We start from the raw sequence: 62,806 nt of genomic DNA, 5'->3' as shown, positions 1-62,806 counted from the left end.
TTTCCCAACATTTCTGAATATGGATATATAGCATTTTGGAATGAAACACTTGTTTCCCCATCTGAGATCAGAGTAGATGAGAGATGTAATGTTTGTCTCTGTTGTGTTGAAGACCAATCAAGCAGGAGAGACCAGCCTCCCCTGTACCCAGCTGTGTGTCCATGAAGAGTGACAAGTCTATGAATCTACCTATGAAGTTTAGAGAGGGAGACTTTTCTACTGAACAAAGGTAAGAAGAACTCATGGGTCATGGTCAGTGAGTTAAACAACACTGTCTCTAGTCATTTCTCCTCTCCCATTTTCACATTTCTTTTGGTTGTTTTCATAATCCATAGGCTAATACTTTAGTCCATTTTCATAGTCCTAAAACAGTGTGTGTGTGTGTGTGTGTGTGTGTGTGTGTGTGTGTGTGTGTGTGTGTGTGTGTGTGTGTGTGTGTGTGTGTGTGTGTGTGTGTGTGTGTGTGTGTGTGTGTGTGTTACTGTAATCTCATGTTTTGTCCACAGAAACCAACAGGAGAGATCAGAGTCAGAGATTCTCAGTGGTCAGTCTTCCCAGAGTCATCAAACAGACCTGGCCTCCATATTCAGTGTATGTGATCCTGTTATTAACATTTGTTTTAGTTTACTTCAAGTAAAGTTGATCTGTCAATTATTCATTAATGTGTTAATGAGAAAGCATTTCTTCTCTTGCTTAACTTATTTACTTGATTTATTTCAGTTGCTTGAAGAGAAAATGACGACATTTGTGAAGAACGAGCTGAAGATGTTCAAGAGGATTCTTAGTCCAGAACTCCCAGAAGGCTATGAGAGTCAGAAGCAGGATAAGGAAGTGGTGGATGCTGAAGATGAGAAGCAGGAGAGCAGTGCCAGAGAGGGGGCTCTGAAGATCACACTGCACGTCCTGAGGAAAATGAACCAGAAGGAGCTTGCTGACACACTGGAGAAATGTAAGATCTGTCTGCCTCATGTTGAATGCTGTTTTATAACATTTAAAAGCTGTGGCTAAAGTACAGCTAAAGTAGCTGTGTAACTCAATGATATTGTAGCAGCCTTAACACAACACCTAGTGACCTCATCAAGTAGCAGAAGGGATGTGTTGTGTTGATTAATTTAGAGAGAGAGACAGAGAGAGACAACATTAATAATACCATCAATAACACCAATATTAATATAATCAGTCACACCAGTCTGTAATGCATTATGAAAACATTTACACATTTATACAGTCAGTTAAGAGAATAAATGATTATAATTTAAACTTTATAACAGTCCTACAATACTGTAGGCATTAAAACAGATGTAATATTAATATCCTCTGTGCTATTTCTTCATTCAGATGAGCTTGCTGTGATTTGCCAACGTGAACTCAAATCTAATCTAAAGAAGAAGTTTCAATGTGTATTTGAGGGGATCGCTAAACAAGGAAACCCAACACTTCTCAATAAGATCTACACAGAGCTCTACATCACAGAGGGAGGAACAGGAGAGGTCAATAATGAACATGAGCTGAGACAGATTGAGACAACAACCAGGAAACAAGCAAGACCAGAGACTGCAATCAAATGTAACGACATCTTCAAACCCTTAACTGGACAAGACAAACGTATCAGAACTGTGCTGACAAAGGGAGTCGCTGGCATTGGAAAAACAGTCTCTGTGCAGAAGTTCATTCTGGACTGGGCTGAAGGAAAAGCAAATCAGGATGTTCAATTTGTGTTTTCATTCCCTTTCCGGGAGCTGAATTTGATGAAAGGGGACAAACACACTTTGATTGAACTTCTCAATAACTTTTCAATGGAAACCAAACAATCAGGAATCTCCATCTACAACAAGTACAAAGTTCTGTTCATCTTTGATGGTCTGGATGAGTGCCGACTGCCCCTAGACTTCCAGAAGAACAAGATCTGTTGTGACGTCACAGAGTCAACCTCAGTGGATGTTCTGATGACAAATCTCATCAAGGGAAATCTGCTTCCCTCTGCTCTCCTCTGGATAACTACCCGACCTGCAGCAGCCAATAAGATCCCTTCAGGGTGTGTTGACCAGGTGACAGAGGTACGAGGGTTCAATGACCCACAGAAGGAGGAGTACTTCAGGAAGAGATTCAGTGATGAGGACCTGGCCAGCAGAATCATCTCACACATAAAGACTTCAAGGAGCCTCCACATCATGTGCCACATTCCAGTCTTCTGTTGGATTTCTGCAACAGTCCTCGAACACATGCTGAAACATAAGAGAGAAGAGATGCCCAAGACTCTGACTGAGATGTACACACACCTTGTGGTGTTTCATACCAAACAGAAGAATGAAAAGTATCTTGGGAAAGAAGAGACAGGTCCACACTGGAATAACGAGAGCATTCTGTCACTGGGAAACTGTCTTTTCAGCAGCTTCTGAATGGCAATCTGATTTTCTATGAAGAAGACCTGAAAGAGGCTGGCATTGATGTCAATGAAGCCTCAGTGTACTCAGGATTGTGCACACAGCTCTTTAAAGAGGAATGTGTGCTGTACCAGGACAAGGTGTTCTGCTTTGTACATCTGAGCATTCAAGAGTTTCTGGCTGCTGTGTATGTGTTCCTCTCATTCATCAACAACAATGAGAATCTAATGTCCGAACCGCAATCAACGTCCAGGAACCTTTCTGCGCTGTTCAGAGACAAGCCTAAAGTTTCTTTCTACAAGAGTGCTGTGGATAAAGCCTTACAAAGTGAGACAGGAAACCTGGACCTTTTCCTCCGCTTCCTTCTGGGCCTCTCACTGGAGTCCAATCAGAAGCACTTACGAGGTCTACTGACAAAGACAAGAAGCAGCTCACAGAGCCATGAAGAAACAGTCAAGTACATCAAGGAGAAGATCAGGGAGAATCCCTCTCCAGAGAGGAGCATCAATCTGTTCCACTGTCTGAATGAACTGAATGACCATTCTCTAGTGGAGGAGATCCAAAGCTACCTGAGCTCAGGAAGTCTCTCAAAACCCAACCTGTCACCTGCACAGTGGTCAGCTCTGGTCTTTGTGTTGCTGACTTCAGAAAAGGAGCTGGATGTGTTTGACCTGAAGAAATTCTCCAGATCAGAGGAAGGTCTTCTGAGGCTGCTGCCAGTGGTCAAAGCCTCCAGAGCTGCTCTGTGAGTACATAAAATGACATTTAAGAACTAATCATCGGGAAGAAATATTATGTTTAGAGAAAAATATGTATTATAATATGTATATAATATTATATTGAATAACATATTGAATCAGATATTCAATCTAGTAATACAATATGACCATACAATTCTAGGAGACAGAAGATGAATCTATATGTTGTTTGGGAATATGAACCAAATGCATCTTCCATTGTCCTTCTACGCTACTGGTGTTAAATTAACAGTGTGTTTGTGAAGTCATGATGATCTCTTTGCAGGCTGTCAGGCTGTGGAGTCACAGAGGAAGGCTGTGCTTCTCTGGTCTCAGCTCTGAGGTCAAACCCCTCACACCTGAGAGAGCTGGACCTGAGCAACAATGACCTGAAGGATTCAGGAGTGAAGCTGCTCTCTGCTGGACTGGAGGATCCACACTGTAAACTGGAGACTCTGAGGTCAGTATTCCTGTAGTTGGTCAACAAGTGATAACTGTTCACCAGATCCACATGTGTTTACCAGACACACATAGTCCACACCATATGTGTTTGGACAGTGAAGCTTACAGTTTTAAATTGGGTTGTGTTTTAGATTATATTTTTCCTAATAGTAAATTAATGGTGAATAATGTCCTGTCATTTTGGAGTCACTTCACTTGTGTTGTCAGTAAGAATAGAAGATGTTTCTGAACACTTCTACATTCATGTGGATGATACCATGATTATGAATAAACATGAATGAATCGTTAATGATGATGAATGAGCCTCTGTTATTGATAATGGTGAGAGGTTAGCATGTTTTGTTGTAGTCTCTGTTATTGGTAATGGTGAGAGGTTAGCATGTTTTGTTGTAGCCTCTGTTATTGGTAATGGTGAGAGGTTAGCATGTTTTGTTGTAGCCTATGTTATTGGTAATGGTGAGAGGTTAGCATGTTTTGTTGTAGCCTCTGTTATTGGTAATGGTGAGAGGTTAGCATGTTTTGTTGTATCCTCTGTTATTGGTAATGGTGAGAGGTTAGCATGTTTTGTTGTAGCCTCTGTTATTGGTAATGGTGAGAGGTTAGCATGTTTTGTTGTAGCCTCTGTTATTGGTAATGGTGAGAGGTTAGCATGTTTTGTTGTAGCCTCTGTAACTTTCTCACTCATTATCATTCATGATCTTTCTCAATCATGGCAGTCACAGGCTTGATGTAGTCATTGCAGTCAAAGAATATGGGACCAAATACTAATCTTTTGACTATTTTAATACTCATAGTGTATTACAAGATACATAAAGTGCTTTTATTTCTAAATGGTGAAACAGAAATGAATGAAAATATCCTCATATAAAAGGTGACATTATATACTCTCACCTCATATGAAACTGCTTTTAAACTGGTCTGGTCAGTCTTCTCAAATATTTGTATTATTCATGTTTCTATCTGCAGGCAATACTTTGATAATTTGTAATTTATAATATGATACATTAATTTCTGAATAGATATGGCAGGTTTCATGACTGATATATCTGAATATGTTGAAGAAATATACTGCCACTATTTTCACCACCAAAGAATAGCAGTGTGGTTTTAATTTGATTTGACTCTTTGCAGGCTGTCAGGCTGTCTAGTCACAGAGGAAGGCTGTGCTTCTCTGGTCTCAGCTCTGAGGTCAAACCCCTCACACCTGAGAGAGCTGGACCTGAGCTACAATCACCCAGGAGACTCAGGAGTCAGACTGCTCTCTGCTGGACTGGAGGATCCACACTGCAGACTGGAGAAACTCAAGTATGTAGAGGGTTTATGTCAATGTTCATATCAGACATGTTGGACTTTTCAGGCTAGTTAAGACAAACATTCTGAACTCCACTTGGACAAAGTTATATGCTAACTGTGTGTGTGTGTGTGTGTGTGTGTGTGTGTGTGTGTGTGTGTGTGTGTGTGTGTGTGTGTGTGTGTGTGTGTGTGTGTGTGTGTGTGTGTGTGTGTGTGTGTGTGTGTGTGTGTGTGTGTGTGTGTGTGTGTGTGTGTGTGTGTGTGAGAGAGTTCAGGTGTATCCCTCAATGACTGTCTGTTTTTCTGCTTACTGCTACAGTGTGGAACATGGTGGAGAGAACAGAATGAAACCTGGGCCTAGAAAATGTGAGTGTTGACTGCTGTGAAGAATATGACTAAGAATAAGTCTTAATTCAAGTTAAGTCAAAGTCCACCATCATTACTGACTTGGTCATATTAAATATCATCTGTAGTTCTACAGAAGCAGAAATCAGGGACACCAGCGTTTACAAAGAGTTGCTTTGACTGTGTGTGTGTGTGTGTGTGTGTGTGTGTGTAATTAATGTGAATAAGTGTGTTTTTATATTACCATACAGTATAACATGTGATCATTCAACAAGTCTCAAGTTACCTTAACTTCTCCTTTTGATACCTAGAAACATCTACATTAAATGAATTAGTGAAAAGTGAGTTAACATTCTAATGTGAATGATGATGATTTCTAATATTGTGTCTGGTTTCATCCATCAGATGTCTGTGATCTCACACTGGACCCAAACACAGTAAACAGACTCCTCTCTCTGTCTGAGGAGAACAGAAAGGTGACATGTAGGACAGAGGAGCAGCCGTATCCTGATCACCCAGAGAGATTTGAGGACTGGAGACAGGTGCTGTGTAGAGAGGGTCTGACTGGGCGCTGTTACTGGGAGGTAGAGTGGAGTGGGAGAGGGGCTTATATAGGAGTGACATATAAAGGAATCAACAGGAGAGGATGGGGTGATGACTGTTGTCTTGGACACAATGACAAGTCCTGGAGTCTGTTCTGCTCTGAAAACAGATACTCTGCCTGGCATAATAATCATCCCACTACCATAGACGTCCCCTCCTCCAGCCCCCCACAGAGTAGGAGTGTATCTGGACTGGTCAGCCGGCACTCTGTCCTTCTATAGAGCCTCCTCTGACACACTGACCCACCTGATCACATTCACCTCCACATTCACTGAGCCCCTCTATCCAGTGTTTAGAGTTCATTATGTTGACTCCTCAGTGTCCCTGTAAATAATAATAACCATGGTAACTCTCCCTCGGCCTGGGGCTCCATGCAAGATCTCACCTCGTGGAGTTGCAATGATCATGAGAACGGTGAGGAATCAGCCCAGAACTACACGGGAGGATCTTGTCAATGATCTCAAGGCAGCTGGGACCATAGTCACCAAGAAAACAAATGGTAACACTCTACGCCGTGAAGGACTGAAATCCTGCAGCGACTGCAAGGTCCCCCTGCTCAAGAAAGCACATATACATGCTCGTCTGAAGTTTGCCAATGAACATCTGAATGACTCAGAGGACAACTGGTGAAAGTGTTGTGGTCAGATGAGACCAAAATGGAGCTCTTTGGCATCAACTCAACTCGCCGTGTTTGGAGGAGGAGGAATGATGCCTATGACCCCAAGAACACCATCCCACCGTCAAACATGGAGGTGGAAACATTATGCTTTGGGGGTGTTTTTCTGCTAAGGGGACAGGACAACTTTACCGCATCAAAGGGACGTTGGACGGGGCCATGTACCGTCAAATCTTGGGTGAGAACCTCCTTCCCTCAGCCAGGGCATTGAAAATGGGTCATGGATGGGTATTCCAGCATGACAATGACCCAAAACACACGGCCAAGGCAACAAAGGAGTGGCTCAAGAAGAAGCACATTAAGGTCCTGGAGTGACCTCCATAGAAAATCTGTGGAGGGGAGCTGAAGGTTCGAGTTGCCAAACGTCAGCCTCGAAACCTTAATGACTTGGTGAAGATCTGCTAAGAGGAGTGGGACAAAATCCCTCCTGAGATGTGTGCAAACCTGGTGGCCAACTACAAGAAACATCTGACCTCTGTGATTGCCAACAAGGGTTTTGCCACCAAGTACTAAGTCATGTTTTGCAGAGGGGTCAAATACTTATTTCCCTCATTTAAATGCAAACCATTTTATAACATTTTTGACGTGCATTTTTCTGGATTTTTGTTGTTGTTATTCTGTCTCTCACTGTTCAAATAAACCTACCATTAAAATTATAGACTGATCATTTCTTTGTCAGTGGGCAAACGTACAAAATCAGCAGGGGATGAAATACTTTCCCCCCCACTGTGTTAAGGATCATTGATCAAAACATGAATACCCAAGAGCTAGAAGGTCTCATGAACCCCTTGACCGGAAAACTGTTTTGTGGAGTTTGGGCTTGTGATGAACTACCTATTGAGAAATGGCAGGAGCAACCGGCCATGTTCATTGTCAATACCCATGCTGAACACCTGCCTGGTGAACATTGGTTAGCTGTCACATTAGAAGATGACGAAGGAGGTAGAAAAATCTCATCATTTTCCCCCCCCGGATTTTCTCATTTCACTTTTTTGGATTCCTACGGCTTTCCCCCCACATTTTCTAATTTCCCCCCATTTAGTAAACAGTTTTTAAACAAAAATGGATCAAAGATCTACTACAGCTTCAAAGAAGTACAATATAACCTTTCAACAACCTGTGGTTACCACTGTGTTTTCTACCTGTGGTCAACACTGTGTATTCTACCTGTGGTCAACACTGTGTATTCTACCTGTGGTCAACACTCTGTATTCTACCTGTGGTCAACACTGTGTATTCTACCTGTGGTCAACACTGTTTTCTACCTGTGGTCACCACTGTGTATTCTACCTGTGGTCACCACTGTGTTTTCTACCTGTGGTCACCACTGTGTATTCTACCTGTGGTCAACACTGTGTATTCTACCTGTGGTCAACACTGTGTATTCTACCTGTGGTCAACACTGTGTATTCTACCTGTGGTCAACACTGTGTATTCTACCTGTGGTCACCACTGTGTATTCTACCTGTGGTCAACACTGTGTATTCTACCTGTGGTCAACACTGTGTATTCTACCTGTGGTCAACACTGTGTATTCTACCTGTGGTCAACACTGTGTATTCTACCTGTGGTCACCACTGTGTATTCTACCTGTGGTCAACACTGTGTATTCTACCTGTGGTCAACACTGTGTATTCTACCTGTGGTCAACACTGTGTATTCTACCTGTGGTCAACACTGTGTTTTCTACCTGTGGCCAAAGAGCCCGTGGAGTTTCTTTTGAAGATGTTGTATCTCTTTATAATGATGATTTAAGAAGTAATGATAGGACAGTAGATCGTTTTGTTAGAAAAGTGTTTAAGTATATATCCTTTAAGACTCTATAATCAATGTGTATGCTCACATCAAATGTTTAAAGAATGTCACAAATGTTAAATTGTATCATGTTATTGAAATAATATGGTCACCATCTTCGAGTTCACTCATTAAACCACCCAAATAGTTGCTGAGAGAGGGGTTCCAATCACCAGGTTTGCTTACATCTACCACAGAGTCTGTGTCATGGTAAAGAACCCTCCTCTGCAGCTGCTCCATGAGGGAATATAGTCCATAGGCCGTGGTAGAAGCTGGTAGAACCCTCCTCTGCAGCTGCTCCATGAGGGAATATAGTCCATAGGCCGTGGTAGAAGCTGGTAGACCCCTCCTCTGCAGCTGCTCCATGAGGGTATATAGTCCATAGGCCGTGGTAGAAGCTGGTAGAACCCTCCTCTGCAGCTGCTCCATGAGGGTATATAGTCCATAGGCCGTGGTAGAAGCTGGTAGACCCCTCCTCTGCAGCTGCTCTATGAGGGTATATAGTCCATAGGCCGTGGTAGAAGCTGGTAGACCCCTCCTCTGCAGCTGCTCCATGAGGGTATATAGGCCGTGGTAGAAGCTGGTAGACCCCTCCTCTGCAGCTGCTCCATGAGGGAATATAGTCCATAGGCCGTGGTAGAAGCTGGTAGAACCCTCCTCTGCAGCTGCTCCATGAGGGTATATAGGCCGTGGTAGAAGCTGGTAGACCCCTCCTCTGCAGCTGCTCCATGAGGGTATATAGTCCATAGGCCATGGTAGAAGCCTGTAGACCCCTCCTCTGCAGCTGCTCCATGAGGGTATATAGTCCATAGGCCGTGGTAGAAGCTGGTAGACCCCTCCTCTGCAGCTGCTCCATGAGGGTATATAGTCCATAGGCCGTGGTAGGAGCTGGTAGACCCTCCTCTGCAGCTGCTCCATGAGGGTATATAGTCCATAGGCCGTGGTAGAAGCTGGTAGACCCCTCCTCTGCAGCTGCTCCATGAGGGTATATAGGCCGTGGTAGAAGCTGGTAGACCCCTCCTCTGCAGCTGCTCCATGAGGGAATATAATAGGCCGTGGTAGAAGCTGGTAGACCCCTCCTCTGCAGCTGCTCCATGAGGGTATATAGTCCATAGGCCATGGTAGAAGCTGGTAGACCCCTCCTCTGCAGCTGCTCCATGAGGGTATATAGTCCATAGGCCGTGGTAGAAGCTGGTAGAACCCTCCTCTGCAGCTGCTCCATGAGGGTATATAGGCCGTGGTAGAAGCTGGTAGACCCCTCCTCTGCAGCTGCTCCATGAGGGAATATAGTCCATAGGCCGTGGTAGAAGCTGGTAGAACCCTCCTCTGCAGCTGCTCCATGAGGGTATATAGTCCATAGGCCGTGGTAGAAGCTGGTAGACCCCTCCTCTGCAGCTGCTCCATGAGGGTATATAGTCCATAGGCCATGGTAGAAGCTGGTAGACCCCTCCTCTGCAGCTGCTCCATGAGGGTATATAGTCCATAGGCCGTGGTAGAAGCTGGTAGAACCCTCCTCTGCAGCTGCTCCATGAGGGTATATAGGCCGTGGTAGAAGCTGGTAGACCCCTCCTCTGCAGCTGCTCCATGAGGGTATATAGTCCATAGGCCGTGGTAGAAGCTGGTAGACCCCTCCTCTGCAGCTGCTCCATGAGGGTATATAGTCCATAGGCCGTGGTAGAAGCTGGTAGAACCCTCCTCTGCAGCTGCTCCATGAGGGTATATAGTCCATAGGCCGTGGTAGAAGCTGGTAGACCCCTCCTCTGCAGCTGCTCCATGAGGGAATATAGTCCATAGGCCGTGGTAGAAGCTGGTAGAACCCTCCTCTGCAGCTGCTCCATGAGGGTATATAGTCCATAGGCCGTGGTAGAAGCTGGTAGAACCCTCCTCTGCAGCTGCTCCATGAGGGTATATAGTCCATAGGCCGTGGTAGAAGCTGGTAGACCCCTCCTCTGCAGCTGCTCCATGAGGGTATATAGTCCATAGGCCGTGGTAGAAGCTGGTAGACCCCTCCTCTGCAGCTGCTCCATGAGGGTATATAGTCCATAGGCCGTGGTAGAAGCTGTTAGACCCCTCCTCTGCAGCTGCTCCATGAGGGTATATAGTCCATAGGCCGTGGTAGAAGCTGGTAGAACCCTCCTCTGCAGCTGCTCCATGAGGGTATATAGTCCATAGGCCGTGGTAGAAGCTGGTAGACCCCTCCTCTGCAGCTGCTCCATGAGGGTATATAGTCCATAGGCCGTGGTAGAAGCTGGTAGACCCCTCCTCTGCAGCTGCTCCATGAGGGTATATAGTCCATAGGCCGTGGTAGAAGCTGGTAGAACCCTCCTCTGCAGCTGCTCCATGAGGGTGTATAGTCCATAGGCCGTGGTAGAAGCTGGTAGAACCCTCCTCTGCAGCTGCTCCATGAGGGTGTATAGTCCATAGGCCGTGGTAGGAGCTGGTAGAACCCTCTTCTTGTTACGTCTCCATTACACCAGAGCTATGTCTTGATTCAAGAACTAAAAATTAGTAATTACATATTGGTCTGAAAAAAATGTATTACAATAATTATTCGGGATCTTTAATGATTGATGTTAATATATTACTTCTCTGAGCAAATTTGCCCCAGAAACTGTTCAAGAGAAGTTTACACACATTTCTTTTGGCTTTGATGACCTCTATTCTGTCAGGGTCAAGACGTATGCTCCCTTTTCATGATAGTCCTGAATGTATCTGTCTTTGCTCTCTTGATCTGTGGCTGATGCAGGATATCCTGAAGCCATTTGCTCGCCTCTCAAGGAGGTATTGATGTACTCTTTAAAAAGAGTGTCTGATTTCCTGGGAAAGTTCCACATACAAAGCTGTGGCCACACGATACCTCTTCTCTAAGCCTAATCTCGTGGGAAAGAAACTTAAACAATGTAATTATTTTTATTTCACCTTTATTTAACCAGGTAGGCAAGTTGAGAACAAGTTCTCATTTACAATTGCGACCTGGCCAAGATAAAGCAAAGCAGCAACACAGAGTTACACATGGAGTAAAACAAACATACAGTGAATAATACAGTAGAAAAATAAGTCTATATACAATGTGAGCAAATGAAGTGAAATAAGGGAGGTAAAGGCAAAAAAAGGCCATGGTGGCAAAGTAAGTACAATATAGCAAGTAAAACACTGGAATGGTAGATTTGTAGTGGAAGAAAGTGCAAAGTAGAAATAGAAATAATGGGGTGCAAAGGAGATAAATAAATAAATAAATATGGTAGGGGAAGAGGTAGTTGTTTGGGCTAAATTATAGATGGGCTATGTACAGGTGCAGTGATCTGTGAGCTGCTCTGACAGCTGGTGCTTAAAGCTAGTGAGGGAGAGAAGTATTTCCAGTTTCAGAGATTTTTGTAGTTCGTTCCAGTCATTGGCAGCAGAGAACTGGAAGGAGAGACAGCCAAAGGAGGAATTGGCTTTGGGGGTGACCAGAGAGATATACCTGCTGGAGCGCGTGCTACAGGTGGGTGCTGCTATGGTGACCAGTGCGCTGAATTAAGGGGGGACTTTACCTAGCAGGGTCTTGTAGATGACCTGGAGCCAGTGGGTTTGGCGACGAGTATGAAGCGAGGGCCAGCCAACGAGAGCGTACACGTCGCAGTGGTGGGTAGTATATGGCGCTTTGGTGACAAAACGGATGGCACTGTGATAGACTGCATCCAGTTTATTGAGTGGGGTATTGGAGGCTATTTTGTAAATGACATCGCCGAAGTCGAGGATCGGTAGGATGGTCAGTTTTACAAGGGTATGTTTGGCGGTATGAGTGAAGGATGCTTTGTTGTGAAATAGGAAGCCAATTCTAGATTTAACTTTGGATTGGAGATGTTTGATGTGAGTCTGGGAGGAGAGCTTACAGTGTAACCAGACACCTAGGTATTTGTAGTTGTCCACATATTCTAAGTAAGGACGGGCGGGTTAGGTGCAGGCAGCGATCGGTTGAAGAGCATGCATTAGTTTTACTTGTATTTACGAGCAGTTGGAGGCCAAGGAAGGAGAGTTGTATGGCATTGAAGCTCGTCTGGAGGGTTGTTAACACAGTGTTAACACAGTGTCCAAAGAAGGGCCAGAAGTATACAGAATGGTGTCGTCTGCGTAGAGGTGGATCAGAGACTCACCAGCAGAAAGAGAGACATCATTGATGTACACAGAGAAAAGAGTTGGCCCAATAACTGAACCCTGTGGCACCCCCATAGAACTACCAGAGGCCATCCGATTTGACAGATTGAACTCTTTCAGAGAAGTAGCTGGTGAACCAGGCGAGGCAATCATTTGAGAAACCAAGGCTATTGAGTCTGCCGATGAGGATGTGGTGATTGACAGAGTCGAAAGCCTCGGTACCCCCTGTGTCACTTGTTGAAGGCTGGGTCTACAAAAAAACAAGACTTGACTACCTTGGGCTTTGACACTGGCTGCAACACCTTCTTCTACCCAGTTATCCACAGTCACTTTACCTCTACCTACATGTACATATTACCTCAATTACCTTGACAAACCAGTGCCCCCGCACATTGAGTCTATACCGGTACCCCCTGTATATAGCCTCCACATTGACTCTGTACCAGTACCCCCTGTATATAGCCTCCAAATTGACTCGGTACCGGTACCCCCTGTATATAGCCTCCTCAAATTGACTCTGTACCAGTACCCCCTGTATATAGCCTCCACATTGACTCTGTACCGGTACCCCCCTGTATATAGCCTCCACATTGACTCTGTACCGGTACCCCCTGTACATAGCCTCCACATTGACTCTGTACCGGTACCCCCTGTATATAGCCTCCACATTGACTCTGTACCGGTACCCCCTGTATATAGCCTCGCGACTGTTATTTTTTTGTTGCTCCTTAATTATTTTTATTTTAACATTTGTCCTATTTTCTATAATTGTTTTATTTTGTTACTTTCTTAACCTTGTTTTCTTAAATGCATTGTTGGTTAAGGGCTTGTAAGTCAGAATTTCAATGTAATTTCTACACCTGTTGTATTCGGTGCATGTGACAAATATAATTTGATATGATTTGATCAAGGGATTCAAAAGAAGATAGGAATCATAGGATCTAGAATTGGGATAAAAATAAAAGTTTTAGTACTGGGGTTATATAAATGTTTTAGACAGAGTAGAGCACAGTGTTTTAGTACCGGGGGTTTATAAATGTTTTAGACAGAGTAGAGCACAGTGTTTTAGTACTGGGGGATTATAAATGTTTTAGACAGAGTAGAGCACAGTGTTTTAGTACTGGGGTTAATAAATGTTTTAGACAGAGTAGAGCACAGTGTTTTAGTACTGGGGTTTATACATGTTTTAGACAGAGTTGAGCAGTGTTTTAGTAGCAGGGGTTTATAAATGTTTTAGACAGAGTAGAGCACAGTGTTTTAGTACTGGGGTTTATAAATGTTTTAGACAGAGTAGAGCACAGTGTTTTAGTACTGGGGTTTTATAAATGTTTTAGACAGAGTAGAGCACAGTGTTTTAGTACTGGGGTTTATAAATGTTTTAGACAGAGTAGAGCACAGTGTTTTAGTACTGGGGTTTTATAAATGTTTTAGACAGAGTAGAGCACAGTGTTTTAGTACTGGGGGTTTATAAATGTTTTAGACAGAGTAGAGCACAGTGTTTTAGTACTGGGGTTTATAAATGTTTTAGACAGAGTTGAGCAGTGTTTTAGTACTGGGGTTTATACATGTTTTAGACAGAGTAGTGCACAGTGTTTTAGTACTGGGGTTTATAAATGTTTTAGACAGAGTAGTGCACAGTGTTTTAGTACTGGGGTTTATAAATGTTTTAGACAGAGTAGAGCACAGTGTTTTAGTACTGGGGTTTATAAATGTTTTAGACAGAGTAGAGCACAGTGTTTTAGTAGCAGGGGTTTATAAATGTTTTAGACAGAGTAGAGCACAGTGTTTTAGTACTGGGGTTTTATAAATGTTTTAGACAGAGTAGAGCACAGTGTTTTAGTAGCAGGGTTTTATAAATGTTTTAGACAGAGTAGAGCACAGTGTTTTAGTACTGGGGGTTTATAAATGTTTTAGACAGAGTAGTGCACAGTGTTTTAGTACTGGGGTTTATAAATGTTTTAGACAGAGTAGTGCACAGTGTTTTAGTACTGGGGTTTATAAATGTTTTAGACAGAGTAGAGCACAGTGTTTTAGTACTGGGGGTTTATAAATGTTAGCACAGTTGAGTCTGTCTGCTGACCACTTTTCACCCTTGAAAGTCATGGTGGAAACAACAATTGGTAGATAAACCCCTGGTTGCTGATTACTCTCAAAGTCATAAAACACAAATGTCTCTGAATGTTCATCTTCATCCAATGGTTGAAGGTAGCACTCATGTTCCACTTCTTGAACCACTTCAGTGTCTCTGCTTTTCAAAGCCCCTTTACAGACAGGGCAGTGTAGGATACCACATACCTTTACAGACAGGGCAGTGTAGGATACCACATACCTTTACAGACAGGGCAGTGTAGGATACCACATACCTTTACAGACAGGGCAGTGTAGGATACCACATACCTTTACAGACAGGGCAGTGTAGGATACCACATACCTTTACAGACAGGGCAGTGTAGGATACCACATACCTTTACAGACAGGGCAGTGTCCACATACGTGAGGTTGGGGGTTGTCTGTTTTAACGTTGTAATTGCGTTGGAATTTTGGACATTTCTTGTTGAGGTCACACCAGCTGACAGATGTATATGCCTTTGGATGCTATGGACTCTAAAACACAGAGGTCCAGTTACTAGATAGGTTTCTCACAGCCTTTTACAGGACTCTAAAAGGCAGAGGTCCAGTTACTAGATAGGTTTCTCACAACCTTTTACAGGGCTCTAAAAGACAGAGAGGTTCAGTTACTAGATAGGTTTCTCACAGCCTTTTACAGAGCTCTAAAAGACAGAGAGGTCCAGTTACTAGATAGGTTTCTCACAACCTTTTACAGGACTCTAAAAGACAGAGAGGTCCAGTTACTAGATAGGTTTCTCACAACCTTTTACAGGACTCTAAAAGACAGAGAGGTCCAGTTACTAGATAGGTTTCTCACAGCCTTTTACAGAGCTCTAAAAGACAGAGAGGTCCAGTTACTAGATAGGTTTCTCACAGCCTTTTACAGGGCTCTAAAAGACAGAGAGGTCCAGTTATTAGATAGGTTTCTCACAGCCTTTTACAGGACTCTAAAAGACAGAGAGGTCCAGTTACTAGATAGGTTTCTCACAGCCATTTACATGCTATCTTCAATCAGTAGAGGCTCTACCTCAGAAATTATTGTGTCAAGCTGTTTAGCTGCATCCTACATCAACACATCGTCCTCATCAACACGTCATCCTCATCAACACATCATCCTCATCAACACATCATCCACATCATCCTCATTATCCTCATCAACACATCATCCTCATCAACACATCATCCTCATCAACACATCATCCTCATCAACACATCATCATCCTCATCAACACATCATCACATCATCATCATCAACACATCATCATCATCAACACATCATCCTCATCAACACATCATCCTCATCAACACATCATCATCCTCATCAACACATCATCACATCATCATCATCAACACATCATCATCATCAACACATCATCCTCATCAACACATCATCCTCATCAACACATCATCATCCTCATCAACACATCATCACATCATCATCATCAACACATCATCATCATCAACACATCATCCTCATCAACACATCATCATCCTCATCAACACATCATCACATCATCATCATCAACACATCATCATCATCAACACATCATCCTCATCAACACATCATCCTCATCAACACATCATCATCCTCATCAACACATCATCACATCATCATCATCAACACATCATCATCATCAACACATCATCCTCATCAACACATCATCCTCATCAACACATCATCCTCATCAACACATCACCCTCATCATCCTCATGTCCTCCTATGTCAGCAATCCATGCTTTGGTTTAGTTTCCCCTGGTACTGTTTCCACTTGCTAATGTTTTAGCATTTGTGGCACAAATCCCATTCAAGTCATCCGACCAATATTAGCATTTTTTGCACATTTCTTTTAGTCATTTTATCATGTCCAAATCATGTCCAAATCATCCAAATGTATAAAATTCAATGTGAAGCTCAACAAAGTCACTTATAGATGATTTGAACATGATGTGCTAATGTTAATCTGACAAATCATATTATCGGTCCCATGATTTGAATTAGATTTTTGCTACAAATGCTATAATGTTATGTAAATGTAGGAGTGTTTGACATTGCAGCCGACTTTATAGACGAGTCGAGATCTACAAATGACCTTGCATGATAAATAACTACTCACTCACTCAGTCAGTCAGTCAGTCACAATTTACCCACGATGCATCACAGTTTTGATGCTCTCGAACACTGTATGTGTGACTGAGGAAGGAAGCCCTCTCTGCATCAGCTTCTTAGTTCCTGACATAGATTTGTCTAGAGGGTCCATCTATGCATATTTGTCATTATGTCGTCTGCAACAGAATTAGAAGAGCAATTGAGGACTATCTCCATTTTAAAGTAGTTAATGTCTTCTTCTTCAACTTCCATAACTTTAATGACAGTCGGTAAACCAACTGAAAGTTTGTATTCAATGGCTTTAGTTTTGAAGCAAGTGCGCCCTCTATTAAACTCTATGGACACAGACTACTTCAATGTTGGGTTAACCACAGATCTCAAACTTCACACTCAGTGTCTGTTTACTGACAGTAAGTTAACTTACAACACGTCTACCCTTCACTCTGTAAGTATGCTTGACGATATCTTAAAATATGTATATTTTATAATTTGTTTGTAACCATGAACTTCTGTATCCTGTTATGTGCATGGCGATGCTATTGGAATGTATGTTGTTTTGTTTTTCTGTTATGTACTCTGTAGATGTATTTCTGCATATTAATCTGATACAGTATTGTACATGTGGTTTCATATATAATACTTTTTCCTGCTATTTTAAGGACTCTGACAGTAATAGATTTTTGTGGAGACGTGTTTGAAAATGGGCTAAAGTAAGAGGGGATTGGGTGTTTAGCTTTTAGGAGTAATACAGTATTAATATGAAACACAGTGATGGAGGGTTGTGTTTAGGAGTATTATTTACGTGAGACACAGTGACGGTGGATTGAAATGCTTACTAACGGGTCCATTTCCAACAATGCAGAGTAAAAACATTTTAAATAGTGACACAAGGAACTGAATAACAAATAACAATAATGAGTAAAAAATAACATGTCTATTTACCAGTACCTAGTTGATGTGCAGGGGTATGAAATAATTGAGGTGGTTATGGGGCGGCAGGTAGCCTAGTGGTTAGAGTGTTGGACTCGTAACTGAAAGGTTGCAGATTGAATCCCTGGGCTGACATGGTACAAATCTGTCGTTCTGCCCCTGAACAAGGCAGTTAACCCACTGTTCCTAGGCCATCATTGAAAATAAGAATTTGCTCTTAACTGACTTTCCTAGTTAAATAAAGGTAAAATAAAAATGTACACACATGTAAGGGAAAGGGGGATACCCAGTCAGTTGCACAACTAAATCCATTCAACTAAAATGTGTCTTCTTTATTTTATTTATCCGTTATTTTACCAGGTAAGTTGACTGAGAACACGTTCTCATTTACAGTAACGACCTGGGGAATAGTTACAGGGGAGAGGAAGGGGATGAATGAACCAATTGTAAACTTCTTCTACAGTTAACCTAACCCCTCTGAAACAGAGCAACACTGCGGGATCTGCCTTAATCGACATCATCGGCACCAGGGATCAGTTGTTGTTGGGTGTTAACTGCCTTGCTCAAGGACAGAACTGCATATTTTGACCTGATTGCTGTTTGGCATCGTAATCGACTTCAGTGGGCAAATACTCACCTTCGATGGCCACTGGCACGCTGGAGAAGTGTGCTCTTCACGGATGAATCCCGTTTTCAACTGTACCGGGCAGATAGCAGACAGCGTGTATGGCGTAGTCTGGGCAAGCGTTTTGCTGATGCCAACGTTGTGAACAGTATACCCCATGGTGGCAGTGGGGTTATGGTATGGTTAGGCATAAGCTATGGACAACGAACACAATTGCATTTTATCGATGTCAATTTGAATACAGAGAGATACTGTGACGAGATCCTGAGGCCCATTTTTGTGCTATTCATCCACCGCCATCACCTCATGTTTCAGCATCAAAATGCATGGCCCCATGTCGCAAGAATCATACACAATTTCTGGAAGCTGAAAATGTCCCAGTTCTTCTATGGCCTGCATACTCACCACTGTCCTATTGAGAATGCTTTTGGATGCTCTGGATCGACGTGTACGACAGCATGTTCCAGTTCTTGCCAATATTCAGCAACTTCTCACAGCCATTAAAGATTAGTTGGACAACATTCGACAGGCCTCTATGGAAAGGAGATGTCGCGCTGCATGAGACAAAAAGTGGTCACACCAGATACTGACTAGTTTTCTGATCCATGCCCCTCCTTTTTTTTAAGGTATCTGTGACCAACAGATGCATATGTGTATTCCCAGTCATATGAAATCTATTAGGTCCTAATACATTTATTTAAATTAACGGATTTCCTTATATGAACTGTAAGTCAGTAAAATCTTAAAATATTTTGCATGTTGCGTTTATATTTTTGTTCAGTGTAGATGAAAACTCTCTTGGTAAACAGTATTGTTTACTGCTTATCACAAGGTATTCTAACTCAGGCAAGCAAAAACTTGAGACTTCCTTAACAAAGAGACACACCCCTCCTCCCTTCGACTTACCAGAGTCTGCCATCCATTCTTGAAGATGCTCTTAGAGAAAAGGGTTCCAAAAGGGTTCCTCGGCTGTCCCAATAGGAGCACCCTTTTTGGTTCTAGGTAGAACCCCTTTCGTTTACATGTAGAACACTCTGTGGAAAGGGTTCTACATGGAACCCAAAAAGGTTCTACCTGTAATTCAAAAAGGTTCTTCCTGGAACCTAAAAGGATTCTTCAAAGGGTTCTCCTATGGCATCAGCCAAATAACCCTTTAAGGTTCTAGAAAGCAAAACATTTTTGTGTAGAAAAACCAGCAAGATGTATATCCAGGTCCTCATTCAGCCACAACTCAAGAAAAACGTATTACAGTTTTCCAGTGATAGGATAGAACATAGCTCATCCAGTTTGTTCTCCAGTGACTGCACGTTCGCCAATATTAATTTATTAAATACATTTTGTATTTAACCTTTATTTAACTAGGAAAGTCAGTTAAGAACACAATCTTATTTACAATAGAACAGAGGGCAATGGTGGTCTATTTGATCGCCAACGTAATCTCGTCAGGATGCCTGCTCACTTGCCTCTCTATTGCCGCCACTTCCTCTTTCGAGTCCCGGGGATTAGGGCCTGGTCCGGAGTAAGCAGAACGTCCATAATTTGCCATCTCGTTGAGGTAGAAATGTTTGTCCATATCAAGTTAAATGATCACTGTTCTGATGTCCGGAAGCTGTTTTCGGTCAGAGTAAAGTTAAAATCAGCACAAAAAAGACACAAAATAGCGGAGTAGGTCAGGAGCCCGTAAATCGGCTGCTATCCACTGCTTGCCATCTGCTGTTCACAAGGGCCAACAGTGGAACAGAATATGATAGCGGCATGTTCTATAGAACAGACATCAATTTTTGTGTGCTTAAATTTTACTTTTTAACACCAGTGTTGCGTTTCATTAGTTTGTTATGTTGTTATTAGCCCAACATTATTGAGGACATTATTATTAGGTACCAGTACTATACACGATGGCCAACAGTGGTTCTCTCCCAAATGGCACCCTGTTCCCTTAATAGTGTACTACTTTTGACATAGGGTGCCATTTGGGAAGAAGCCAGTGTAACTGAATATGATCAAGGCATTATATTACTGCCCATCGATCGAAGAGACACTACAGTAATGCTGAGATGCCAGTAGGGAGAGCTCTAGTCTAGAACACTGAAACCTTCAGTATCACTTTGATGCAGCTGATGAGGAGTGTAAATTGAATGTGTTTATAGAATAGAATGAATGACTTCATGGAACTGACCAAATGTAAATGGAACTTTGACCTGTTCCATGTAGAACTCAGAGGGACAAGGCAACACATTCTAAGATATTATAAACATTCCATAAAGAATAGTCAACATATTGTTAACATGATTCTGTATTTAAATAAAAGTGGAAATGGGGGACATTTTGTCCATTTTAGAAATGTAGGGCCCATTCTAATACAGTAACCTCCCTTCTCTGACATGTTGTTCTCGTCGTCATGCATGTTAATGACTTAAAGAGGAAAGGACAGTTCTGCATCAGCTACTTGTGCCCTGACTACTTTAAATATGTATCAACTGGTTGACTCTCTGTACAGGACCTCTCTCCTTCACTTCACTCTATAAGTACGCGTGACAATATCTTGAAAAATAGTTTTGGGTTATTTGATTTTAGTCATTAGTCATATTCTTGAGGGGAATGTATAATTTTACTTCTTGTTATGTTTTGAGCTGTGTTTTGGATCAGAACTGTGTCAGATAAGACCCAGATGCAGACAGTTTGAATAACAGATGTTTATTAACAAAACAGGGGGCAGGCAGACGACAGGTCAAGGGCAGGCAGAGGTCAGTAATCCAGGGTAGAGTCAGGAAGGTACAGAACGGCAGGCAGGCTCAGGGTCAGGACAGGCAGAGTGGTCAAAACCGGAAAAACTAGAAAAACAGGGGCTAGAGAGAACCAGGGGCTAGGGAGAACCAGGGGCTAGGGAGAACCAGGGGCTAGGGAGAACCAGGGGCTAGGGAGAACCAGGGGCTAGAGAGAACCAGGGGCTAGGGGAGAACCAGGGGCTAGGGAGAACCAGGGGCTAGAGAGAACCAGGGGCTAGAGAGAACCAGGGGCTAGGGAGAACCAGGGGCTAGGGAGAACCAGGGGCTAGGGAGAACCAGGGGCTAGGGAGAAACAGGGGCTAGGGAGAACCAGGGGCTAGAGAGAACCAGGGGCTAGGGAGAACCAGGGGCTAGGGAGAAACAGGGGCTAGGGAGAACCAGGGGCTAGGGGAGAACCAGGGGCTAGGGAGAACCAGGGGCTAGGGAGAACCAGGGGCTAGGGAGAAACAGGGGCTAGGGAGAACCAGGGGCTAGAGAGAACCAGGGGCTAGGGAGAAACAGGGGCTAGGGAGAAACAGGGGCTAGAGAGAACCAGGGGCTAGGGAGAACCAGGGGCTAGGGAGAACCAGGGGCTAGGGGGAACCAGGGGCTAGGGGGAACCAGGGGCTAGAGAGAAACAGGGGCTAGAGAGAACCAGGGGCTAGGGAGAAACAGGGGCTAGGGAGAAACAGGGGCTAGGGAGAACCAGGGGCTAGAGAGAACCAGGGGCTAGGGAGAACCAGGGGCTAGGGAGAAACAGGGGCTAGGGAGAAACAGGGGCTAGGGGGAACCAGGGGCTAGGGAGAACCAGGGGCTAGGGAGAACCAGGGGCTAGGGAGAACCAGGGGCTAGGGAGAACCAGGGGCTAGGGAGAACCAGGGGCTAGAGAGAAACAGGGGCTAGGGAGAACCAGGCTGGTAGGCTTGGCGAGACGAACTGGCAACAGACAAACAGAAAATACAGGTATAAAGGCAGTGGTGTAAAGTACTTGAGTAAAAATACTTTCAAGTACTCCTGAAGTAGTTGTTTTGGGGTATCTGTACTTTATTTTACTATTTTTATTTTTGACAACTTTCACTTTTACTTCACTACATTCCTAAAAGAAAATAATGTACTTATTACTCAATACATTTCCCCTGACACCCAAAAGTCCTCGTTAAATTTTGAATGCTTAGCAGGACAGAAAAGGTCCAATTCACGCACTTATCAAGAGAACATCCCTGGTCATCCCTACTGATTCTGATGTGAAAACTCACTAAACACAAACGCTTTGTTTCTGAATGATTTCTGAGTGTTGGAGTGTGCCCCTGGCTATCTGCACATACAAACAAAACACAAACAGTTGTGCCATCTGGTTTGCTTAACAAGGAATTTGAAATGATTCATACTTTTACTTTTGATACTTAAGTACATTTTTGCAATTACATTTATTTTTGATACTTTATATCATATTATTTAAAACCAAATACTTTTAGACTTTTACTCAAGTCGTATTTTACTGGGTGACTCACTTTTACTCAAGTATGACAATTGGGTACTTTTCCACCACTGTATAAATACACAGGGGATAAGGGGGGAAACTGGCGACACCTGGAGGGCGGGTGGAGACAAGCACAAGACAGGTGAAACAGATCAGGGTGAGACAGTGTTGGTTGTTACATCAGGGCCTGTATTCATAAAGTGTCTCAGTGGAGGAGTGTTGGAATGTGTGTGAATGACACAGTGGATTTATCTGAGGGTCCTTTAGGACCAGACTGAGTAGGGTTGACATCTATACTGGGACTGATAGGGAGTAGGGTTGACATCTATACTGGGACTGATAGGGAGTAGGGTTGACATCTATACTGGGACTGATAGGGAGTAGGGTTGACATCTATACTGGGACTGATAGGGAGTAGGGTTGACATCTATACTGGGACTGATAGGGAGTAGGGTTGACATCTATACTGGGACTGATAGGGAGTAGGGTTGACATCTATACTGGGACTGATAGGGAGTAGGGTTGACATCTATACTGGGACTGATAGGGAGTAGGGTTGACATCTATACTGGGACTGATAGGGAGTAGGGTTGACATCTATACTGGGACTGATAGGGAGTAGGGTTGACATCTATACTGGGACTGATAGGGAGTAGGGTTGACATCTATACTGGGACTGATAGGGAGTAGGGGTTGACATCTATACTGGGACTGATAGGGAGTAGGGTTGACATCTATACTGGGACTGATAGGGAGTAGGGTTGACATCTATACTGGGACTGATAGGGAGTAGGGTTGACATCTATACTGGGACTGATAGGGAGTAGGGTTGACATCTATACTGGGACTGATAGGGAGTAGGGTTGACATCTATACTGGGACTGATAGGGAGTAGGGTTGACATCTATACTGGGACTGATAGGGAGTAGGGTTGACATCTATACTGGGACTGATAGGGAGTAGGGTTGACATCTATACTGGGACTGATAGGGAGTAGGGTTGACATCTATACTGGGACTGATAGGGAGTAGGGTTGACATCTATACTGGGACTGATAGGGAGTAGGGTTGACATCTATACTGGGACTGATAGGGAGTAGGGTTGACATCTATACTGGGACTGATAGGGAGTAGGGTTGACATCTATACTGGGACTGATAGGGAGTAGGGTTGACATCTATACTGGGACTGATAGGGAGTAGGGTTGACATCTATACTGGGACTGATAGGGAGTAGGGTTGACATCTATACTGGGACTGATAGGGAGTAGGGTTGACATCTATACTGGGACTGATAGGGAGTAGGGTTGACATCTATACTGGGACTGATAGGGAGTAGGGTTGACATCTATACTGGGACTGATAGGGAGTAGGGTTGACATCTATACTGGGACTGATAGGGAGTAGGGTTGACATCTATACTGGGACTGATAGGGAGTAGGGTTGACATCTATACTGGGACTGATAGGGAGTAGGGTTGACATCTATACTGGGACTGATAGGGAGTAGGGTTGACATCTATACTGGGACTGATAGGGAGTAGGGTTGACATCTATACTGGGACTGATAGGGAGTAGGGTTGACATCTATACTGGGACTGATAGGGAGTAGGGTTGACATCTATACTGGGACTGATAGGGAGTAGGGTTGACATCTATACTGGGACTGATAGGGAGTAGGGTTGACATCTATACTGGGACTGATAGGGAGTAGGGTTGACATCTATACTGGGACTGATAGGGAGTAGGGTTGACATCTATACTGGGACTGATAGGGAGTAGGGTTGACATCTATACTGGGACTGATAGGGAGTAGGGTTGACATCTATACTGGGACTGATAGGGAGTAGGGTTGACATCTATACTGGGACTGATAGGGAGTAGGGTTGACATCTATACTGGGACTGATAGGGAGTAGGGTTGACATCTATACTGGGACTGATAGGGAGTAGGGTTGACATCTATACTGGGACTGATAGGGAGTAGGGTTGACATCTATACTGTGTAGGATGTGTGTTTGAACTTTTCTACATCCATAACAACCAGCTCTCTAGACTGATACAGACTCTATGGGCCTTATGGGCCTTCACTACAGATGGTGTGTGTGTGTGTGTGTGTCTGTGTGTCTGTGTGTCTGTGTGTGTCTGTGTGTGTGTGTGTGTGTGTGTGTGTGTGTGTGTGTGTGTGTGTGTGTGTGTGTGTGTGTGTGTGTGTGTGTGTGTGTCTGTGTGTGTGTGTGTGTGTGTGTGTGTGTGTGTGTGTGTGTGTGTGTGTGTGTGTGTGTGTGTGAGAGAGAGAGTCAATTGTTGTTTAGCCTCACAGCTTGGGGATAGGAGTTATCATTGAACCTGGTGGTCAGTCTTTAGGCTGCTGTACAGCTTGACGGACCATAGAGAATTGAACATTTATCCTCCTGTATCTGGGGATCTGAGAATAAACAGCTTCACAACAATCAATGTTGAAATATGTGTTTACAGTTCTACACATCTGTTCAATAAGTGATTGTTTTTGTTGTTTGTGATGTTGATGACTTTATTGTATCCATTAGGAAATAGTTTTTGCATCAGACAGCATGTCATCTTAAATAGACAGACGAAGACAGACATGCAACACGTCACACACATTACATACATAGTGCAATAGACTTACAGACAGACAGTATTCACATAGACAACCATATAGCACAATACAACACAGCACAATATGAGCCTGGTTCATTTTCAGTAATGAGGCCCTGTACCCCATTTACAGTTTCTACTTCAATGTATCAGGTGGAGTTATTCACCTGCTATAGAGTGAGTTGTTGTTTATGTTTCTAAGACTGCAGGGTGGGAGATGCAACAATGGCCTTGAGAACAGCAGGAAGTGTGTTGCTGGTATTTCTCTGGTCTGTGACAGGTATGGTCTCATTCTTATCTTTTAGTTGTTCTGTTTCTCTACAGACATTTCTAAAGGATATGAATCATAATGTTATTCTGGTGTTAGGCGTCTCCACTTCCCTTTAAATAGGTATCTTTCACACCTCACTGAGTGATTCTTGTCTGTGGTTTCACACTCAACTCACCAACTATGGCAACATGGTGTGGACAAACCCTACTCATTTTGAAATTGATGCATCTTTAAGGTGAAAAAAAGCACAAGCATCCACAACGTTCAAACATCTTTCCCATAATTACAGGTATTTTATCAACCATTTGAGTTCAGCCATAATATTTGTTGTAATATTTGTTCTCCCTTTTCAGGGGGATGAAATTGTAACCAGCTCTGTAATGCTTGTTTGAAAAAGACAGATACTTTTGAAAAAAGTATAATTCTCAATGAATCTAAAATGAGACATGGCAATCTGCACAAAGGCAAAAAGGCCATTTTTAAACAATGGATGAGCTTTTCTTATTAATCTACTGGAGAACCATTTAGGGTTCAAGTAAAACGTTTGTATAAGTGAAGCTTTTAGAGAGAGGTTTAGTGCTTTTATATGTAATAATCTCAACCCACCCAGTTAGTAATCATTACATAGCGACTGTGTGTTTATTCATGTGAAAATTGACTTTGCCGCTTCAGCATGCTTTTGTGGCACAGTCAATGGCACACAGGGGATATTGGCCAGAAGGTTCAGGGTTCGCCGACCACCACGGATGAGCTCACTCTCCCTGCCTATTTCATTATTACGATCAGAGCCGGCTGCAGACAGTGATCAGCCAGGGGGAAATCAGATTTTCAAAATTTTGATGCCATATTTATAATTATATAAAATATATTCACATTTTCTACCAACAGGTTTCTGTGCCAATGCACCACACAACCAATAAACAAAAGCATAACGACTTGGAGCACTTCTATAGCATGGTTTACGTTTTTAAAACCACAATCAATCTGAACAAATAGGAATACATCCCACCTTACCTTGTAGGCTTACCCAGTATCGAAGGCTTGACAATCTCTGAATGTCATTCAGCTTTCTGGTGTTTTGTAACAAATGTCTCTTTCCATTCATCAAATGGCTGCTGCACAGTTTGGATTGATTGATTTTATTGGTCAGTTAAAAAAAATACATACACACATGTACACACAGTTTATTTACAGTGACCAGGATTGTTGATTTAAAGGACAATAAAGTCTGGGACTTATTTACATTGTGGTGCCTATGTTTTACATAAACACATTTACATTGCATAGATACAGACACATTGCATAGATACAGACACATTGCATAGATACAGACACATTGCATAGATACAGACACATTGCAGATATAAACACATTACAGAGATACATTACAGAGATACATTACAGAGATACAGACACATTACAGAGATACAGACACATTACAGAGATACATTACAGAGATACAGACACATTACAGAGATACACACACATTGTTACAGTTATCGATGGTGAAGGAGGACCAAAATCCAGCAGGACTGCGTTTGTTCATCTTGAACATTTATTAAACTCAAAATGAACACCAAAACAACAAAACAAACTCACGATCCCCGAACAGTCTTCTCAGGCTCACACACGCTAGACAAGAAACAATCTCCCACAAAAACCTACACCAAACAATTACCCATATATAGGACTCTCAATCAGAGGCAACGAGGAAGCACCTGCCTCCAATTGAGAGTCCCAAACCCCAATCAACCTAACATAGAAATACATTAACCAGACTACACATAGAAATACATAGACCATAAACCAAAAACCCGGAAATAATAAATCAAACGCCCTTCTACCAAAACACCACCCCGAACCACATAAAACAAATACCCTCTGCCACGTCCTGACCAAACTACAATAACAATTAACCCTTATATTGGCCAGGACGTGACAGTACCCCCCCCTAAAGGTGCTAACCCCGGAAGCACCTCAAGAATAACAAAACCCCAAACAACAAAAAATCCCCCTAAACTAAAGGGAGGGGTGGCTGCCGTCACCGACGGCACTTGTGCTACACCCCCCTCCCCAACCCACTTATACAGGTGGTGGTTCAGGCTCCGGCCTATTGTCCTCCAGAGTGCCGACCGACCCGATCTGCCTCGGACCGTAGGCAGACTCCCCCTGCTCTGGATCATGGGCAGACCTCCTCCTCTCCACCCTGTATGCAGACTCATCAATTAAACCGTTAATTACTTTAAGTTCTGAAATGTCAGGCTTACTCAGTTTAGGGTTGCTGCTAGACTCCCTTGATTTTTGGTCATCAGCAGACTCTGGGCAGATGGGCCACTCTGGCTGATCCTGGCTGACGGGCCGCTCTGGCTGATCCTGGCCGACGGGCCGCTCTGGCTGATCCTGACCGACGGGCCGATCTGGCTGATCCTGGCCGACGGGCCGCTCTGGCTGATCCGGGCAGTCGGGCCGCTCTGGCATCTCCGGGCAGTCGGGCCACTCTGGCATCTCCGGGCAGTCGGGCCGTTCTGGCATCTCCGGGCAGTCGGGCCGCTCTGGCATCTCCGGGCAGTCGGGCCGCTCTGGCGGCTCCTGACTGACGGGCGGCTCTGGCGGCTCCTGACTGACGGGCGGCTCTGGCGACTCCTGACTGACGGGCAGCTCTGGCGACTCCTGACTGACGGGCGGCTCTGGCGACTCCTGACTGACGGGCGGCTCTGGCGACTCCTGACTGACGGGCGGCTCTGGCGACTCCTGACTGACGGGCGGCTCTGGCGACTCCTGACTGACGGGCGGCTCTGGCGACTCCTGACTGACGGGCAGCTCTGGCGACTTCTGACTGAGCCGACGCACTGGAAGCCTGGTGCGTGGTGCTGGTACTGGGGTTATCAGCCTGGGAACACGCACTTCCAGGCTAATGCGGGGAGCGGGAACAGGACGAGTCGGACTGGGCTGATGCACTTGAAACCTGGTGCGTGGTGCTGGTACTGGACGTGCCAGACTGGGAACACGCACCTCTAGGCTAGTGCGTGGAGCGGGAACAGGATATATAGGACCGTGGAGGCTTACTGGCGGTCTCGAGCTTAAACCTGGCATCGCCCTTTCTGGCTGAATGCCTACTACCCCCTGGTAAATGCGGGGTGCTGGTATAGCGTGTACTGGCCTAAAAACACTTGGCCTCGCCATAATACTCATTACCCCGAAGCACGAGACATGTCCATTAACTGGCTTCTGTGACACAGTCCGGGGATTTGGCCTGGGGCTCCAAACTTGCCCCGCCAAACTACCCATATGCCCCCCAAAAAATTATTGGGGCTGCCTCTCGGGTTTAATCGGCAGTCGTGTTCCTCGGTAGCATTCCCGGTCTTTGCTCCATTTCTTCCATGGGCCCTCTCCGGCCATAACTTGCTCCCATGTCCATTTCTCCCGTTTGTCCAATTCAAATTCCCTCTGCTCCTTCCAGTCCACCTGTTGCTCCTTCCTCTGCTGCTTGGTCCTTTTGTGGTGGGAGATTCTGTCACAGTTATCGATGGTGAAGGAGGACCAAAATCCAGCAGGACTGTGTTTGTTCATCTTGAACATTTATTAAACTCAAAATGAACACCAAAACAACAAAACAAACTCACGATCCCCGAACAGTCTTCTCAGGCTCACACACGCTAGACAAGAAACAATCTCCCACAAAAACCTACACCAAACAATTACCCATATATAGGACTCTCAATCAGAGGCAACGAGGAAGCACCTGCCTCCAATTGAGAGTCCCAAACCCCAATCAACCTAACATAGAAATACATTAACCATAGAAATACATAAACATAGACCATAAACCAAAAACCCGGAAATAATAAATCAAACGCCCTTCTACCAAAACACCACCCCGAACCACATAAAACAAATACCCTCTGCCACGTCCTGACCAAACTACAATAACAATTAACCCTTATATTGGCCAGGACGTGACACACATTACAGAGATACAGACACATTACAGAGATATAGAAACATTACAGAGACACAGACACACTACATAGATACAGACACATTACAGAGACACAGACACATTACAGAGATACAGACACATTACATAGATACAGACACATTACAGAGATACAGACACATTACAGAGATACAGACACATTACAGATACAGACACATTACAGATACAGACACATTACAGAGATACAGACACATTACAGAGATACAGACACATTACAGAGATACAGACACATTACAGAGATACAGACACATTACAGAGATACAGACACATTACAGAGATACAGACACATTACATAGATACAGACACATTACATAGATACAGACACATTACAGAGATACAGACACATTACAGATATAGAAACATTACAGAGACACAGACACATTACAGAGATACAGACACATTACATAGATACAGACACATTACAGAGATACATTGGCTTAATTCTGATAGCATTGTGTTGTGTGACCTTGTTTCAGTGGTACTGGGTCAGAATGTCTGGAGTGTGACTTACACCAAGAAAAGTATCTGTGCCTTGAAGGGGTCAACAGTGGAGCTGCACTGCTCTTATACATATCCCAGTGGTACAGTCACAACAACCCTCTGGTTCACTGAATCTGGGACTGGTAAAGAACCTAAAGATCTAGGTCAGGACCCAGAGTATGCAGGTCGTCTGGAGTGTCATGGAGATCAGAAGAATTGTCACACACTGAGGATCACAGACCTGAGAGAGAGTGACTCTGCTGAGTACAAGTTCAGATTATTAACAGATCAGACCGGAGGGAAATATATTGGCAGTCCTGGAGTCACTCTGTCTGTCACAGGTACAGTTACGTACATTCAATATAGTTCAACTGTTGAATTCCATTTAGTTCAAGAAAATTGTCTTGGTTTGTATTTACAGTATCTGTCACTCATCTCACATCTATCTAGATAGTTGTAATGTGAGTGTGGTTCTGTATGTATGCTAAAGCATATGATGTGTGTGCTTCAGTGTATGCTGTGATTTTAGCATGTATGCTAATGAGAATGTTGTGTTAAAATCTGTTTAAATTGACTCTATTGAACCCAATACTTCCTGGAAAACAGTGGAAAGTATTACAGAGTTGACTATCCTGGCTAAATAAATCAAATTCATTAATGAATGACTATAATTACCTTATAAAGGGCAGCTATACAGACACAAAGGAGGAGAATAATGATTTGTTTCCTCATACTCTAGATGTTGTGTTGGAGATGGATCCTACATCTGTGTCAGAGAGGGAGAATGTCACACTGATATGTAGAACCAAATGTACACTGGACCCCATCACAGCCTACAGTTGGTATAAGAATGGACAGCCTATACCAAACAGCAACACCTCCTCTCCTGTCTATAGCCTATTCTCAGTCAGCAGTGAGGATACAGGCCGATACTCCTGTGCTGTAGAAGGCCATGAGGATCTCCCCTCTGCTGAAGAGACTCTCACTGTCACATGTCAGTACATTGTGGGTTTCATTTGATATACTGATTATGTTGATTCTTGAATTGGGAATAGATTGTTTTCCATATGAATAAATATGAATAAATATTTTTGTGTGTAACATCCATTTCCTTGAATTTGTATTACCACCATATCATCATTCTTTTTAATTATTATTTTTCTGATTGTCTTTTACTCTGAATTAAATGATTTCAAACTCACCTGTAAAATGTAAACACAAATGTTGCTATAAATGAATCTGGTCTTCAACACCAGATGGTCCAAGGAACACCTCAGTGTCAGTCAGTCCCTCTGGTGAAATAATGGAGGGCAGTTCAGTGACTCTGACCTGCAGCAGTGAATCCAACCCACCTGTGGACAAATACACCTGGTACAAGAAGAATGTTACCTCACCAAAAGCATCAGGACAGAGTTACAGCATCACTAACATCATCTCTGAGGACAGAGGAGAATACTACTGTGAGGCTGAGAATACAATAGCATCTAATAACTCTACAGCTCTGATGATCATTATAGCAGGTGAAGTTACATCTTCAATACTTCAATACAAAATGATGTTCAATAAGAAATGATGTTTCAAGGTAATCTTCTTCTAGTTTGCATCATTACACTTTGGTTTAAAACTATACATAGTCTTATACATACAAGTATTGCATTAATGTCCTGTATTGCAGTATATTAATTTTCAGTTCATAATAACATGTACTCATATCATCTATATTATCTTTTAGAGAACCAAACCTCAGTTCTAACTGCTGCTGTAGGAATCATAGTGGTTGTTCTGGGTGTCATACTGGCTTCATGTCTCTCTGGCTTCATGTGGTTCAGGTGAGTGAAAATGCATATTTTAAAGATTATTTCACTTTATTATCTTCATTAATTTGTTCATTCATTCATTCGTTCATTTATAAAACAGGAAGAAGGCCTCCAAATCCACCTTTGACACAAGACACACAGCAGACGACGGACAGGTGAGTCTGTTCAGACAGATGGAAGATCATTTTTGTTGCTTTGTGGGAAATGTCCACTCTTCATGCTGTCTGTCCCCAGGTCTATTTATATTGTCTGTTCTCTCTCTCCGTCAGGGAGACTCTAGTGCAGTGTATGGCAACATCTCAGGCATGGCCATGACCCCTGCTGCAGCACAGACAGTGGCCACCTTCGACCAGGAACAGGACGAGGATGTCCAGTAAGCTGCTGTGAAATTCAACCTCTCCAGTGCTGCCACCCTCTGAGCATATTCTACCATTACAACAACATAGAGTCAATACTGTATACAACATTGTGAACACACAGACAGCATCAAGGTCATTCATATGTTGCTGCTTATTGGAGGAGTAGACAAAGTCATTCAAATAAGCAAAACAGTTGACCATTAGTGACCCCTCATTGTTCTCTGAGAACTCCCTCCATCACTATCTGATGACATTTCATTGTTCTCTGAGAACTCCCTCCATCACTATCTGATGACATTTCATTGTTCTCTGAGAACTCCCTCCATCACTATCTGATGACATTTCATTGTTCTCTGAGAACTCCCTCCATCACTATCTGATGACATTTCATTGTTCTCTGAGAACTCCCTCCATCACTATCTGATGACATTTCATTGTTCTCTGAGAACTCCCTCCATCACTATCTGATGACATTTCATTGTTCTCTGAGAACTCCCTCCATCACTATCTGATGACATTTCATTGAACTCATACTATGGTGTAAAAGTAGGCATTTTGAAAAGTCACAGTTTTAATGTCTTAAAGGTTCCAGGGGGTATTCTTCAGGCCAAATGGCATTTCCTGAAACTGCACTCTACAATATACATCTCAAGACAATTACTATGACATGTCTATAACCTGTTAGGGCTACAGGTTAGCAATGAACCCCGAGACGGGATTGCTAACAAGGCTGGAAATTCAAAACATCAAAAAATCTAATAATTTCAATTTCTCAAACAATCAACTATTTTACACAATTTAAAAGATAAACATCTCCTTAATCTAACCACATTGTTCGATTTTCAAAGAGGCTTTACGGCAAAAGCATAAAGTTAGATTATGTTAGGACAGTACATAGCCACAAAAGTACAAACATCCAGTTTCAATTCAAGGTCAGGCGTCACCAAAAGCAGAAACCAGCTAAAATTATGCACCAACCTTTGACAATCTCCATCAGATGACACTCCTAGGACATTATGTTATACAATACATGCATTTTTTGTTCCATCAAGTTCATATTTATATCCAAAAACAGCATTTTACAGTAGCGTGAAATTCCGATTTTTTTCTTCTCTGAAATGCTTCCGGTGAACATAACAAAATTACTATTCGAAAACATTGGTAAATTATAATATTGTCATTCAAAGAATAATATATTATCATCTCGTAATTGCTACCGAATGGCCAGATCTCAAAATAACTTTACTGGGAAATCACATTTTGCAATAAACGGGGTGCTATGCTAAGAACAATAAGCTATGCTATACAGTTAGCATCATCTAATATCGATAATAACATTGTAAATATCCCCTTACCTTTGATTATCTCCACCAGAAGGCACTGCCAGGAATCCCAGGTCCAGAACAAATGTGGTTTCTTTTGACAAAGTTCATAATTTATGTCCAAATAACACCAAGTAGTTAGCGTTCATTATGCTCCCACAAAACGTGGTGGGGGGGGTGTAAAATCACGCCGAAAAGCTAAAAAAACCTAGTAAATAATCTATTTACGTTCGTTCAAACATGTCAAACGTTGTTTAGCATTAATCTTTTGGTCCATTTTTAACGTTAAACATCAGTAATATTTTCACACAACCTATCCTATGTCTAGATAAACAATTATGACAAACTCACGCTTCTCAGATTTATGCGCAGGCGCCAAAAAATGAAGTGACGACATGTCAACTTCCATGCATTCTAATTTGCTCTCTGTTTATCATAGACGCTTCAAACAACTTTATAAAGATCGTTGACATCTAGTGGAAGCCGTAGGAGTTGCGAAATGAATCCTTTCTCACTATGGTATCTATAAAACAATGACACTAAATAGTACAGTCACAAAATTCAAAAAAATGTTTTATCTATTTTTCACAGGTTTTTGCCTGCAATATGAGTTTTGTTATACTTACAGACACCATTCAAACTGTTTTAGAAAATTCAGAGTGTTTTCTATCCGAATGTGTTAATAATATGCATATCCTAGCTTCTGAGTTGGTGTAGGAGGCAGTTAAAAATGGGCACATATTTTCTTCAAAATTTCTCAATACTGCCCCCTAGCCCCAACAGGAGTGATGTGATGAGGGTTTTAAGGAATGGCTCTGGTTCCATTCTAAATGGCACCCTATTCCCTATTTAGTTCACTACTGGTCAAAAGTAGTGCACTATAAGGGAGTAGGGTGCCATTTGGGAGTCACATTCAGTTTAATGGATGTTTCTTTCTCCAGGCCCACGGTGGAACAAGCAGCTGAGGAGGACCCCTCTGTTCTCTACAGTACAGTCAACAAACCCAGAACCAAGAAGACCTGAACACAACAAACCCAGAACCATGAAGACATGAACACAACAAACCCAGAACCAAGAAGACATGAACACAACAAACCCAGAACCAAGAAGACATGAACACAACAAACCCAGAACCATGAAGACATGAACACAACAAACCCAGAACCAAGAAGACATGAACACAACAAACCCAGAACCAAGAAGACATGAACACAACAAACCCAGAACCAAGAAGACATGAACACAACAAACCCAGAACCAAGAAGACATGAACACAACAAACCCAGAACCATGAAGACATGAACACAACAAACCCAGAACCAAGAAGACATGAACACAACAAACCCAGAACCAAGAAGACATGAACACAACAAACCCAGAACCAAGAAGACATGAACACAACAAACCCAGAACCATGAAGACCTGAACACAACAAACCCAGAACCATGAACACAACAAACCCAAAACCAAGAAGACATGAACACAACAAACCCAGAACCATGAAGACATGAACACAACAAACCCAGAACCATGAAGACATGAACACAACAAACCCAGAACCAAGAAGACATGAACACAACAAACCCAGAACCATGAAGACATGAACACAACAAACCCAGAACCATGAAGACATGAACACAACAAACCCAGAACCATGAAGACATGTAACCTTTATTTACCAATCACGGCCAGTTGTGACAGCCTGGACTCGAACCGGGGTGTCTGTAGTGACACCTCTAGCACTGAGATGTAGTGTCTTAGACCGCTGTGCCACTCGGGAGCCCCAACATCATGTTCTAGTGCTGTCCCCACCTAAAATAAATCTTGGTCAACCAAGAGTCATCTGTCATTTCTACCAATCGATTGGTTGAAATGTTATGTGTATTTTTCCATATATAGACACACCCCATGTGTTTTAATAAAATCAACTATATGTACTGAAATGGTCTGATGCTTTTAGCATGCTGTTTGATTAAATAATTAACTTCCCTGGGCTAGGTGGGACGCCTGCGTCCCACCCTAGTCAACAGCCAGTGGAATCGTGTGGCGCGAAATACAAATACCTAAAAAATGCTATAACTTCAATTTCTCAAACATATGACTATTTTACACCATTTGAAAGACAAGACTCTCGTTAATCTAACCACATTGTCCGATTTCAAAAAGGCTTTACAGCGAAAGCAAAACATTAGATTATGTCAGGAGAGTACCCTGTCAAAAATAATCACACAGCCATTTTCAAAGCAAGAATATATGTCACAAAAACCAAAAATATGAGTCCTACAGTAGGTCTATGTTGTTGTTAGGTGAAGTTATGGGTCCTACAGTAGGTCTATGGTATTGGTATAACTAGCAGTTTCTGCATTAGCATGGAGGAGTTTCTGCAACCAAATTGCGTGTGCATCTATTTTAGCAGATTAGATTACATTTGCAGATATAGTACATCCATAACTAGTGGTTTCCTCATTACCAGATATACTACATCCATAACTAGTGGTTTCCTCATTACCAGATATACTACATCCATAACTAGTGGTTTCCTCGTTACCAGATATACTACATCCATAACTAGTGGTTTCCTCATTACCAGATATACTACATCCATAACTAGCGGTTTCCTCATTACCAGATATACTACATCCATAACCAGTGGTTTCCTCATTACCAGATATACTACATCCATAACTAGTGGTTTCCTCGTTACCAGATATACTACATCCATAACTAGTGGTTTCCTCATTACCAGATATACTACATCCATAACTAGCGGTTTCCTCATTACCAGATATACTACATCCATAACTAGTGGTTTCCTCATTAGCAGATATACTACATCCATAACTAGTGGTTTCCTCATTACCAGATATACTACATCCATAACTAGTGGTTTCCTCATTAGCAGATATACTACATCCATAACTAGTGGTTTCCTCATTACCAGATATACTACATCCATAACTAGTGGTTTCCTCATTACCAGATATACTACATCCATAACTAGCGGTTTCCTCATTAGCAGATATACTACATCCATAACTAGTGGTTTCCTCATTACCAGATATACTACATCCATAACTAGTGGTTTCCTCATTACCAGATATACTACATCCATAACTAGTGGTTTCCTCATTACCAGATATACTACATCCATAACTAGTGGTTTCCTCATTACCAGATATACTACATCCATAACTAGTGGTTTCCTCATTACCAGACATACTACATCCATAACTAGTGGTTTCCTCATTACCAGATATACTACATCCATAACTAGTGGTTTCCTCATTACCAGATATACTACATCCATAACTAGTGGTTTCCTCATTACCAGATATACTACATCCATAACTAGTGGTTTCCTCATTACCAGATATACTACATCCATAACTAGTGGTTTCCTCATTACCAGATATACTACATCCATAACTATCGGTTTCCTTATTAGCAGATATACTACATCCATAACTAGTGGTTTCCTCATTACCAGATATACTACATCCATAACTAGTGGTTTCCTCATTACCAGATATACTATATCCATAACTAGTGGTTTCCTCATTAGCAGATATACTACATCCATAACTAGTGGTTTCCTCATTACCAGATATACTACATCCGTAACTATCGGTTTCCTTATTAGCAGGGAGGAGTTTCTGCAATCAAATTGTCCTCGTGCTGCATTTTATTAAACACAGAAAGGGGCCTATATTGGAGACCAAAAGTCGTCTGGCACACTGCTTAGGATTTCAACAACTTTAATAACTTATTTCTAGCCTACAAACATCATGTTACTACTAATGTGAAAACAAGACAAAAAATATGACTATTCTTGCTCATTTTAGGACAATTGTCAAATAATTGTAACATTCATTACTGACTTAAATTGTTTACAACATCATGGCTACGCTGTTGGCATCACCTTTTACAGTGGATTTCCGCTGTTGTGGGCCTTTAACCATCTGTCTGACTTTGTTGTTCACACAGGAGAGAGACAGGACTATCATGGATCCTCTGGGGAGCCTCAACAACCTCATGATGCTGAAGAGGCAGAGAAGAGTCTCTCCACATCAGAACACCTCAAGAAACACCTGCAGAGACGAAGATCTCTCACATGGAAATCTTACTGCAAATCTTCATCGGAACTTAAAATACACCAGCGAGTACACACAGGAGAGAAATCTCACCACTGTTTTGATTGTGGGAAGAGTTACTTAAGATCAAAATCGGCCAAACCCTCCCCTAACCCGGACAACGGTGGGCCAATTGTGTGTCGCCCCATGGGCCTCCCGGTTTCGGCCGGCTGCAACAGAGCTTGGACTCGAACCCAGAATCTCTAATGGCACAGCTTAGGCCACTTGCTCACCATTTTTGCTCCAGGCAGATATACTACATCCATAACTAGCGGTTTCTGCATTAGCAGGGAGGTGTTTCTGCAATCAAATTGTGTGTGCATCGCCCTTGTCGCAATTTTAGCAAACACAGAAAAAGATGCTTATATTTGAGAACAAAAGTGGCCTGGCACACTGCTTAGGAGTTCAACACCTTTTACTTATTTCTAGTTACTACTAATGTGAAAACAAGACTAAATATGACTATTGTTGCTCACTTGACTGTCTTAAGACAATTGTCAAGTAATTTTAACATTCATTACAGACTCAATTGTTGTACAGTATCATGGCTACGCTGTTGGCATCACCTTTTTCAGTGGATTTCTGCTGTTGTGAGCCTTTAACTATCTGTCTGACTTGTTCACACAGGAGAGAGACGTGACTATCATGGATCCTCTGGGGAGTCTCAACATCATGATGCTAACAAGTCAGAGAAGAGTCTGTCCAGATTCTATCACCTCAAGAAACACCAGCAGAGACCCACAGGGAAGAAATCTATCTGCTGCTCTGACTGTGGAAAACATTGCAAATCTTCATCAGAACTTAAAATACACCAGCGAACACACACAGGAGAGAAATCTCACCACTGTTTTGATTGTGGGAAGAGTTACTTAAGATTAAAAGCACTAAAAGTACACCTGAGAATTCACACTGGAGAGAAACCTTACAGCTGTGATCAATGTGGGAAGAGTTTTACTACATTTAGCTATCTGACTATACACCAGAGAACACATACAGGAGAGAAACCGTACAGCTGTACTGAATGTGGGAAGAGTTTTACTCAGTCAAGCAACCTGTTATCACACCAGAGGATACACACAGGAGAGAAATCTTTTAGTTGTAATCAATGTGTGAAAAGTTTTATTTCATCTAGTTACCTGACTGTACACCAGAGAACACACACAGGAGAGAAACCTTATAGCTGTGATCAATGTGGGAAGAGTTTTACTCGGCCAGACAGCCTGATAATACACCAGAGAACACACACAGGAGAGAAACCTTATAGCTGTGATCAATGTGGGAAGACTTATATTTCATCTTGCCATCTGACTAAACACCAGCGAGTACACACAGGAGAGAAATCTTATAGCTGTAATCAATGTGGGAAGAGTTTTACTCGGTCAGACAACCTGATATTACACCAGAGAACACACATAGGAGAGAAACCTTATAGCTGTGATCAATGTGGGAAGAGTTTTACTACATCTGGCTCTCTGACTCTACACCAGAGAACACACACAGGAGAGAAATCATAGCTGTGATCAGTGTGACAAGAGATTCTCCGATAAGACATCTGATCAAACATCAGAAAATACATGAAGGAGTTGTTTCATGATATCAATGAAATCTCACAATGTAGAATGTTTAACATTGTAGAAGGAGTATTTTAATAATGTCACAATGTAGAACCCTAAACGTTTGTCCCCTGTTCTATTGATTTCAACATGATATGGATATTAGCCTCAGGGGGAAATCCAGGCTCTGAAATCGAAGAGTTACTATTTATGAGATTTAATAAAAAGTGACTAACAAAAAAGAGTTGTGTTACACTTACCATGTTGGTGACCCACTGGAATCAAAATGTATCTGGCTGTTTTCTACAAATTGTCCTCTAACCAGTGATGTACACATTATTCCCAGATTCTGTGTGGTTTTTGAGCTGTTCGTTTTAACAGGACATGCAACCTCATCTCCCTCCTGTCGTACAATTGATTTCAACATGATATCGATGAGTTATGACAAATAAGTGTTGTGTTCCTTTGTTTACCGACCCCTAAATTTAACTGCATCACTTCAAAATGTAGCTGACTGTCTTCTGCAGGTTGTCCTCTAACCAGTGAGGTGAAAGATATCTCCATTTCCAAGTTTTTTTTTTTGTTGTGTTAGTTTCAAGAGCAGATTCAACCTGATTTCCCCCAAATGGATATTAGATTTGTGTTTAGCTAGTGCGTTGCTATGGATCTTTATTTATTTTGACTGCACGTTTTTCCGTATTGGAGATACATTTTGTTTGGGCTCGTTCCAAGGGGACAAGAGTTCTAGAAGCTAGTGAGTTTTAGGAAGACGAGAGTTCTAGAAGCTAGTGAGTTTTAGGAAGACGAGAGTTCTAGAAGCTAGTGAGTTTTAGGAAGAGGAGAGTTCTAGAAGCTAGTGAGTTTTAGGAAGATGAGTGTTCTAGAAGCTAGTGGGATTTAGGATTCTATAGAAAGAAAAAGGAGAAAAATTATACTATTGTATATTATTATTTAGAAATACGTGTTTTTTTCTTGTTTTTAATTGTTGACATCCAGTAGACACCATGTTTATATTGTAGAAGGTGAAGCATTGTAGTTGATTATAATGTGAAATGGAAGTTGTTTTCTGTTGGTGGTGAGCAAACTTTTCCAACAAAAATATAGGATATATTTGTTGTCTTAAAGGGGAAGGTGTTACAGGCTTTGGTTTTTCCATTTATGTTTTGAGGTTGGACTTTAGCACGTCTAGCTCGTTAGCACGTCTAGCTCGTTAGCACGTCTAGCTCGTTAGCCCGTCTCGCTCGTTAGCACGTCTAGCTCGTTAGCCCGTCTAGCTCGTTAGCCCGTCTCGCTCGTTAGCACGTCTAGCTCCGTCAGCACGTCTAGCCCGTCAGCACGTCTAGCTCGTTAGCACGTCTAGCTCGTTAGCACGTAGGACGCACTGATTGGTGTCACCTCGTTAGTCAGTATGTGTTACACCTGTGCTGGCTTGTCCATCTCGTTAGTGGGAAGGTGTTTCACCTGAGCTGGTCCAGGTTCTATTTAAGAGTGTCTGGCCCAGTGCTCCAGTTGTCTTGATACATGTGGAGAGTCAACACCTTTAGTTGCTCCACCTTTTTGGTTTACTTCCTGTCTTTAAGTTTGGTGTGGGTTTTTCTTTTGTTTTCCTCTTCTTGGGCAGATTTAGTGGGTCTCATGGTGGGTGTCTTTTAGGTCCCAGTTGTTGTTACTAGTCAACTTTCAGTGTCCCAAGCTTATATTTTGGGTTGGATATTGCATCCAATTAACATTTTAATCATTAGTTTTTCAGTTTAGTCTTCTGTTTTTTATCCTCTTATGTTTGTTGTGTACTAAATATTTCTGTTTATTTTCAATGTTTTTAAAAATATTTTTCCTGTGAAGCCATTTTGTTGCATCCATGTCTGAAATGTGCTGTATGAATCAAGCTTGATTTGATTTGACCATATAATAAAACAAATGAACCCAGTGACTGACCAATCAACAGACTGCTGAAGAGGTAAACACCACCCCCGGCTCTACCAGGGGCTTGAGGTGGTCTCCCACAGCTCTGCTTATGTCATGTTCTGTGGCCTTGCTGTTCCATTTCTTGACTGCCCCTGCAACACAGAAACACATTTAGTCATATTATATAAACCACTCAAAGTAATGGATATGGAGCATCTATGGCCTCAGTTACACCTGGCACCTAAATGTGACTTCTGTCATCCGATCACTTCAAGCTGCATTAGGTTCAGATCTACCAGGATGGGCCTTTGATATAGTATGGATACAGTCAGGCCACCAAATATGCATAAGCAATGTAAAGAGATGTTGGGAAAAGTACATTATACACAAATGACCTTCGTAATATCAAAGAACAAATGTGTGTGCCTGAGGGGAAATTAACTTCATACAGCCAAGGGAGGTGAGAAATTACACCAATATCAGTGGACAATTTGCACTAATGTAAATAAACATAGATGGAACATATTCCCTTTTGCTGATGTGATGAACCGCTAAGGGGACATAAATATTTACCATCTAAACCATGTGTGACCTCTCACCTCTCTGGCTGTAGAAGTGTTCTGCCTAACCAGTCCCTCAACAGCTCTCTGACTGAGCTCCACCCTCACTGGGTCTTCAGAGGAGAGGAAGGCTGAGGAGGGATGGAAGGATGAATGGATCAGTCAGTCAATAATGTGTAGAGCTGCTGTCTATGCTGTCTGACTAAATCACTATTTTAGTAGTTCATTAAAGTAAATAAGGCTTTATGACTGCTGAATACCAACTATCAATCACTTAGATCATGTATTTTCAGGTAGAGATACATCCTTGGGACGTCCATCGCCCGTTGAAGTTGACATTTAAAATGGTTAAGGTAGGGGTTAAGGTTAGGGTTTAGAGTAGGGATGTCCCAAGGATCCCAGATAGCATTGACCATCGTGCATTCTTCTGTCTCTTTTACATAGCAGGTGATGAGTTCTGACTTCTGAACTTGAAAATATGAAATATCCTTATTCATGTCACTGTTTGAGGGGAATGTAGAACGTTTACATTCTGTCACAATGTGTTATTGTTATTCTTTCCCATATATTGGTTTGGATTACTTCCTCAACTTTATTCATTCCCATATATTGTATATCGTTTCCATAAAGCCAACATGGCTTTACACTCATTAACCTAAGTTTCCAATCTACATGTACAACTAGCTAACGTTAGCTTCGTTAACTAACTAACTAACTAACTAACTAACTAACTAAGGACGGTGACCTGTCCAGACCAGATGTTACAACGAACTGAATCGTCAATGGAGGTCTTCCTCTTTATATAGCCTGCTACAGCATGCAATACTATTAACTCACAAGGGGGCATAACGTTACATGGACAATACTATCCCATTTTGGAAACGTTACATGTACAATACTATCCCATTTTGGAAACGTTACATGTACAATACTATCCCATTTTGGAAACGTTACATGTACAATACTATCCCATTTTGGAAACGTTACATGGACAATACTATCCCATTTTGGAAACGTTACATGGACAATACTATCCCATTTTGGAAACGTTACATGGACAATACTATCCCATTTTGGAACCGTTACATGTACAATACTATCCCATTTTGGAACCGTTACATGTACAATACTATCCCAACTTGGAAACGTTACATGTACAATACTATCCCATTTTGGAAATGTTACATGTCCGCCCCCTTGTGGAGGGAAATTAATATCTTAGATGGTAGCTGTAGATGGGATTCAAATGCATAATGGTATTAATACAGTGTCTAGACTACCTCATTTGTATAAATGCCCTTCAGAATCCAAACACAGTATTGCCACGCAGCAAAATGTTGAGTATAATCTTTCAAGTCAGCCTGTCACACAATGCTATTCTCAAACATAACTAATCAATTAGTTGTTTTTCAACAATATTTTAACCTGCAGGAATATTTTCACATTTCTATCTCATGGTTAGTTCCTAGGATAATGCAACTCATACATTTTTCATTACTTGTAAAATGGGGTACAGGTTTAAAATAATGACAGGTTTAGAATAAGTACAGGTTTAAAACAAGTTTCCATAAAGCCAACATGGCTTTACTCTCATTAACGTAAGTTTCCAATCTAGAGCAGTTCTCACTTTTGTGATAATGAACTAGCTAACGTTAACTAACTATTACAGGTTTAAATCAAGTATATGTTTAAAATAATTACAGGTGCACCTTACTAGCTTATACTATATCATAAATGGTCTTACCTAGTAAACACAGATTCTAGTTTTCATTCAGTTCACAGATGGCTGGCTGGGCTTTACACCTCCAAGGCGGCGGCGGCGCCCCCCACACCCCCACACAGGAACACACACTCAGAGCCTCCTGACTGGGCCCTGTTTACACCTCCACACAGGAATACACACTCAGAGCCTCCTGACTGGGCCCTGTTTACACCTCCACACAGGAATACACACTCAGAGCCTCCTGACTGGGCCCTGTTTACACATCCACACAGGAATACACACTCAGAGCCTACTGACTGGGCCCTGTTTACACCTCCACACAGGAATACACACTCAGAGCCTACTGACTGGGCCCTGTTTACACCTCCACACAGGAATACACACTCAGAGCCTCCTGACTGGGCCCTGTTTACACCTCCACACAGGAATACACACTCAGAGCCTACTGACTGGGCCCTGTTTACACCTCCACACAGGAATACACACTCAGAGCCTCCTGACTGGGCCCTGTTTACACCTCCACACAGGAATACACACTCAGAGCCTCCTGACTGGGCCCTGTTTACACCTCCACACAGGAATACACACTCAGAGCCTCCTGACTGGGCCCTGTTTACACCTCCACACAGGAATACACACTCAGAGCCTCCTGACTGGGCCCTGTTTACACCTCCACACAGGAATACACACTCAGAGCCTCCTGACTGGGCCCTGTTTACACCTCCACACAGGAATACACACTCAGAGCCTCCTGACTGGGCCCTGTTTACACCTCCACACAGGAATACACACTCAGAGCCTCCTGACTGGGCCCTGTTTACACCTCCACACAGGAATACACACTCAGAGCCTCCTGACTGGGCCCTGTTTACACCTCCACACAGGAATACACACTCAGAGCCTCCTGACTGGGCCCTGTTTACACCTCCACACAGGAATACACACTCAGAGCCTCCTGACTGGGCCCTGTTTACACCTCCACACAGGAATACACACTCAGAGCCTCCTGACTGGGCCCTGTTTACACCTCCACACAGGAATACACACTCAGAGCCTCCTGACTGGGCCCTGTTTACACCTCCACACAGGAATACACACTCAGAGCCTCCTGACTGGGCCCTGTTTACACCTCCACACAGCAATACACACTCAGAGCCTCCTGACTGGGCCCTGTTTACACCTCCACACAGGAATACACACTCAGAGCCTCCTGACTGGGCCCTGTTTACACCTCCACACAGGAATACACACTCAGAGCCTCCTGACTGGGCCCTGTTTACACCTCCACACAGGAATACACACTCAGAGCCTCCTGACTGGGCCCTGTTTACACCTCCACACAGGAATACACACTCAGAGCCTAGGAGGCTTTTCTAAAAACTCCACTTTGCGTGTTTCACTGTGTGTAGAGACCAGGGTCTGGCCCTGGGGTCATCTCTCCCTGGTACCATATAGAACAGAAACATTAACTCATGTTCTGGAATGCGGTCTCTTTAGGTTTTATCACCCAAAAGACATTGTAAATCTCCTGTCAGTGTTTTCTCCCAGAGGCCCATACTCAGTAGAACACAGACACAATAGTTCTAAGAACCCTCTATTCTGTTGCATCAAACAACCATTTGATGCAATAAAAGTATTATAACATAATCTTTCAGTTTTGCTCTCAGTGTCCACTGGAAGTTGACTAGTAACAACAACTGGGACCTAAAAGACACCCACCATGAGACCCACTAAATCTGCCCAAGAAGAGGAAAACAAAAGAAAAACCCTTCTAGCTTCTAGAACTCTCGTCTTCCTAAAACTCACTAGCTTCTAGAACTCTCGTCTCCTTGGAACGAGCCCAAACAAAACTCATCTCCAATACGGAAAAACGTGCAGTCAAAATAAATGGCAACGGACTGGCTAAATGCAAAACACAAAACTTTTTGACTGCCCACCCTTGAGACAATCAACAACCAATATGTCCTCACTCATCACCATGTCTGATTTCAAGAGGAAACTCCTGCAATATCCGTAGTAACTTTCCACCTCACTGCGGAGCTTCTCTCTCTATTCAGGGTTCACTAGATAGGCATGTTGTTGGAACGGAGCCCAGTCCCCAATGTCATGCTCTAGTACATTTGGGTTGGCACATCTGAGAATGAACTCTGATATTCTAAAAGCAGGGCAACAATGTCATTATAATTGTACCCAAAAATTGTCAGTTGGTTGCATGAATAATTATCATTACTAAATGTTACATGAAATGTAAATATGAAATATTTGGTTGCATAGTCTTATTTTCGAAGTCTTTTCAATTACATGTTGCTAGTTGGGATATCCCCGATGTCAAAACACAGTTTTAACGTGTCCAAATCAATAACCAATATGCAGAAACAGTTTGTGATACATTGAAAACCTAAACATAAAATGTGCTATGAACACAAACATCTGCCACAATAATCATATTACTTGTATTTTTTAAAACAAGCTCCTTATAAACTGTACAAGCACCAAAACAGCTGTTGTTTTGATAAGTAGCAATAAATCACTGATATCGATTAGGGGGAAATCAGGTTGTACGTGATGTTGAAACTAACACAACTTAAAAAACACATGGAAATGGGAGATATATTTTACCTCACTGGTTAGAGGACAACCTGCAGAAGACAGTCAGCTACATTTTGGAGTGATGCATTTAAATGTAGGGGTCGCTAAACAAAGGAACACAACACTTATTCATCGATATCATGCTAAAATCATTTGTGTGACAGGAGGGAGATGAAGTTGCAAGTCCTTTTAAAACGAACAGCTCAAAAACCACATGGAATCTGGGAATAATGTGTACATCCCTGGTTAGAGGACAACTTGTAGAAAGCTGCTAGATACATTTTGAAGTGTTGCATTTTGATTCAAGTGGGTCGCCAACGTGGTAAGTGTAACACAACTCTTTTTTTGTTAAATCACATAAATAGTACTCTTCCATTTCAGAGCCTGGATTTTCCCCCTGAGGCTAATATCCATATCATGTTGAAATCAATAGAACAGGGGACAAACGTTTAGGGTTCTACATTGTGACATCATTAATATACACCTACTACAATGTTAAAACATTCTACATTGTGACATTAATTCATTGATATCATGAAACAACTCCTTCATGTATTTTCTGATGTTTGATCAGAGATCTTTAATCAGATTATCTCTGGTCACAGCTATAAGATTTCTCTCCTGTGTGTGTTCTCTGGTGTACTGTCAGCTGGCCAGATGAAACAAAACTCTTCCCACATTGATCACAGCTATAAGGTTTCTCTCCTGTGTGTGTTCTCTGGTGTAAAGTCAGCTGGCCAGATGAAATAAAACTCTTCCCACATTGACCACAGATATAAGGTTTCTCTCCTGTGTGTGTTCTCTGGTGTACAGTCAGAGAGCCAGATGTAGTAAAACTCTTCCTACAATGATCACAGCTATAACATTTCTCTCCTGTGTGTATTCTCTGGTGCACTCAGAGTTTCAGATTGACTAAAACTCTTCCCACATTGATCACAGATATAAGGTTTCTCTCCTGTGTGTGTTCTCTGGTGTGATACCAGATGGCAAGATCGACCAAAACTCTTCCCACATTGATCACAGCTATAGGGTTTCTCTCCTGTGTGGATTCTCTGATGCATTTTAATGCCTGATGAGGTGAATCTCTTCCCACAGTCAGAGCAGCAGTGAGTTTTCTTCCCTGTGGATCTCTGCGGGTGTTTCTTGAGGTGTTCTGATCTGGAGAGACTCTTCTCTGCCTCGTCAGCATCATGATGTTGTTGAGGCTCCCCAGAGGATCCACGATAGTCCCGTCTCTCTCCTGTGTGAACAACAAAGTCAGACAGATGATTTAAAGGCCCACAACAGCGGTAATCCACTGTAAAAGGTGATGCCAACAGCGGAGCCATGATGTTGGACAACAATTGACATCTGTAATGAATGTAATGATTACTTGACATTTGTCTTAAAATGAGCAAGAATAGTCATATTTTGTCTTGTTTTCACTATAGTAGTGAAATCGATGATTGCAGGCTAGAAATAAGTTATTCATGTTGTTGAAATCCTAAGCAGTGTGCCAGACGACTTTTGGTCTCCAATATAGGCCCCTTTCTGTGTTTAATAAAATTGCGGCATGAGGGCAATGCGCAGAAACTCCTCCCTGCTAATGAGGAAACCGATAGTTATTACATTTACATTACATTTAAGTCATTTAGCAGAAGCTCTTATCCAGAGCGACTTACAAATTATGGATGTAGTATATCCGGTAATGAGGAAACTACTAGTTATGGATGTAGTATATCTGGTAATGAGGAAACCACTAGTTATGGATGTAGTATATCTGGTAATGAGGAAACCACTAGTTATGGATGTAGTATATCTGGTAATGAGGAAACCACTAGTTATGGATGTAGTATATCTGGTAATGAGGAAACCACTAGTTATGGATGTAGTATATCTGGTAATGAGGAAACCACTAGTTATGGATGTAGTATATCTGCTAATGAGGAAACCACTAGTTATGGATGTAGTATATCTGGTAATGAGGAAACCACTAGTTATTTTTGTAAAGTTATTTTTGAATCTGGCAATGCGGTTGCATTCACGAGATGTTAATCTATAATTCTTTGAATGACAATATTATATTTTACCAATGTTTTTGAATAGTAATATTTTAATTTGTTGTGCTGATTCACTGGTGGTATTGGACGGAAAATATTTTCTGAACATCACCGCCATTGTAAAATTCTGTTTTTGGATATAAATATAAACTTGATAGAACAAAAAATGCATGTGTTGTCTAACATAATGTCCTAGGAGTGTCATCTGATGAAGATTGTCAAAGGTTAGTGCATAATTTTTGCTGGTTTTCTGCTTTTGGTGACGCCTGTCTTTGCATTGAAAATAGCTGTATGTAATGTTTTGTCAATGTACTGTCCTAACATAATCTAACTTTATGCTTTCGCCGTAAAGCCTTTTTGAAATCGGACAACGTGGTTAGATTAAGGAGATGTTTATCTTTCAAAGGGTGTAAGATAGTTGTATGTTTGAGAAATTTGAATTATGATATTTAATTGTTTTCAAATTTGGCGCCCTTGATATTTCACTGGCTGTTGATAGTGTGTACCGGGGGTGAAACGCTAGCGTCCCACGTAGCCCATAGTAAATTAATTTGTGGATGTCTGATAGTATTTCTGATTGTCTTAATGCACCACCACTAATGAGTTGTGGAGGTTCTCAAAGCAAATGTTTCTTCACCTCAAACAGCAAGTGCACCTCAGCCACGCTCAAGGTCCTAAACGATATATCTTAACCGCCATCGATAAGAAACAATACTGTGCAGCCGTATTCATTGACCTGGCCAAGGCTTTCGACTCTGTCAATCACCACATCCTCATCGGCAGACTCAACAGCCTTGGTTTCTCAAATGACTACCTCGCCTGGTTCACCAACTACTTCTCTGATAGAGTTCAGTGTGTCAAATCGGAGGGCCTGTTGTCCAGACCTCTGGCAGTCTCTATGGGGGTGCCACAGGGTTCAATTCTTGGGCCGACTCTCTTCTCTGTATACATCAATGATGTCGCTCTTGCTGCTGGTGATTCTATGATCCACCTCTACGCAGACGACACCATTCTGTATACTTCTGGCCCTTCTTTGGACATTGTGTTAACAACCCTCCAGACGAGCTTCAATGCCATACAACTCTCCTTCCGTGGCCTCCAACTGCTCTTAAATACAAGTAAAACTAAATGCATGCTCTTCAACCGATCGCTGCCTGCACCTGCCCGTCCGTCCAGCATCACTACTCTGGACAGTTCTGACTAAGAATATGTGGACAACTACAAATACCTAGGTGTCTGGTTAGACTAAACTCTCCTTCCAGACTCACTATAAGCATCTCCAATCCAAAGTTAAATCTAGAATTGGCTTCCTATTTCGCAACAAAGCATCTTTCATTCATGCTGCCAAACATACCCTCATAAAACTGGCCATCCTACCGATCCTCGACTTCGGCGATGTCATTTACAAAATAGCCTCCAATACCCTACTCAATAAATTGGATGCAGTCTATCACAGTGCCATCCGTTTTGTCACCAAAGCCCCATATACTACCCACCACTGCGACCTGTACGCTCTCGTTGGCTGGCCCTCGCTTCATACTCGTCGCCAAACCCACTGGCTCCAGGTCATCTACAAGACCCTGCTAGGTAAAGTCCCCCTTATCTCAGCTCGCTGGTCACCATAGCAGCACCCACCTGTAGCACGCGCTCCAGCAGGTATATCTCCCTGGTCACCCCCAAAGCCAATTCCTCCTTCGGCCGCCTCTTCTTCCAGTTCTCTGCTGCCAATGACTGGAACGAACTACAAAAATCTCTAAAACTGGAAACACTTATCTCCCTCACTAGCTTTAAGCACCAGCTGTCAGAGCAGCTCACAGATTACTGCACCTGTACATAGCCCATCTATAATTTAGCCCAAACAACTCCCTCTTCCCCTACTGTATTTATTTATTTATTTTGCTCCTTTGCACCCCATTATATATATATTTCTACTTTGCACACCCATCTACTTTCAAATCTACCATTCCAGTGTTTTACTTGCTATATTGTATTTACTTCGCCACCATGGCCTATTTATTGCTTTTACCTCCCTTATCTCACCTCATTTGCTCACATTGTATATAGACTTATTTTTCTACTGTATTATTGACTGTATGTTTGTTTTACTCCACGTGTAACTCTGTGTTGTTGTATGTTGTCGAACTGCTTTGCTTTATCTTGGCCAGGTCACAATTGTAAATGAGAACTTGTTCTGAACTTGCCTACCTGGTTAAATAAAGGTGAAATAAAAAATAAAATAAAAGATCAATGTCCCTGTTTTATAAGATAGTACTCACTGTATTTACTGGTGTTAATCAGATCAATGTCCCTGTTTTATTAGATAGTACTCACTGTATTTACTGGTGTTAATCAGATCAATGTCCCTGTTTTATAAGATATTACTCACTGTATTTACTGGTGTTAATCAGATCAATGTCCCTGTTTTATTAGATAGTACTCACTGTATTTACTGGTGTAAATCAGATCAATGTCCCTGTTTTATTAGATAGTACTCACTGTATTTACTGGTGTTAATCAGATCAATGTCCCTGTTTTATAAGATAGTACTCACTGTATTTACTGGTGTTAATCAGATCAATGCCCCTGTTTTATTAGATAGTAGTCACTGTATTTACTGGTGTTAATCAGATCAATGTCCCTGTTTTATAAGATAGTACTCACTGTATTTACTGGTGTTAATCAGATCAATGTCCCTGTTTTATAAGATAGTACTCACTGTATTTACTGGTGTTAACCAGATCAATGTCCCTGTTTTATAAGATAGTACTCACTGTATTTACTGGTGTTAATCAGATCAATGTCCCTGTTTTATTAGATAGTACTCACTGTATTTACTGGTGTTAATCAGATCAATGTCCCTGTTTTATTAGATAGTACTCACTGTATTTACTGGTAATAATCAATTCTCCAGTCTTCTCTTCTTCGTCCTCCTCTAATGTGACAGTAATTTCCCCCTCTTCATCCTTCATTACAAAAACGTCTTCATCTTCTTTCACTTCATCCTCTTCTTTTACTGTAACATCCTCCTCCTCTTTCACTCTGAACGCGTCTTTCTCTTCTTCTTTCACTGAAACGTCTTTCTCTTCTTCTTTCACTGTAACAGCTTCACCCTCTACTTGTTTTTGTATTGTAACATCTTTCTCTTCCTCCTCCTCTTTCACCAGAGCTTCTTTTTCCGTCCAGCAGACCTCTTCTTTAACAGGAGGAGAGTAGCTTAGTGAACTCATGGTCGGGGATAATAGCTAGTTAGCATTAGCGACTAGACTAGTGCTAACTTAACCAGCCAGCTAGTTGACTTACAACGTAAATATTAAATTAAATGGGGTAGCTAGTTGTTTCCACATAAGTATGTTTAAATCATAGTAGCAAATAAACCACGAAATTGTCTAAAGAACTTGAATGTTCCGACTTTGTCGGCTAGCGAGCTACCGAGGTGGCTGCAGTTGTTGAAGAAGCGTTCCGTCCACTAGATTATACGTCACACTAGAAACATCGCCTGAAAGACACATATCGCCATCTGCTGTCTGGAGGGAGGAAACGCAGTTGAGGAGGGAAAACTATTTTTATTCTTCATTGAATTATAATATTATAAAGCAGTTTAGGGAAACGTTTTTTTCTCCCCATTAAATATGAATATTATATCAACACGTAAAAAGAGCAACAAGTGTTGTTTGATTAGTTCAGATTTTTTATGAGAATTTAAAACAAACTCTACATCTACTCCACATCTGTATTTCTGATTCAGTCAAATAACTACATATCAAAATAAGCACCTAGTTATTGATACCCTTGATAAAGATGAGAAAAAAATACTGTATAAAATAAATAAATAAACTTTACCCAGTACCAGGATATTTTAGCCCAAAACCTGGTTACCTCTCTGCTAGGAGGCTGAAACTTGGCCATAAGTGGATCTTCCAGCAAGACACATCAACATCCAAGAAGAAATGGTTAATTGAGCACAAAATCAACATTTTCAATGGCCATCTCAGTCTTCGGACTTGAACTCCATTGAAAACCTGTGGTTTGAATTGAACAGGGCAGTCCACAAGCGCAGACAAAATAAATCAAGGACATGGAGAGATTCTGTATGGAGGAAGGGTCTAAGATCCCACCCAATGTGTTCTCTAATCTCATTAAACATTTCAGTGTCGTTATTCTCCCAAGGGGAGGGTGCTGGAGTATTGAAAACATGGGTGGCAGTAATTCAGACCCTTACCTTTTGAGAATAACATGTTCAACTAAATCTCTTTCTCTGAGCAATTGTTTCAGCATACAATAATATAATTCACCCTTTTTTTTACATAGAAGTATTTGAATTCTTTATTTTATAGAGTTGTTTTTGCTCATCTTTATCAAGGGTGTCAACAATTTTGTCCCCCACTGTACCTCCATACTGCTGCTACATGGTGTAACAATACATCATGCAGATGTATATAATGAACAGACTAGGTCTATACTGCTCCTACATGGTGTAACAATACATCATGTAGATGTATATAATGAACAGACTAGGTCTATACTGCTCCTACATGGTGTAACAATACATCATGTAGATGTATATAATGAACAGACTAGGTCTATACTGCTCCTACACGGTGTAACAAAAGGTTGGAGTCACTTAGAAATGTTCTTGTTTTTGAAAGAAAAACACTTTTTTTGTCCATTAAAATAACATCAAATTGATCTGAAATACAGTGTAGACATTGTTAATGTTGTAAAAGACTATTGTAGCTGGAAACAGCTGATTTTTAATGGGATATCTACATAGGCGTACAGAGGCCCATTATCAGCAACCATCACTCCTGTGTTCCAATGGCACGTTGTGTTAGCTAATCCAAGTTTATCATTTTAAAAGGCTAATTGATCATTAGAAAACCCTTTTGCAATTCTGTTAGCACAGCTGAAAACTGTTGTGCTGATTAAAGAAGCAATAAAACTGTCCTTATTTAAGCTAGTTGAGTATCTGGAGCATCAGCATTTGTGGGTTCGATTACAGGCTCAAAATGGCCAGAAACAAATAACTTTCTTCTGAAAATCATTAGTCTATTCTTTTTTTCTGAGAAATGAAGGCTATTCCATGTGAGAAATTGCCAAGAAACTGAAGATCTCGTACAATGTTGTGTACTACTCCCTACACAGAACAGCGCAAACTGGCCTAACCAGAATGGAAGGAGGCCCCAGTGCACAACTGAGCAAGAGGACAAGTACATTAGTGTCTAATTTGAGAAACAGATGCCTCACAAGTTTTCAACTAGGTGCTTAATCAAATTGTACCCGCAAAACACCAGTCTAAACGTCAACAGTGAAGAGGCGACTCCGGGATGTTGGCCTTCTAGGCAGAGTTGCAAAGAAAAATCCATATCTCAGACCGTTTTAAAAAAAAGCAAAAGATTAAGATGGGCAAACTAACACAGACATTGGGCAGAGGAAGATTGGAAAAAAGTGTTATGGACAGACTAATCTAAGTTTGAGGTGTTCGGATCACAAACAAGAACATTCGTGAGTTCCAGAAAAAAATGAAAAGATGCTGGAGGAGTGCTTGACGCCTTCTGTCAAGCATGGTGGAGGCAATGTGATGGTCTGGGGTGCTTTGGTGGTGGTAAAGTGGGAGATTTGTACAGGGTAAAAGGGATCTTGAAGAAGGAAGGCTATCACTCCATTTTGCAAAGCCGTGCCATACCCTGTGGACGGCGCTTAATTGGAGCCAACTTCCTCCTACACCAGGACAATGACCCAAAGCACAGCTCCATTTAGGGAAGAAGCATTCAGCTGGTATTCTGTCTATAATGAAGTGGTCAGCACAGTCACCGGATCTCAACCCTATTGAGCTGTTGTGGGGGCAGCTTGACCGTATGATACGTAAGAAGTGCCCATCAATCCAATCCAACTTGTGGGAGGTGCTTCAGGAAACATGGGGTGAAATCTCTTCAGATTACCTCAACAAATTGACAACTGGAATGCCAAAGATCTGCAAGGCTGTAATTGCTGCAAATGGAGGATTCAAAGTCTGAAGGACACAATTATTATTCCAATTAAAAATCATTATTTAAAACCTTGTCAAAGTCTTGACTATATTTACTATTCATTATGCAACTCATTTCATGAATGTTTTCATGGAAAACAAGGACATTTCTAATTGACTCCAAACTTTTGAACGGCAATGTAGGTTCAACAGGTTTGAGCACCGAATCGCATGCGCAGTGTGGCCTTTTTGTCATCTACTAAACCACTGGCCGTGTTCGAGAGCATCAAATCCATGCTGCATTGTGGGTAAATGGTGACTGGCTGACTGATTTATAAATAATAATGAGTAGTTATTTATGATGTAAGGTGATTTGTAGATCAGTCAGTTGGCAGTCGCCTGCAGTGTCGAACAAGCCCAATACCAAACCAATCAGGTGGTTGTTTGATGAAATGAAGCTTCAGACGCCATTGATGACGTGCTGCTGATAAAGTGATACAGGCATCGGTACACTGCTTTGAAGTTTACTGCTTAGCGATTTGGACGCAGGCCTCGTAGCTCGGTATCAAACATAACATCCCTAATGAAAAGTTGACAAAACAAAAAGTAGCAAGCAGGTTGATTTCCTCTGTCGATTTGAGCCCACAGCAAGAAGGCACCAGAGCCTACCGTGCTAACGGGTTCCCTCTAGATAACCCAATCACACAGTACATGGAAAGGTGTGGTTAACGTTTGCAAGCTTGAGCTAGATATCAACCTAGTGTGACCTTCCTGTTCCCGTCCCTCAAGTCAGTGAGTCAACACAGGAAGGAGCAATGGATGGACAGTTCATTTATTTCCAAAGCTGCAATGATGGGACACACACAGTATGGATGAATGATCAGTAGTGACGGGATATAAATAGCACTCCCACAGCAATTCTCCATAAATCTGCCCTATAATATACTAACAAAAAACAATCAAGATGTCTGTCAAAGTTATTATGATCATATAGTGGATTTAACAGTTCCTAATAATTCCTAATTTACTATAATAAAATAAATACATAGTTTCCATGTGTAATCTCATATTCACAACAGAATAAACTGTCATCCATTTTAGTATCAAAATATATCAAATTAACCTGAAATATTACTCAATGTCCCCCTCTGGTGGTGAAGAAGTATAATCCACCTAAACTAACAGAACCGGGCTGATAAACTGGCTGGTGTTCATCAGTTTATAAAACACATACTTTATACATGTCATAAATTACCTACATTGATGAGACACACAGTGTGGATGAATGATCAGTAGTCGACAGGATATAAATAGCACTCCTATAGAAGATGCAGTGTGGATGAATGATCAGTAGTGACAGGATATAAATAGCACTCCTAAAGAAGATGCAGTGTGGATGAATGATCAGGATATAAATAGCACTCCTAAAGAAGATGCAGTGTGGATGAATGATCAGGATATAAATAGCACTCCTAAAGAAGATGCAGTGAGGATGAATGATCAGGATATAAATAGCACTCCTAAAGAAGATGCAGTGTGGATGAATGATCAGGATATAAATAGCACTCCTATAGAAGATGCAGTGTGGATGAATGATCAGGATATAAATAGCACTCCTAAAGAAGATGCAGTGTGGATGAATGATCAGGATATAAATAGCACTCCTATAGAAGATGCAGTGTGGATGAATGATCAGGATATAAATAGCACTCCTAAAGAAGATGCAGTGAGGATGAATGATCAGGATATAAATAGCACTCCTAAAGAAGATGCAGTGAGGATGAATGATCAGGATATAAATAGCACTCCTAAAGAAGATGCAGTGTGGATGAATGATCAGTAGTGACAGGTTATAAATAGCACTCCTAAAGAAGATGCAGTGTGGATGAATGATCAGGATATAAATAGCACTCCTAAAGAAGATGCAGTGTGGATGAATGATCAGGATATAAATAGCACTCCTAAAGAAGATGCAGTGAGGATGAATGATCAGGATATAAATAGCACTCCTAAAGAAGATGCAGTGTGGATGAATGATCAGTAGTGACAGGTTATAAATAGCACTCCTAAAGAAGATGCAGTGTGGATGAATGATCAGGATATAAATAGCACTCCTAAAGAAGATGCAGTGTGGATGAATGATCAGGATATAAATAGCACTCCTAAAGAAGATGCAGTGTGGATGAATGATCAGTAGTGACAGGTTATAAATAGCACTCCTAAAGAAGATGCAGTGTGGATGAATGATCAGGATATAAATAGCACTCCTAAAGATGATGCAGCGTGGATGAATGATCAGGATATAAATAGCACTCCTAAAGAAGATGCAGTGTGGATGAATGATCAGTAGTGACAGGTTATAAATAGCACTCCTAAAGAAGATGCAGTGTGGATGAATGATCAGGATATAAATAGCACTCCTAAAGAAGATGCAGTGTGGATGAATGATCAGTAGTGACAGGTTATAAATAGCACTCCTAAAGAAGATGCAGTGTGGATGAATGATCAGGATATAAATAGCACTCCTAAAGAAGATGCAGTGTGGATGAATGATCAGGATATAGATAGCACTCCTAAAGAAGATGCAGTGTGGATGAATGATCAGGATATAAATAGCACTCCTATAGAAGATGCAGTGTGGATGAATGATCAGGATATAAATAGCACTCCTAAAGAAGATGCAGTGTGGATGAATGATCAGGATATAAATAGCACTCCTAAAGATGCAGTGTGGATGAATGATCAGCATATAAATAGCACTCCTAAAGAAGATGCAGTGTGGATGAATGATCAGGATATAAATAGCACTCCTAAAGAAGATGCAGTGTGGATGAATGATCTGGATATAAATAGCACTCCTAAAGATGATGCAGTGTGGATGAATGATCAGTAGTGACAGGATATAAATAGCACTCCTAAAGAAGATGCAGTGTGGATGAATGATCAGGATATAAATAGCACTCCTAAAGAAGATGCAGTGTGGATGAATGTTCAGGATATAAATAGCACTCCTAAAGATGATGCAGTGTGGCTGAATGATCAGTAGTGACAGGATATAAATAGCACTCCTAAAGAAGATGCAGTGTGGATGAATGATCAGGATATAAATAGCACTCCTAAAGAAGATGCAGTGTGGATGAATGATCACGATATAAATAGCACTCCTAAAGAAGATGCAGTGTGGATTAATGATCAGGATATAAATAGCACTCCTAAAGAAGATGCAGTGTGGATGAATGTTCAGGATATAAATAGCACTCCTAAAGATGATGCATTTTCCAGTTTGCTACCAACTTGAAAGAGGGAACTTTAGCATAAAACCCACATGGAAAACTGAGATTCGGCAAATAACATATAAAGAGGGGCTTATTTGACGCCAAACCAACAACATAAGTTACTAAAACATAAATTGCTAATGTATGATTTAAAAGGTGGATTGTATGATGTAATGTCTACTTTATACATTTCGATCCCAGGACCACTCAATTTTCAAATTCTCCAGAAGGTCCCATAGGGCAGCGCACAGTGTCCCAGCATCGTCTGGATTAGGGTTTGGCCGTCATTGTAAATAAGAATTTGTTCTTAACTGGCTTGCCTAGTTAAATAAAGGTTAAATACATTTTTTAAATGTAAATTTATTACACCGTTACACTAGCATACAAACTCGGTAGCATAGAGTTGATAATACATATGACCTTGGGAAATAGTGCATTGTGGGTAGTTTAGAAGATTTCCAGAAATAAGTTAATAAATATGTAATAACGCAAAAACATAACTCTTTGTACTTATAGGTAACCATAAAGTGACTACAACTAGCTTACTAAGTCTTTAACCACACTGTGTTGTTACACTGGTGAGTAAAAACTAATGCTTCCTACACTTTAACTTTTTGTCTGACAATAAAACAAACATTTTAATCAACTGCGTTACCCACTCCAGTCAACAGATGGCGGTGTGGGAATTTAAGGTAATGCTGTTGGTGTGACGTATAATGTAGTGGACGGAACGCTTCTTTCAACAGCAACAACAGTTATTCAGCCACCTCGGTAGCTTGCTAGACGAAATAGCCGAACCAATAAAGCTCATTAGACGCTTTAGTGTATATTAGGCACTGTGTTTTAAACCCACTTCTGTCGTCTAGTTAGTTATCCGATTTAATTTCATATTTATGGTGTTGTTGTTATTAGTCAGCTAGCGGGCTGGTTAAGTTAGCATTAGCCTAGCTAGCTAACATCTCCGACCATGAGCTCACTAAGCTACTCTCCTCCTGCTAAAGAAGAGGAAGAGGAGTCTGTTACAATACAAAAACAAGTAGATTGTGAGGCTGTTACAGTGAAAGAAGAAGAGAAAGACGTTTCAGTGAAAGAAGAGGAAGACGCGTTCAGAGTGAAAGAGGAGGAGGATGTTACAGTAAAAGAAGAGGAGGAAGATGCAGTTTATGGAATGGAGGAGGGGGAGATGACTGTTACATCGAGAAAGGAGGAAGAGGAAACTGGATATCTGGGCCCGGTTTCCAAAAGGCATCTCAAGGCATCCAATGGTTCTAACGATGAACAGGCCCTGATTAACACTAGTAAGTACTGTCTTAAATACAGAGGCACAAACTCTGCAGTTGTTGAACTGATGTTTGGTGTTAAAAAATCTGCAATAGCTACATCCATATTGTGACTTTTATTTATTTATAGCCATTAATTCTTAAAGAATATAACACATGCCTCATGAGCTTAGTTCAACTGTTTACCCAATCAGAACCCCAAATAAGCTTTTTTTACTCCAATGTTTAGAAATGTAAACCAACACTGTATAGCCTCAACATGGTTAAAACTATAATGTTGACATCATGGATGGTCAGTCCTTGCATCCATAGGTCTGTCTATGAATTTGAAAGTAGTTACATTTCTCCAACCCCATAATCATCTTATAACCAAAACAGTGGTGGAATGACAGATTTGTTGTTGTATGAACTGCAGATTGATGGGTTGTGTGAGTTTTTTCAACAGTAACAAAATGGCTGCCCAGAGACTTGGTTTGGTAAACAGCTGAGGGATGGGGGAAGAAGTGTAACCACTCTGAAATTCATAGAGAAAGCTATTGTAGCAACCGTAACCCAACACCTAGCGACCTCGTCAAGAAGTTCAGACATCTTGGCGTAACAGTTATAAGCTGTTGACTTGACAGTCGCTGGACCCAGGTTTGAGTTCAGCTCAGGACTACCCCCTGAATTCACTACACTCTGAATACAAGGACTGGCTGGCCATAAGGTCAAAATTATAGTTTTAACCAGATTTCAAGGCTATACAGTGCTTGTTTACAAACAGTGGCGTTTTTCAAGCTTATGTTTTGGTTTCTGATGGGGTAATACAGTTGAAACATTTCAGGCATTTCTAAGTTATATTCTTCAAGAATCAATGGTTATATAGTAAATGGGTCTTTCTATAACTGCCAGTGTAGATTTTCCTGTGGGGGTCAAATTGTTAGAGCTGTTGATAAGTCATTAGCTGTGTTAGAATACTCATACTAACCGTACTATTTGTGATGTTAATTGAGTATATAGTGTGCTTATTGGTCATAGTATGATATAGTTAGTATGCCAAAACCTCCCGGATGTCGTACTAAATTCGCCATAATATGACGTAAACACGCAGTACGTTAGGGCCCATAATGCAATTCTTCAGGAAATGGGCGTGGCTTCACATCGTTTTCAGATTTGAAGAAAATTGCAGAAAATATGTAGCCGAAGTCCAACGAGAGCCGATACAAATTCATTGCTTTAACTAATTATGACAAATGTTAAGAAAATGTTGAGCAATGTAATAAAATAATAACTTTTCAAATAAGTTACTTTACACGTCATTTTGGCTGACTATTTGCTAGCATGTTATTACAGCAGTATGTACCGGTATGTTAACTAGCTACCTAACGTTAGTTGGCTACTTATACATCAAACTTGCCAGTATATGAACTATATTCTATCTAACTAACTACCCAACGTTTATTGACTTGATTATTCCCGTCATTCTTAGCTTAGCTAAATGGTATAGTCGTTGTGCTTTCTCAATGGACATTCGGGTGCTTTCATAAATTCACTCTGATTGACTATCTACTCTGATTTCAGAGCACTCTCGTCTGAGTACCAGAGAGCAGAATAATGAATTTACTAGCGCTCAACACCCGTTCAATATGTCCAGGTGTCAGTAAACGTAGGCAACAAATGTTTTCCAGCAGCACAGTTACAGTCACCCTGGATAACATGAAAACTGCCTAACAGCTCTGCTAGGGCGAGTAAAATGGTCAGAGTCTCATTTGTGTCTGGAAGTAGCAAAGATAATATTCAGAATACATTGTGAAAAACTAAAATCTTTGCTCACCATTTTGCTCCAGGCAGATATAGTACATCCATAACTATCGGTTTCCTCATTAGCAGGGAGGAGTTTCTGCAATCAAATTGCCCTCGTGCCACAATTTTAGCAAACACAGAAAGGGGCCTATATTGGAGACCAAAATTCCTCTGGCACACTGCTTAGAGTTTCAACAACATGAATAACTTATTTCTAGCCTACAATCATCGATGTTACTACTAATGTGAAAACAAGACAAAATATGACTATTCTTGCTCATTTTAAAGCAAATTTCAAATAATTGTAACATTCATTACAGACGTCAATTGTTGTCCAACATCATGGCTCCGCTGTTGGCATCACCTTTTACAGTGGATTACCGCTGTTGTGGGCCTTTAATCATCTGTCTGACTTTGTTGTTCACACAGGAGAGATATGGGACTATCGTGGATCCTCTGGGGAGCCTCAACAACCTCTTGATGCTGAAGAGGCAGAGAAGAGTCTCTCCAGATCAGAACACCTCAAGAAACACCTGCAGAGATCCACAGGGAAGAGAACTCACTGCTGCTCTGACTGTGGGAAGAGATTCACCTCATCAGGCATTAAAATTCATCAGAGAACACACACAGGAGAGAAATCTTATTGCTGTGGTGAATGTGGGAAGAGTTTTACTGACTCTAGTGGTCTGACGAAACACCAGAGAATACACACAGGAGAGAAACCTTATAGCTGTGGTCAATGTGAGAAGAGGTTTGCTGCATCTACCAGTCTGACTCTACATCAGAGAACACACACAGGAGAGAAACCTTATATCTGTGGTCAATGTGGGAAGAGTTTTGGTCAATCTTGCCATCTGACAGTGCACCAGAGAATACACACAGGAGAGAAATCTTATAGCTGTGATCAATGTGGGAAGAGTTTTGCTGCAACTAGAACTCTGACACTACACCAGAGAAAACACACAGGAGAGAAATCTTATAGCTGTGATCAATGTGGGAAGAGTTTTTGTCGATCTGGAGTGCTGACAGTGCACCAGAGAAGACACACAGGAGAGAAACCTTATAGCTGTGATCAATGTGGGAAGAGTTTTACTACATCTTTCTATCTGACTAAACACCAGAGAATACACACAGGAGAGAAACCTTATAGCTGTAATCAATGTGGGAAGACTTTTACTCAGTCAACCAACCTGGTATCACATCAGAGAACACACACAGGACAGAAATCTTATAGCTGTGGTGAATGTGGGAAGAGTTTTACTCAGTCAAACAGCCTGGTATCACATCAGAGAACACACACAGGAGAGAAATCTCATAGCTGTAATCAATGTGGGAAGAGATACTCTGATAAAAGATCTCTGATTAAACATCAGAAAATTCATGAAGGAGTTGTTTCATGATATCAGTGAAATAAAATGTAGAATGTTTTAACATTGTAGTAGGAGTATTTTAATGATGTCACAATGTAGAATGTTTTAACATTGTAGAAGGAGTATTTTAATGATGTCACAATGTAGAACCCTAAACGTTTGTCCCCTGTTCTATTGATTTCAGCATGATATGGATATTAACCTCAGGGGGAAAATCCAGGCTCTGAATTGGAAGAGTTACTATTGATGTGATTTAACAAAAAGTACTAACACAAAAATAGCTGTGTTACACTTACCACGTTGGTGACCCACTGGAATCCAAATGCAACACTTCAAAATGTAGCGAGCTGTTTTATACAAATTGTCCTCTAACCAGGGATGTACACATTATTCCCAGATTCCGTGTGATTTTTGAGCTGTTCGTTTTAACAGGACGTGCAACCTCATCTCCCTCCTGTCGTACAATTGATTTCAACATGATATTAATGAGTGATGACAAATAAGTGTTGTGTTCCTTTATTTAGTGACCCCTACATTTAAATGCATCACTCCAAAATGTAGCTGACTGTCTTCTGCAGGTTGTCCTCTAACCAGTGAGGTAAAATATATCTCCCATTTTCATGTGTTTTTTTAGTTGTGTTAGTTTCAACATCATGTACAACCTGATTTCCCCCCTAATTGATATCAGTGATTTATTGCTACTTGTCAAAACAACAGCGTTTTTTGGTGCTTGTACAGTTTTATAAGGTGCTTGTTTTAAATAATACAAGTAATATGATTATTGTGACAGATGTTTGTGTATGTATTACATTTTATGTTTAGGTTTTCAATTTATCACAAACTGTTTCTGCATTTGGACTACTGATTTGGACACGTTTAAGCTGTGACATTGGGGATATCTCACCTAGCAAAATGTCGTAGAAAATAAGACTATGCCCGACATACAATATAAGTTTGCTTTTAGTTGAAAGTGAAAGTTGAAAAGAAAACAATTTAATTTCAACATACTTACAGCCTAAACACATAGTCACAGTACAATAATCAATTATATGAACAATCCTACATCACTCCAGTATTTATTTACAACATTCAAGTACTAATTGTCTTTATTCCACTACTGAAGAAGCATGACTCAAATCACCTCATATTTCAAACATTAAGCCTGACAAAAGATACATTTTATGCCTCACCATTAAGTTAATTATTGCTAATACATATTAACAAAGGGGTGTACATTTGGGTTTTATATTTCATGTTTAATATTCATGTAAGATTTAGTAATCATAATTATTTATGCAACCAACTGATAATTTTTGGGTACAATTAC

At 41.5% G+C, this 62,806-nt stretch overlaps 1 protein-coding gene across 2 annotated transcripts; it reads left to right on the top strand.

The window, feature by feature from the left end:
* The first annotated feature begins 4,787 nt into the window (after window positions 1–4,787).
* Window positions 4,788–34,453, top strand: LOC106591664 (B-cell receptor CD22). Of its 2 annotated transcripts, XM_045713125.1 has the most exons (9): window positions 16,093–17,092; window positions 25,265–25,342; window positions 29,807–30,151; window positions 30,550–30,804; window positions 31,067–31,330; window positions 31,543–31,639; window positions 31,728–31,782; window positions 31,897–32,000; window positions 34,250–34,453. In XM_045713125.1, the coding sequence occupies exons 2-9, from the start codon at window positions 25,288–25,290 to the stop codon at window positions 34,329–34,331; spliced, it is 1,257 nt and encodes a 418-aa protein (XP_045569081.1). In that variant the 5' UTR covers window positions 16,093–17,092; window positions 25,265–25,287; the 3' UTR covers window positions 34,332–34,453. The 2 variants fall into 2 exon arrangements, with proteins under 2 accessions (XP_045569082.1, XP_045569081.1); XM_045713126.1 differs by lacking the exons at window positions 16,093–17,092; window positions 25,265–25,342 and adding an exon at window positions 4,788–4,888.
* Window positions 34,454–62,806: the final 28,353 nt, after the last annotated feature.

This window comes from Salmo salar, unplaced genomic scaffold (genome assembly GCF_905237065.1).
Source record: "Salmo salar unplaced genomic scaffold, Ssal_v3.1, whole genome shotgun sequence".
NCBI classification, from domain to species: Eukaryota; Metazoa; Chordata; class Actinopteri; order Salmoniformes; family Salmonidae; genus Salmo; species Salmo salar.
This window is presented reverse-complemented; position numbering and strand designations above follow the sequence as displayed.

What these genes read in the sequence shown, in the direction of transcription:
- LOC106591664 (XM_045713125.1), top strand. Translation starts at nt 25,288, where the DNA reads ATGGCCTTGAGAACAGCAGGAAGTGTGTTGCTGGTATTTCTCTGGTCT. An exon ending in AGAGACTCTCACTGTCACAT is followed by an intron (nt 30,805 to 31,066) that starts GTCAGTACATTG and finishes CTTCAACACCAG; the next exon opens with ATGGTCCAAGGAACACCTCA. An exon ending in ACACAGCAGACGACGGACAG is followed by an intron (nt 31,783 to 31,896) that starts GTGAGTCTGTTC and finishes TCTCTCCGTCAG; the next exon opens with GGAGACTCTAGTGCAGTGTA.